At 45.4% G+C, this 69636-nt stretch overlaps 7 protein-coding genes across 9 annotated transcripts; 3 read left to right on the top strand and 4 right to left on the bottom strand.

Annotated features, from left to right (window-relative positions):
* The first annotated feature begins 6604 nt into the window (after positions 1-6604).
* Positions 6605-10207, top strand: LOC127768027 (uncharacterized). The gene is made up of 2 exons (XM_052293542.1): positions 6605-7497; positions 9091-10207. The coding sequence occupies exons 1-2, from the start codon at positions 6605-6607 to the stop codon at positions 9773-9775; spliced, it is 1578 nt and encodes a 525-aa protein (XP_052149502.1). The 3' UTR covers positions 9776-10207.
* A 1240-nt stretch (positions 10208-11447) lies between these two features.
* Positions 11448-16214, bottom strand: LOC127762068 (probable glutamate carboxypeptidase LAMP1). Its single transcript, XM_052286424.1, has 12 exons — positions 15103-16214; positions 14908-14975; positions 13983-14064; positions 13735-13827; positions 13455-13607; positions 13159-13227; positions 12922-13009; positions 12729-12818; positions 12567-12655; positions 12344-12460; positions 12117-12257; positions 11448-12006 (listed from the first exon to the last, which is right to left on the bottom strand). The coding sequence occupies exons 1-12, from the start codon at positions 16123-16125 to the stop codon at positions 11824-11826; spliced, it is 2196 nt and encodes a 731-aa protein (XP_052142384.1). The 5' UTR covers positions 16126-16214; the 3' UTR covers positions 11448-11823.
* A 5882-nt stretch (positions 16215-22096) lies between these two features.
* On the bottom strand, positions 22097-26317 carry LOC127760002 (probable glutamate carboxypeptidase LAMP1). The gene is made up of 12 exons (XM_052284209.1): positions 25083-26317; positions 24934-25001; positions 24603-24684; positions 24286-24378; positions 24052-24207; positions 23787-23849; positions 23591-23678; positions 23377-23466; positions 23203-23291; positions 22880-22996; positions 22648-22788; positions 22097-22547 (listed from the first exon to the last, which is right to left on the bottom strand). The coding sequence occupies exons 1-12, from the start codon at positions 26139-26141 to the stop codon at positions 22365-22367; spliced, it is 2229 nt and encodes a 742-aa protein (XP_052140169.1). The 5' UTR covers positions 26142-26317; the 3' UTR covers positions 22097-22364.
* A 511-nt stretch (positions 26318-26828) lies between these two features.
* LOC127760003 (uncharacterized) lies at positions 26829-29421 on the bottom strand. The gene has a single exon (XM_052284210.1). It carries the CDS (start codon positions 29356-29358, stop codon positions 28438-28440), a length of 921 nt encoding a protein of 306 aa, XP_052140170.1. The 5' UTR covers positions 29359-29421; the 3' UTR covers positions 26829-28437.
* A 7769-nt stretch (positions 29422-37190) lies between these two features.
* LOC127754943 (lysM domain receptor-like kinase 3) lies at positions 37191-43068 on the bottom strand. The gene is made up of 11 exons (XM_052280585.1): positions 42256-43068; positions 40815-40892; positions 40250-40549; positions 39522-39667; positions 39353-39442; positions 39152-39257; positions 38723-38874; positions 38537-38634; positions 38302-38452; positions 38013-38120; positions 37191-37908 (listed from the first exon to the last, which is right to left on the bottom strand). Exons 1-11 carry the CDS (start codon positions 42923-42925, stop codon positions 37744-37746), a joined length of 2064 nt encoding a protein of 687 aa, XP_052136545.1. The 5' UTR covers positions 42926-43068; the 3' UTR covers positions 37191-37743.
* Positions 42978-44235, top strand: LOC127753256 (probable inorganic phosphate transporter 1-7). Its single transcript, XM_052278766.1, has 2 exons — positions 42978-43025; positions 43872-44235. Exons 1-2 carry the CDS (start codon positions 42978-42980, stop codon positions 44178-44180), a joined length of 357 nt encoding a protein of 118 aa, XP_052134726.1. The 3' UTR covers positions 44181-44235.
* A 19848-nt stretch (positions 44236-64083) lies between these two features.
* LOC127786059 (auxin-responsive protein IAA6) lies at positions 64084-67655 on the top strand. 3 transcript variants are annotated; one of them, XM_052313402.1, is made up of 7 exons: positions 64086-64406; positions 64904-65288; positions 65416-65584; positions 66441-66703; positions 66785-66932; positions 67087-67150; positions 67293-67655. In XM_052313402.1, exons 2-7 carry the CDS (start codon positions 64949-64951, stop codon positions 67314-67316), a joined length of 1008 nt encoding a protein of 335 aa, XP_052169362.1. In that variant the 5' UTR covers positions 64086-64406; positions 64904-64948; the 3' UTR covers positions 67317-67655. The 3 variants fall into 3 exon arrangements, with proteins under 3 accessions (XP_052169347.1, XP_052169355.1, XP_052169362.1); XM_052313387.1 differs by lacking the exon at positions 67293-67655 and having other exon boundaries at positions 64084-64406; positions 67087-67213; XM_052313395.1 differs by lacking the exon at positions 67293-67655 and having other exon boundaries at positions 64084-64285; positions 67087-67213.
* Positions 67656-69636: the final 1981 nt, after the last annotated feature.

Genomic DNA, 69636 nt, shown 5'->3' on the forward strand with positions numbered 1-69636 from the left:
TAAAAAAGAACTATTGAAAGAAGAGATCGTATATAGAGAGAGATTAATTAAAATTCGGAATAACAAATAAAATAAATTCTGAAAATAGAAAAATATTTATAAGAGTTCATATTGGAATATAATTTATCTCCAAATAAGAACCCGACATGAGAGTAATTGAAATTCAAAATAAAAAAACACTAAAATACAAAAATAAAAATGAGAGTGGAATACATTATACAAATAACTAAAATTCGTAATAAAAAAGAATTATTGAAAGAAGAGAACATATAGAGAGATTAATTAAAATTCGGTATAACAAATAAAATAAATTATGAAAATAGAAAAATAATTATAAGAGTTGAATTAGGAATATAATTTATAAATAAAAAATATCGGAATGAAAAATATGGAATTTTCAAAACAAAAAGGTCCATTTAGAACACTACGATGACAAATACAATAAAGAGGGGAGAAACAATGAGCCCGTAAAGGAATAGAGTGGTGGTGGTTGATGGGACATCTAAAAACTATAAACAAAACCCGAAATAGAATCAAATGACAATTAAGAGGAGGGACGACGGGCATACCATTAAGCAACACGGTTATGACAATTGGCGAGACTTATAAAAAGTAAAACCCCAATGATAATTATGTTCGATTTTAAATATCTCTATGGGCGGGCCATAGAGGAGTACAGTGGCGAAGCCGTTAATGTTTTGGTGGGACTTCTAGAAAGTAAAAAAGAACACAAACAATAATTATGTTCAATTTTTTAAATCCCAATGATAAAAAAGAGAGGATGCGGTGGATGGGCCGTAGTGGAGTACATTGACGACGTTTGACGGGACTTCTAAAAATTATAAAAACGAAACCCAACGAGACAATCAAATCTGAAAACTATAAGTTCTAATTTTTGAAGTTCCAAAGAGAATGAATAGAAGTAATGATAGATCAAGCAATCAAATAAAGGTGTAGCAGAGGAGCAAGGGTAGCGACTAACGTGACTTTTAAAAACTTTAAATTAGAAACATGGGAATGATAAATTTTAAATAAAATCATATGTAAAAACAATAATTTTATACGGGTACTAGCCGTGCAATTGCGCGGGCTACCCAATTATAAGAGTTAAAGTAGGAATATATTTTATAAATAAAAAAATATCGGAATGAAAAATATACGGGTTCTAAAGAGGATGAATAGAAATAGTGATAGAATCGAGCAATCAAATAAAGGGGTGACAGAGGAGTAAGGGTAGCTATTGACGTGACTTTTAAAAACTTTAAAATTAGAAACACTAGAATGGTAAATTTGAAATAAAATCATATGTAAAAGGCAAATAATTTTATACGGGTGCTAGCTGTGCAATTGCGCGGGCCACCCATAAGAGTTAAAGTAGGAATATATTTTCTAAATAAAAAAAATATCGGAATGAAAGTTATGGAATTTTCAAACAAAAAATTCATCTAGAAAACAGATGACAAATGATAATAAAGATGGGAGAAGCAACATGCCTGTAAAGGAGTAGAGTGGTAACGGTTGATGGGACATCTCAAAACTATTGATAAAGCTCCAAATAGAATCCCATTGATGATTGAAAGTAGGAACAACGGAAAGGTCGTTAAGCAACACGGTCACGACATTTGGCAGGACATCCAAAAAATAAAAAATAAAGAGGGAAGGCAGCGGCGAGCCGTAGAGGAGCACAGTGGCAAAGCCAATGATGATTGGCGGGACTTCTAGAAAGTAAAAAAAAGAATACAAACGATAATTATGTTCGATTTAAATCTCAATGACAATAAAGAAATGAGGCAGCGGACGGGTCGTAAAGGAGTATAGTGGTAGTGTTTGATGAGACTTCCAAAAATAATAGAATTGAAACCCAATGAAGATAATAAACTCTAAAAACTATAAGGTCCAATTTTTAAAGGTTCCAAAGAGAATGAATAGAAGCAGTTGTAACGATTGATGAGACATCTAAAAACTATTAACAAAACCCCAAATATAATCCAATGACGATTAAAAGCAAGGACGATGGATAGGCTATTAAGCAACACGGTCATGAAAAAAAATAAAAAATAAACCCCAATGATAATCATGTTTGATTTTAAAATCTCAAGGACAATAAAGAGGGCAGGTAGCGGGCGAACTGTAGAGAAGTACAATGGCAAAGCCAGTGATGGTTTGGTGGGACTTCTAGAAAGTAAAAAATGAATCTAAACGATAATCATGTTTGATTTTTAAAATCCCAGGCAACAGATGGGTCGTAGAGGAGTACAGTGACAACGTTTGATGGGACTTCAAAAAAAATATAAAAATGAAACTCAACGATGATAATAAACTATATCTAAATAATGTCTACTACATCCATCTTAAAATATAGCAACTTTTAGCTATGAATCTAGACACATAGTTGTCTAGATTCAAAACTAAAATTGCTTATATTTTAGGACGGAGGGAGTAATTTTAAAGATTCCAAAGAGAGAGAATAGAAGCAGTGGTTGATCGAGCAAGCAAATAAGGAAGGAGGTGACGAAGAAGTAAGGAGTAACAACTGGTATGACTTTGAAATATAAAATTAGAATCACAGGGATAATAAAGTTTGGTCTTTTAAAGTTTTAAAACAACGAGATAACTATTTAATAAATTTTAAATAAAATCATTTTAGAAAATATATAATTTTAAATGGGTGCTAGCCACGCAATCGCGTGGGCCATCCAGCTAGTTTCTTCATATGGTAGCAGTGCTAGTCTGCTAGACAGGCTCTTAATTTTGCTCAGGATAAGAAAGTAGAAACACGCCTAGATCATTACGCGCCCCCACCTCGCAGGTGTTATCTCGATCCAGTACTGCCGCGATTAATATGGAAATAAAAGCGAACCGACGCCAGCCCATGCTCGGTCGCAGGCCGCGGTGTCTTTCCAACTCGGTCGATCAGCACTCCAGTATCTGGTCGGCACAGCATTTGCGTAGGCAACCACATCTCCACACATACAAGCAGCACGTACAGCGGTACACTATACGTAGTCACGTAGCAATTTTCGTACCGCTAGCTGCAGCTAGCGTTGCTCAGTGCTGTTCCCACGTATATCTAATGACACCCATTCTCCGTTTCTCCTGCTGTCCTGCATATACGAGTCCAAGCTTAATAATTCTGCCACATTCAGAACAACATTATGTGGACTCACAAAATCTGCGAATCGATATATTAGCATGATTTTTTTTTTACAACTGTAACCCGCTGACACAGATCATGGAGCATTACAGGGGAGAGGAATTGAAGAGCACAAGAGATTAACTAGCAAAGATAACCAGACTCTAAAAAACAACAAGGAAAAAAAAAGAGAGTTTGTGACTAAGCGCCAAGAAAAACTCCTAAGGAACTAGGCAACACCGCAACCCGAATCTTCCCTTATGCGGTTAACCATCATCTCCACCGTGAAAAGTGTCCCCTCAAAGCACAAGCATTTCTTTCCAACCATAGGTGTCATGTAATAAGGAGGACGAGAGAGTCAAACCTATTTTTGTTGTGATCCCGCAACCACTGGCGAGAAGACTCCCACTAAACCGGAAGCAAAGATTGTTGGCAGGGTGATAGGGAGGCCAATGTAACCCAATCCTGGACAATAACTTGTGCTAAACTTGTCGCGTGAAGACACACTGCACCAAGATATGGTGATCCATTTTCAGCTCTTACTCACACTTGATCAACAGCTCAACACCACAGCCGAAGCGCAAGCCAAAGGAAAAGTTTGCCCTTCACAGGACCAGTGTTGCGTCAAAGAAACACGACATAGGGGAAGGAGATTGATCCCTCATAGAATGCGTTTGTTGGTCGAGGCGGCGTTATACTCACTGCCCCTCCAGTGCTAGATGAACTCATCTTGGACGAAGTCTTGCAGTGGGAAGTTTTGTATTCTATCCCAAAGCGCAAGGAATTGGGAGAGGACGCGCATAGTCAGGGCACCCGTGATGTTAGAGATCCAAGTTTTGCCAACCAGGCCAGGAACCATCGAAGTGGAGTTCTGGCGACGGGTGGGGACGACAAGGAACATATATGGGGCAATAAATTGAACTGATTGCCCGTCGATCCAGCTGTCCAACTAGAATAGCGAGCATCATCCGTCTCCTATGACGACCACGACAGCCGCTCGGAATATCTCTGACACACACTGCTCTTGCGGTAGTTTGAAACCAACCCAATGCTAGAGCTAGGGTCACCACATCTGCAGGGCCTAGCCCATGGTTTGGAGGGAAGCGGTTCCTCTGACGTGAACTGTCACATGACGTAGTCACTGACAGGTGGGCCTGCGAGCGGTAGGGCCCACATGTTAGCCACCACGTCTCTCTAATTCACGTCAGATGATCCCAATCCGGTTCGAAGGTCCGTGATTTCTAGACCCTCACATTTCCTTGGGTCGGTACACCTTGGGCCAAGCGACAAGGCAATTCCGGCTATGGACCAAGTTTGACCACTTCCAAAGGAAAGCTCGCCCCTGTTTGTCAGCGGCTTTCAAGGTCCAATCCGGCAAGCCCGATGGCAAGGGAGAGGTGCACCGAGGTGGAGAGGACGAGTTGCACCAAGGTCATCATGTCCATCATAGTCAAGAGCCTCTCCTTTCAAGTAGACATCCAGTCTTGGACAAAATCCACAAGCGGTTGTAGGATGCTCTTCAGAAGATTCGTGACGGAGAGGGGACTACCTAGGTATTTACATGGGAACTCCACAATCGCGCAAGGCAGGATACGAGAGACTACTACCATATCATCTTCCGAGCACCTGATTGGAGTGGTGGAGCACTCATCGAAGTTGGTAATAAACAACCTCGAAGCTGGAGTGGTGGAGTGGTGAAGCGTGGCCTAGGTACGCCATTGAACTGGACACACGAGGAAGATAATTGAAGGATAACATTGTGGAGAGGGGCCGGGATCGCCATTGACGTACGCCATTCAGGGCAGTCCCAACCCATAACACTAAACATGGTTTCCATAAACTCCACATCATCAAGAAACTAGTACTAGACATTACTCTTCCAATGCAAACACCACTATTCCATACTTCAATTTAATGCTACTTATCTCACATGATGTATTGGATATTGTGTAGAAACCATGTCTCATGCAAGACATGGTTTTCTTCTCTTTCCTCATTTATTCACTTGCCACATCATTTTTTGTCCTACATGGCAACTTATTTAATGATATGAACACCATCCTAATCATTGGGTTGGGAATGCCCTCAGAACAACTAATCTTGCAAGATTTCAATATACGAATCAGTTAAATTCCCGTATAAAACGGCACTAAACAAAACCAAAGCTGGTAATTGGATTGTCTATTTGTCTTCGTCCTGGCGGCCGGTCGATCGATTGATCGTCGCCTCTCGTCGACGGGGACTGCCCATGCGTCTGCGTGCCACACTACATTTATTCGAGCTGTTAACATCCAGCATACTCGCATGTGAGGCACAGCTGGGCACCAGCTGCTACCTGGGCCCCGCTGCGCGACAGGCCACGCCGGCTGCATATATCATACAACGCCCCCATCTTATGGATGCAACAGCAACCTAGCTTGATCGAATTAATTCGTAGCGAATGCCATGCATCATCATATTAAACCGATTGTTGTTAGGGCTCATAAAGTCATAATCTCGTCCACCTGTCGTGTCGATCCATGTCGTTACTGGTTACTGGTTACCAACCCGTGATCGATGATTCTGATTCATTCTCCTCGTCTTTTAGTTTCTTTAATTTTGGGTGATTAGTTGTATGGCCTACCCATCATAGGCCATTTGTACATCTTATATCCACAGACAGTGTCAGTGTAATGTTGGCAAACATTGGACAGGGGACTCACACAGCGGTCCTTTTCTCTGAGAGTCTGAATTAGCATCTGGTTGTTTCAGGCTCAAGTCAAAATACAGTAACATGGCTATCTTCGTGCTAGAGATCAAGACTCCATTATAAAAACTTCCTAGGGCAAGTACACAAGATTAAGAGGTTGTTTGGTTAATGTCTAAGCTTACCATAACTAAGCTTTGGCAAGTTGTGGCATGTGGCAAAAATATGGCCAAGAAATAGTTAGCCACAAGTGTGGCAATGTTAGCTCTAATTATCTGAGTATGACATGTGGGACCTAAGGATAGGAAAGTGTGGCATGACATAACTGTGGCATTGAAATAAACACACGACTAAAAACTGTGGCATGACTGAAATGTAGCGTGGCAAAGTGAAGAAATCAACCAAACACCTCCTAATTTTAGAAAGAAGAAGAAGAAGATGATGAATTCAGCCTACTTACTTTGAGGGGGTGTTGATATGAACTGAGCTTATTAAATGATGAAATGAAACGAGCAGAGAGTTGATCAATCCGTGTCGAGTCAATATCGGCCATGCTGTGATACAGTGGTAGCATCTGCAGCCAGCTACGAGATGATTGCACCGATTGTTTCCTCTGGCCTCGAGCCAAGGATGTAATTACAGTACGTAATTGGTGCTATTCAGGCCAGTTTTTTTAAGCTTAGATTAAGTTGCGCGGCGGGCCAGGGAGCGGCCGTAGAGTATTTGTTTTAGTAATTTAGGGTTTAGCTAGGCATGCACGAGCCAACGTGGAGAAGATATCGTTCATGTGCAAAACGGCAAATCTCTTCCCTTCCTACGTACTACTACTACTAGCGTCGTCCAAAATTTCCCGACCGAATCCAAACTCCCATCTGCGCAGGCGCAGCGACCCAAACCGGGCCGCACGCGGCTACACCACCACTACATATAACACGCGCGAGGGGAGCAGCAGCAGCAACGGCCGCGATAACACCTGCGACAAACCGGGCCGGGGTGATCGAGCGCAGCTAGCGCGCGGCGCCATGGACCCCTGCGCGTTCGTCCGCCTCACCGTGGACCAGCTCCTCCTCAAGCTGCCCTCCGTGCCGCGCCCGAGCTCCGGCGCCGCCGGCGTCCACCCTTCCACCTCCCCATGCTTCTGCACGCTCCACCTCCAGGACCACCCCTCCGCCGGCTCCCACTCCCGCACCGCGCAGCTGCCGCTCGCGTCATCCGAGTCCCCGGGCCCCGTCGCCGCCGGGGAGCCCGTGGTGATAAGCCTAGACGCCGCCGCGGTGCAGAGGCTCTCGGCGCGCCCCGCCGCCGAGCTCGTCGTGTCCGTGCACGCCGGGCAGAAGGGGAACGCCGGCTGCGGCATGAGCGCCGGCCGCGCGCTGGGCAGGGTGCGGGTGCCCGTCGACGTGGCGCGCGCCGCGGCCGGGGAGACCGTCGTCGCGCGCGACGGGTGGGTGGACGTGGGCAAGCCGGCCGCGGCGGCGGCGTCCCACGGCCACGCGCGCGCGCAGATCCACATGGTCGTGCGGGCCGAGCCCGACCCACGGTACGTCTTCCAGTTCGGCGGCGAGCCGGAGTGCGGGCCGGTCGTCTACCAGGTGCCCGGGGGCGCCGCCGGCGGTGGCCAGCGGCAGCCGGTGTTCACCTGCCGGTTCAGCGCTGGGCGGAGGGCAACCAGGACCAGGTTGGTGACTTGGTGTGCGGTACACGTATTACAATGTGCATGCATCATTGCATCTTCTTCGTTTGCTCGCTAAGTTAAGCTTGCGGTGTTAATAATTTGCTTTACAGTGACCCTGTGCTGACAAACGTGTATTTTCTCTTCAACTAAGTGCTTCTCGTACGTTGCTTATATGCTAGTTATATGTACGACGGTAATTGTGAAGTTCACTGCTAGATAAGATAGCTAGAGCTCATACTTGGGGGCGAAAAAAAATTCTTACGTTTTATACAGTATTTAGATAATGAAACACAGTCAGTGTTAGTTTTCATGGTTGATAAAAGTGTTGATGAATTCATTACACAAGTAGAGTTTTGCTTATTTTTCTTGAAGGTGCAAAAAAGAAAAACAAAATCGGTATGTAATCATGTTAGGATTTAAGTTTTCGAATTATAGTATTCAGCATGTACGTATAGCTAGCAGTTGGACAGTATAGTACGTGCCCGGCCTTGGCCTCTGCGGACTGCGGCTCTGCCCATACACGCTTATCAATGCAATTATGCAAATGTCCCCATCAGTCCAGGACATATATGATATATGGACATATGAATTAAAAACAAACAACTCAATTTATTTATCTTGTCATACGGCAATCGATTTGCTAATCAATACCGACTTGTGATTCGGCAATGCTCGATTATTTGAGAAAAAAGAAAGTAGTACAGCTCAATGAAGAATGTGATGCGATTCTATTTCATCCCAACTATCTTCATAAAGAAGTTGAAAATCATTTCGTCTCCTTTTCAATTTCGCTTTTCTTTCATACGGAATTCCTTTTCATTATTGGATGCCAGCTCTTAGATACCTTGTGGTTTATATCATGCACCGGCACTGGCAGTCATCTGATAAAATATTCCAACTCCCATACGTAACGACATTTTAAATTAATTTGCCATGGAAGGGAAACTTTTTAAGGTTAGAATAAAATGGTTGGAAGACTTGATAATTAAACACGCAGTACCAATATTCCAAGCCACGTACTACTAAATACAAATCCTATTAAGAAAGTTAAGCACCTCCAATCCTGCATGAATATATTTGTGCCATTGCTATTTGACCAGTCAGGTTGGGTTATGACATATGAGAACCTTCACTGTCAGTGCAGCTCAGATCTCCATACATATACATGCTTTGTTTATGCTAGCTCTACGGAACTTTAGTCACTGGACTTTGAAAGTGAAACATACGCCATGGATGGACAGCATGGTCAGATATAGACGACACCAACCGTGCATGTGACGGTCTTAGCATTCTGTCTAGTTACCTTACTAATTTGCTCTGCAAAATTTAAATCTTTAACCTCATTAGCTGTCTTCAGAATCTTCCTTGTATCATGTCCACCATTGCCATCACCTACTGGCTACTGATCTTGTACCAGTCACACTTGGCACCAACTTGTTATGCGCTACTCAAACTAAGCGGTTCTTTAATTACTAGCTCAAAGATAGTATGTTGCTATCTTAAACCTTTTGGTACTAGCCATGCACGCATGCACTTGCATGTTACTACTACAGAGCTAGTTAAACTAATCCTGCATGTGCTGTTTGTTTTGTCCAGATCGTTGACGTCGGAGTCGTCCATGACTCGGAGCACCAGCAGGAAGCTGCGGTCTTGGCTGAGCACGCTGCACGGCGACCGCGACGCGCAGGCGCGGCGCGAGCAGCGCAAGGGGTGGACGGTGACGATCCACGACCTGTCGGGCTCCCCGGTGGCCATGGCGTCCATGGTGACCCCGTTCGTGCCGTCGCCGGCGGGCTCGGGGCGCGTCTCGCGCGCCAACCCTGGCGCCTGGCTCATCCTGCAGCCCACCGGCGCCGGGCCGGCGAGCTGGAAGCCGTGGGCGCGGCTGGAGGCGTGGCGGGAGCGCGGCCCCGTCGACGCGCTCGGCTACCGGCTCGAGCTGGTGTTCGACTCGGGCCCCACCGAGTGCGCCGTCCCCATCGCCGAGTCGTCCATCAGCACCAAGCGCGGCGGCCAGTTCGTCATCGACCCGGCCACGTTCCCCGTGGGCGCCGCCGGCGCCGCGTGGCCGTTCGCCGGCGGCTTCGTGATGGGCTCCACGGCGGAGGGCGAGGGGAGGGCCAGCCGGCCCACCGTGCAGGTCGGCGTGCAGCACGCCACGTGCATGGGCGACGTGGCGCTGTTCGTCGCGCTCGCCGCCGCCGTCGACCTCTGCATGGACGCCTGCAAGCTCTTCTCGCAGAGGCTCAGGAAGGAGCTGTGCCATGATCAAGAGGACTAGCAGGGAGACGAAACGGAATCAAGTGCATGTACTTGGGGGTTTGGCTTGTGAAGTTGTGATGCATGCGATCACTTTCATGATTGTGATTAAATTAGTTAACTATAGATATTCAATTGTTTCTTGTGAAAGTGATGGCCTGTGGCTGTTTTTAGTTTAGGCTGGGTCGGATCACAAGAAGAGAAACGTATGCGCTATATTCTTTCCTCGCGATATTCTTTTGATTCTTTTTAATTTATATACGTTTCTGTTCCTCTTTTTTCCTTCTGAAAGTCTGGAAATAAACTCGGCTGCCCGATGCAAATCTGCCCTTTGGTGTCTCTGTAGACTGTAGCCTGTAGGTGCCTCTGATGAGTTGATGTACACTACACAAATTGTCTTTTCAGTCAACAGGTTAATTATACTATCTTATTTTTCACCATCCCGCACATACCAATACCCAAAAAAAAAGAATACCCTCGTTTTATCAAATCCCAATACAATTATTTATCACTTTATCATCTCCCAATATATTAATTCTTCACTTTCACATATTTCGATGCAATGATTTACTCAAAAACTAAACTTATTTGGGATAAATGGGATGTCCTAAAAATAAACTTATTTCCGAACGGAGGGGTAGCTATTTTTGGTGTGGAAACGTTCGGCCAGGACAGTGCCCATTGGCTGATGGGTTTAAACCTGACGTGTAGCCCATTTTCGGTTGGCCACGGGGCTGCTACTGACATGCGGGCCCATGTATTACGACGGAACGGGGCTGTGGCAGACCTACGGCCTGTTAAGGTACACATGGGCCGTTTTGGGCAGGTTGAGGTGTATTTACGACCCAACTCGTACAACTGCCTTCCGATTCTGGTGGGCTTGTGGGACGTAGGGTTGGGTCAGACGGTTTCCATTGTACTCCCTCCACATCAATGGCTAGATTTGTGGTGGCGCAGCGGCGCCGGAAGCCATCAGCCATGGGCTCATCATCGTCGTGAAGTATACGTTTCAGTAAGTTTCTTCAGTGCAGCGTTTGGTGATTATTTAAGTAGGAATAGCCTTGTTGTTCCTTTGTGAAAAAAGAGATAGTCTGTTCCTGTTTCTAGAGAAAAAGTGTGTTAGTTTTGCCGTTGCGATATTTTCATTAATTCTATCTCTTTTCTTGTTTGCTGTTAGCCTATTAGTGTTGTACCTGATATGGATGACTATAAACGATATGGTATTAAATTTGCATTGTTCATAACTTCAGTGTGTTCACCAAAAAAGTACATCCTCTTTGTTTTCCGATGCGAGAATTTAGAGGATTTACCATCAAATTCGCCTGCTTTAGGGCCTATTAGGATTATTACCCTACCAAATTTTTTTGGTAGTGCCAAAATAGGACAAGTTTTGGCACTACCAAATATTTGGTAAGATAAGATTATGTTTGGTCATATTTGGTTTGCTACCAACATATAGTCAAAATGTGAAATTGTAGTAAAGTATGTTCTAGATGATGCCAAATCTAGATTAGGTATTACCAATGAATGGGCTTCAATCCAAATCAAACACAACTACTATTCAAATTACCAAAATATTGGTAGGGCATGTTTTTGGTAACAATCCAAATAGGCCCTTAATTTTTTTACCACCTAATCCGCAATGCCCTCTATAATATATTATTAGAACTGTTAATTAGTATATTTGATACCACTTTCTCTGTTTTTCATGTATTTCTTATTTCTTAATTCCATTGACGTTCAAGCGTTTTCTCAGAGAACGCAATACAAAATCAAAGCAGTATTGTATATCTATAAGCTATACACATAATAGAACTACAAAAGTAGTACACAAGCATGTGTACAAAAAAATCTACACAAGCATCTGTACAAGTAACATTCCAACTTCGTGCTTGAATCGATCGCCATGAATTGTGTATATCTTCATTCTTTTCCTTGTACTTAAGGAATCAAATTGTAAAGAGGATCAATAGCCAGCATAACATGACTATCCATGCAGGTCAAACGTTCTTTGGCCTGTTGGATTGTTTGATTGCTGAAACAATGTCCAGCCTATTGAGTTCAATGATGTTATGTCAGGCTGCCGGCAAGTACAACAGAAGCCTGTGTTATTGCCCTCGCGACTCTGTGAATCTCGTGCTGTACAAACTTCCACGATTCTGTAGTGTTTTCCTTCCTTGCACTAGCTATAGCATTTTCTACACCAGGATAAGATGCACTTTCCCAGTCATTCTGTTCTGATGGTCCATAGACCTGCGAGAAGCAACAGCTGCCAATTAGCACAAAATACAAACTGCAATCTGAAAACCGTGATATCATGGTGTAATTCAAAACAAGAAACAATGTAAACTGAATCCACACACCAGATGTTTGAACCATTCTTGCTTGAACAGGCCTTCCCTGTTAGTGAATGCCCGTTCTGCCTGCATGAGCCGGTCATTGAGCGACCGTATTTTCATTGAATCCTTTTTCAGCTGGTTGCTCGACAGTTGCCTTTGAAGCTCCTAAGAACAGTCATTCCTCTTAGTCATGATGAAAACCTGACCTAGAAGGCTGTCTGAAATAGTAGAAATTCTTCATGTACATTTACCTTTCTCTCGCCATTTACTTTGGTAGCTGCCGTTTTCAGAGCTCTAATTGCATTGTGCAGTGGAGAGCAACTGATAGCCGTTCCCCCTACTTCATTCTCTACTACCTTCGTATATGCCTGTGATAAAAAAAACATTAAAATCACGTAATAATTCCAGTCACAGAAAAGGGAAATCAACAGAGTTCCTCTCTACAAAATACTACTGGAAACATAGTGATGATACCTCAAGTTCAACAGGGTAGGACATGTAATTGAAGGGCAGGATCTCTTCGTCAGCAAGCCTCAAAGCCATCATTCCCCAGATGCTAGCAGCTGTAATACGAAAATGCCGCTCATCATGTTGCAGAGAAAGTACTAACAGCCTTCAAAAAATACAGAGCAATACCTGCAGCGTGCCTACTGAACCCTGGATCTCCGAATTTCTCCATCCACACGAAGTCATCGTATAACGAATGATATATGGGATAGCCTGGTCCTGCAAAGGACAAGGCGAAACAAGCAAAATCCATTAAAAAGATAGAAGTGAAAAATCCATTTAAAAGATGGCTGGATAGATTCTGGAACATGAAAACCCTTGCCTTCTCCAAAACTCATGCTGGTTGAAGGAATACCAACATGCTGGACGAAAGCTGAAAAATCTGATCCACCATGGCCTAGCCGTCCAATCTTTTATGTGGGGGCAGGTGATCAGCAATGACGTTAAAATTATTTTTTTTCGAAATGAAAATTTTACAGCTAAATATATCAAGTAACTTGGAAATAGGAATTACTACTATAACTATTCTGTTTCTAATATAAACCATCTTACAACTCACCAAGGGGGAAATGTTGGATTTGACCCAAGAATCATACACGGTTTGAGATGAATTGTCAGGATCTTGAACCTTCATGATTGGAGAAAGTGCATTTATAGTTATTAGAAATCACAACCAAGGATACGTTATAAACATAAAATGTCTCACTAGTGTTTGAAAAAAAAAAGTTGAAACACCCATTATTGACTATTTCTACAGTAAAACCAAAAGAAAAGGCAATAAAGCTCTGCCATTTTTTTTCGTCTTTTCCCCCAAAAAATGTCAACGTGACTCGTTTTCAGGAATGATGTGCTCACCAATTTCATTGTTTCCTGAAATAGTTCGTCAAGTTGCGGAGTTGCAGAGGGATGAAATACCGGGCCAACTACTGAAACGTCAACGTTAAGATAAGCAACAGCTCTTGAGGAAAGCATCTCCCTATTTTCTTCAACCCATTCAGTTGATCCTGTCTGCATAAATGTAAGTTGTGAATGATCACCATTCTAGTTTCTCTTACTCTGCATAACTCTGTACATATATAGTGCAGAGAGAGAGAGAGAGAGAGAGAGAGAGAGAGAGAGAGTCAGAGATATTTACCAGCCCATACTCTTCTGCATCCCAGCTGCAGAAGATTATAGTTCTTCTAGGTCTCCATCCTTGCTTTTGCAGCACCGAAAGCCTTTGAGCTAGCTAAACGACAAGTAAACAACACGCCAAGATGCAGACATGGCCATGTTCTGAGTGATCAGTCGCAGTATTATAAACCGGTGTTTTGGCTCAGCAAAGTTACGAGAAAGTACAGCCTACTGAACTTCGGAGAAAGAACTTTGTGCCCCAAAAATTACCTCAATCATAGCTGCCGTTCCGCTATTGGGATCTGATGCTCCAAACGTCCAGGCATCACGATGGTTACCAAGGATAACATATCTGCATCACAAAAGGGTCAAATTTCAGTTAAGTCACATCCTAAGTTCATCTCTGATTTCATTTTGTGTGGTTGTGCCTAGACTTTCTGCAGACTGATACGTCTCTAATCAGTCAGCTACATGATTTTTTAAAACGAAAAATGTGTAGCTGTATTACTTTCTGATCTCTATATTCTGCAGGATATGGATATGATAGCAACAGGAGACGGTGGACATCTACATCCGAAATATAAAGTGAGCCATGTATAGCTTGCCAAGATAATATTTTTGTTATCTACAAATCTGTTGAAATATTGAAACTACAGAGGGAGAAAAAAATGTCAAGGGCTCCCACTATCCAAATGTCAAGGGATAGAAATTATACAATAAATATTGGACTAGAAAATCATCTGTTGATAATGGTGGGTGATTGGGTGAATATGTCAGGCCTAGATTGATAATGTAGAATAAAATTGTTGTAATTATACATTCCCAGCAATGATAAGATGAAATTTTGTGGCAAATATAGGCATGTAAAAGTACCACGGTAGTGCAGAGTATTAGGTCAATGGTAGAGCACATGAAATTTTTTTATCGGTAGTTATGAATCTTCATAATTTTAGTGAGGCTAGAGATATATTACAGATCTCTATCAACATATGGTTAGCAATTCCGAAAAAAATATTGTCAACGAATGGTCCAAAAGCAGTGCATGGCAATGCCCAAGTGGGATGCATGTGTTAACAACCAGCACAGGTTGTGATTGAAAATCTGAAGCAGCAGTTAGTTAGAGAAATACCCCATGAAGAAGTGTATACTGGAGGAGTAGAGTAATTTAATCTGATGCAATGTCAAAAAGAGTTACCTGTCCGGCTCCTCTGCACCTTCGATCACCGCGAAGACATTCTCGATAGTGGCCATCGTATCATTCCCCTGCAAACTCCACAAGAAACCATTGGCTCGTTGGTTGCAAGTTGCGACCCATGAGGCCATGACTACTAAAAAAACAACATGCGGATTTCAGTGATCGAGACAGAAAGGCTCGTCGAATGTTGCTTACGGTATACGTCAGGTTCAGGATCGCCGGGCCAGGGCCGAGGCGGTACACTGGGCTGCCCTCCCGGCCCTGCCAGTCCGCCGGCGCAGCGTCGCCGCCCAGCGCGGCGTGGATCTCCGCCGCGTCACGCGCGGACACGGGCAGCGCGGGGATCCCCGGCATGTCGTCGGTGTCCATCGCCTCCTCCACACTCACGCGCTCGCACCCTTCGGACGACGCCCACATCGGCGTCGTCGGGTCGCCCACGCCCCGGAACAGGCTGCCCACCTGCACGCCGGTCGGCGGCAGCCACCGGGAGTCGGGGAACCACGCCTCCCCCGGGGCGCCGCCGTACTGCAGAGGATCGGTGTACACCACCGCGGCCGCGGCACCCGCCACGCGCGCGTTGTGCACGATGTCCTCGCAGTGGATCCTCCCGTACCGCGCGACCGCCACCTTGCCCGCGACGTCGACGCCGCGGGAGGCGAGGTAGGCGAAGTCCTCCTCGCGGCCGTAGTTGGCGTACACGGCCTCGGCGGACACCGAACCGGAGGCGGCGTAGGCGTAGAACGTCGGCATGACCTCCGCCGTGGCCGACGCGTAGGGGTCGTTCGGGTACGTCTCCTGCGACAGGGCGAAGCTCGTGGTGGTGGCGCGGCCGGGGACGGCGAGGGAGAGCGAGCGCTCGACCGGGTAGGAGAGGAGGACGGAGTAGGGCGTGATGTGCGCCGGGATGGAGAGGGACGAGAAGGCGTCGCGGACGTAGGCGGCGGTGAGCGAGTTGGCCCTGGTGCCCGCGACGTGGGGGTGAAGCGTGAGCGCCCGGAGGTGGAGCGCCGCGGTATCGTTGGAGGCGAGGGAGAGGAACAGACTGCCATAGTTCGGCGCTGGTGCGGAGTGGACGACGAGGAGGAGCAGCGAGAGGGAGGCTCCGAGGGCGGCGAGGGTGGAGGAGACGACGCAGATGAGCCGGCGCGGGGTGGTAGGTTTGTGCGGCGGCGTCGGCGAGGGAGAGAGGAGGAGGGAGGTGGCGTCGAGGCGCGACATGGCGCGCGGCGCGGGGTGGTGCGCGCGGGGATCGCGCGGCGGAAGGAAGAGGAGCAGAGTGCGGGGTGCTCTGTTCTGGCTCGTTTGCTTCCGTGCCGCGGGCGCGCTGTTTCTGGCTCGCGCGCTGTTTAATCCGCGGAGACAACTGACAAGCGGACCAGTGGCAAGCTGGATACTGCTGCTGCTACTGCCACACCGGCAGTTTGATCGTGCGGCGGCGATGCGACCACAGCGCACGCCACAACAATGGCAGTGTTTATAGTTTCCGCCTATTCCTAACTTTCCATCACATCAAATTATATCAAAACTGTCCTACGCATATAAGCTTTCAACTTTGAGTAAATTACACCCACGGTACAACAACTTGGTAGGTGAGTGTAATTTAGTATAATAACTTGAAAAATAAGCGTTCTAGTACAACAACTTAGCAGGAAAGTACAATTTAGTATAAGGACTTTATAAGTGGTCGTATAAATGCAATAACTTTTAAGGTAGGTAAGATTTTAATACAAGAGTAAAGTTTATCACCTGTCCCTAAACTTGTCGCTGTGTCATCCCGGTCCCTAAACTCGCAAATCGATCATTCAGATCCTCAAACTTGTTCGACTGTGTCATCCCGGTCCCTAAACTTGCTTATCACTCGTTTAGGTCCTCCAACTTGTTCAGTTGTGTCACCCCGGTCCCTAAACTTGGATTTGAATATCATCTGGGTCAAATAGAACCGTCTAAAGACTTTATATTTAAAAATAATTCATAGTTTTTCCATGTGAACTCTAATGAAAACAAACTTTATATCAAACTTGTAGCCCTCGACGCGATCTACAATTTTGTAGTTGAATTTTTTTATTTTAAGTCATTTTTTGTCCCAAAATGTAATTTTAAAATTAAAATTTCAAAATCTATAAACATGCAACAAAATTTTGGGACCCTAAACAGTTTTAATTCAAAACCTTTTCAACTAGAAAGTTGTAGGTCGCGTCGAGGGCTACAATTTTGATATAAAGTTTGTCTTCATTAGAGTTCACATGAAAAAATTATGAATTATTTTTTGATATAAAGTTTTTAGACCGTCCTGTTTAGGGACCGGGGTGACACAACTGAACAAGTTGGAGGACCTAAACGAGTGATCTGCAAGTTTAGGGACCGGGATGACACAGTCGAACAAGTTTGAGGACCTGAACGGTCGATTTGCGAGTTTAGAGACCAAGATGACACAATGGTACAAGTTTAGGGACCGGTGATGGACTTTACTCAAAAGAGTAAAATAAATTATAATTTCGACAACTTAATTTCAAGCATTTTTTATATAAATTCAAATTTTTAAGTACTTATTTTGAAAATATACTAGCGTGGATTTGTATAAACATATTTATATTTTTTTCCTAATAACTAATAACTGAAAGTCAATTAAACTGAATATAGAAATTATTATATTTCGGTTGATATTTGAGAAGGTGAAGAAAACAAAAAATTCTTAAAGGTAATTGGATATAAATTGTATGTGCAATATAATTCTTAAAGATTAAATTCAATATTATAAGGTAATATTTGTATCAACTAAAAAAAAGATAATATTTGTAGGATTATTGTGTTTTGGCATATTGACATAGTGAAAAAACTCACCTAGCATATGCTTATCCAAATTGATTCACCAAAATACTAAATTATCAAATTCTTATACTAGAATGCACCCACTTGTCAAATTGTTACACTTGGACGTTCTATTCTAAAGTTCTTGCACACTATATCGCACCCACCTACCAAGTTGTTATACCGTGGGCGCAATTTACTCTTCAACCTTTTTTTTTCAAACTTCCAACTTTCTTCAAACTTCACTTTTTTAGGAACTGAACACACCCAGGCCGTATTTAGTTCCCCAAATTCCAACTTTCCATCGCATCAAATCACATCGAAAACTTTTCTACACACATAAACTACCAACTTTTTCTTTAACCTACCAACTTTCTCTCAACTTCTCAACTTTTCCACTATCTAAACACAGCCCCAATGTCTCGGATGAAAATCTTGTGAGGCTGGACGCTGGAGAGGATCTTGCCGGCTTGCCGCTTTGGGGAAGGAGCGATTATTATAGATCAGGTTCTCGCTGATGGTTCGCTGTTTCAGCCACTCCGTCACAACGTGCGCTACAGTTGAGTACCCCAACTTCGCCGCTCGTGTGACGTCACCGGTGGCCATCTCCAGCTCAGACATGTTTGTTTCCTAATAAGATAAGCTCCCGTGTGTAGTGCATGGTCTCCCGCAAGGCGCTAGGCGCTAGGAGCCTAGGATGATGGTGATGTAGTACTTACTCCTACAAGGGATCAACTACATCACCATCAAGTTTAATAGTTATTGATTGGCGGCAGGCAATGCCAACAGCGTTAGGATGTTGATGAGCGAGTGATTGGGTGGTGTCCCAATGCTACGCTACAATTAGCGGACCAATCTGTTAATGTTCCATTAGGGACACGCAGGGGTACTCCAACTAGAGTCCCTTTCTTCCTGTCAATTCATCCTATTACAAATCCAAAAGTTGAACAAAGTATGGAGGCTTAATTATCTTGGGCACGCACTATTTGTGGATGCCTCGAACTGTTTGGCTTCCAGGTTTAAAATTTGCCATCTTTTTTGTTCTATGTCGACACTTATGTCCTCATCTTTTATTTGAGTGTCAGATTAAACTTGCTGCTTACTACCCCTCCGTGTTAGAAAAAGTGCAGTTTTACACGGTTCATGTTTAACCATTGATTATCTGTTTTATTTTTAAAAAATATGATTGGTATTTTAATTGTTATTAGATGATAAAACATAAATAGTACTTTACGTGTGACTATTTTTTTTATGTTTTCCATAAATTTTTTAAACAAAACGGACGGTCAAACGTTAGACAAAAAACTCGTATCTACGCTTAAATTGGGATGTAGGTAGTATTACTTGTTGGATGAACAACTGAAACTCTCGGATGTGACGTCAAAAGAAAATTGGGGGTGGGGGATTGGAATAAAGGCCCTGGTTAGTTCCCATGCAAAAACTTTTCATCCTGTCACATCGAATGTGTCGGAGAATGAACTCCTCCACCAAGGAACTGTGAGGCCCCCCTTTGTGAGTTCGGCCGGGGGCAGCGGGTGAGATTCGAGGATTTGGTGAGCGAAGCTGTGTGATCTTGAGGGGGTTAACCCCCCCCCCCCCAGACGATGAGACAAAAGAGGTTTATACAGGTTCGGGCCACTGAGAAGCGTAATACTCTACTCCTGTGCATGGTTGATTGAATGTAGAACAAGTGCTTGGGGTTGCGAGACCCAAGCCCCAGTTCACCCCGAAGTCCCCCTCTCCACCACTAGGCCTGGACCTCCTTTTATACCTCAAGGGGTTACCACATGGGCCCAACAACCTAACCTAGCTCCGGTGGAGAAGTATTATAATCTTTGCATTAAATGCATGTCTTGTCTCTTGACTTGGGAAGCCAAGCACACGTCGTCTTGATGATGGGGCCTGTCAAATCTTGCCGCCTGACACGGGGGTGCACCTGTCAATCACCATTTAATGGGTGAAGACTTCTGGGCTCCTATTACACCGGGAAACGGGAGCCTTACTCTGACCAGAGCGGGAGGACCGACTCCGGCTGGGATAAGAGGATGAGAAACTCTCACCATCATTATTTGATGGGACATGTCAAGCTGCACGCCGCCTGACACACGAGCAGCGGACAGGCACACTAGCCAGTCTCATCGGTCATTCGACCAGTCACAGACCGGTTGAGTGCACTGCACGCTGCATTAAATGCGGCGTGGCGCGACCGCTCAGGACGCCATAAATGTGGGCAGGTGGGCACCTGGAGGCGGACACCTAACCCACCGTACGTGGTGACCTAGAGAGGGGGTCGGGGGAGCCCGACCCCTAGTCACGGGAGGGGGTGGCCGCCGCCCGACCTCGGGGGGGGGGGGGGGAGCCACGTGGCGCCTGGGGCGGCCTTCTCCCTCTAGTCTCGGCCAGGGAGTGGCCGCCGCCCTACCTCGGGCCCGACCCCCCTCGGGGGAGGGCCACGTGGCATCGGGGGGTAGCCTCCTCCATCCAGTCTCTGGGAAGGAGTGGCCGCCGTCCTACCTCGGGCCTGATTCCCCTTGGGGAAGGGCCACGTGGCATCGGGGGGCAGCCTCCTCCGACTAGTCTTTGGGGAAGGAGTGGCCGCCACCCCACCTCGGGCCTGACTCCCCTCGGGGGAGGGCCACGTGGCATCGGGGGCAGCCTCCTCCCTCTAAACCCGATACTCCCGGGCCCATATCACCGACAGAATGTTTAGACACATCCATGGAGTATAAATATAGATAAAAAAAACTAATTATATAGATTGCTTGTAAATTGCGAGACGAATCTTTTAAGTCTAATTGCGCCATAATTTGACAATATGGTGCCACAGTAAACATTTGCTAATGATGAATTAATTAGGCTTAGTAAATTCGTCTCGCAGTGTACAGGCGGAATCTATAATTTGTTTTGTTATTAGACTATGTTTAATACTTTAATTTTATGTCCGTATATCTGACGTGACACGCCAAAACTTTTCATCTCGTAACTAAACAGGGCCAAACAGAGAACACAAGTTTTCAGCGTCATAAAACACACACTAAAGTTTTCAGTGCTTGAATTTACTATTCCGACCCAGATCGATAGGTGTGACCAACGAACCAACTGCTGCGACCGACGCTACCTACAGCAGATCTATCGGCCAAGCAGATTCACGAGGAATCAATCAATAAAAACTGCTTGATCCGTGTCCTTGTGTGGCCATGGAGGTGACGCAGGATATACTCGTCTGGCACCATTCCAATAAGCTGCAAGATTCCAAGCCTTATCGAGATAATTAAAAAAAAGAGATACTATCGTACTGGTCAATTTGTTGTGGTACACTACGACAGCGAAATGGAGACGGTCACTCAACTCTTAAACAATTATGCTTCCGGTTTTATTCAACAGAATTTGGGTTAACCCATCTGAAAAAAAAAAACTCTCAAACAAATTATTCGTAGTACCCTAGAGAATCACGCAGGGTAATCCACAAGAGAGTTTCTTGTGTGCTTGGAATTAATTAGAACCCTTGATCACCTATAATCCAACGCACTAAGATAAAAGGTACAGGAGCAAAGTAGTAAAAGGATGGGCCAGGTATGAGAGGTGGAAGGTTAAAATGGTAATTAACTTCTATAGTTGATTTGTGTGGTTAAAGATAAATGCGTTATCTTTTCAATATTCATCTCTTTACGATCCGCTCAAAACTCCCGATCCGTTCCAAATGCCGTGCACGTCCTGATGCCACCGCTGGCTGCTCCTCCCGCCGGTTCCTCGCCGGGACGCCGGCTACATAAGTTGATGTTCGGACTTCTCGGATAGGTTGGCCTTCAGAGTGTGCCGTCCATGACCTCGAGGTAAAAGCGGCTGCCGGTGATGTCGAGTGAACCTGCCGGCTTTGCATAAACGTGCTTGATCTGCTTAATTAAATGATCAGCGATTAACCACAGAATATCTTGTTCGATCAGGCTAGCAATTAGATGCATCAATTTCGCAAGAAATCAATGACCAAACTTTTCAATTCCATTCAACAGCTTTCGAGCCAATCAATGCTTAACAAAAATGAAATAATGCTTCAGCATTTAGGAACCATCAGCAGCAGCAAGCATCCAGCCGTCGGTCGCAACCATCGTACATGCCCGCCGGTCGTCGCTGCCGAACGCAACCGTACGTGCCTGCCGATCGCAGCCACCTTGCGTGCTGCCCCTGCTCCTGGTCCGTTCTTTCACTTGGGATTTAAAGTTAGGGTTAGACATAGAGAGATTGAGGTCACGCTAATATCGTGAAAAAAAACAATCTCATTGAAACGACAACGTCAGCCAGCGGATGGGGATTGGACAATTACTAAGCTATCCTTGTTAATATTATTTCATAATCCTAAATTACCCTTTAGGAATCAATGGTGGATATTAATTGGTTTAGGAGGTCCCTGGGATACCTCTCAACCACCGTAAAAGATCTCCACAATTCATTAACATCAATAATTATGATACTAACTGAAGATAGTTCTTCAGTATCTTCACAGGTACTTGTGTAACTATATCATATCATCGTAACTACGTGTCGAGCTGGTATCTGGTACTTTAAACTGCACAAAACTACGTGTAGAGCTGGTATCTGGTACTTTAAACTGCACAAAATGAAATCGTGTAGTGATCTTAATTTATGTACTCTCATGTTAGTCTACCATCAAGGACAGCTGAAGCCTTGGACACAGCCCTTGCAGCCCTGTAAATTTCATGCTGCAGGAGCTGCCAAGATTCGGTTGTGTTGAGCTTATTTGCCTTGTCGATGGCCGACACGATACCAGGGAATGCCTTGGTGCCCCAGTCGTCTTGGTCAGACGATGCGTATATCTGTCAAAAGAAAAAAAATGATTGGACATAGGTTATCACTTTGTCAGCATCAAATTTGGATCAGAACGGCATACCAAACTGCAGAACTGATGATACTCACCATATGTTTGTACCACGGCCTACCGTCGAGCCCTTCCCGGTTGATGAAGCCTCGCTCCGCCATCATTAACCGGTCGTTGATATCTCTGACTTTTACTGTGTACGCTCTCGTTTTTAGGCTCCAGTTTTCTGCTTGTAGCATCTGCAAGGCAGAAATGAGATGTTTTCATTGGAATGTTGGAGCAATTTTGCGCGCCATACACTTCTGTTTCACTGAAAACGGAAGGCGTTACCATCTTTTCTTTGTGAATTTTGTTGGCTGCTTTTCTAAGCTGGTCAATTGACTTGTGTAAAGGAGCGAAACTGACAGGACATCCTGTACACCCACCTTCCACAAGTTTTGTGCATTTCTGCGATAAAAAATGTGGCAGGTAATTCATATGTTAAGCATTTGCTGCAGATTGTTCCACCAACTCTGGTAATTTCATAACCTAACATTTACCCATCAGCGAAAAGTGTGTCACAATTATGTTCTGTTTTTATTTATAAAATGAATCGAGGCTTTGTCTTGTGTCCTAAATTGGTCATCTCAATTGAAGAAAAGAAGGAAAGTTACCTCCAGTTCTGATGCGTAAGAGACATAATTGAGGGGTAAGATCTCATCATCTGCAAGCCTCAAAGCAATCAGACCCCATACACTTGCCACTGCATGATTATGCAAGCAAAATAAATGAATCTGTCAGTGTTTGCAATGAGATGAAAAACCTTTGAACAACAACTAGTTCAGTACATGCAACATGTCTGTGAAACAACGGATCTCCGAATCTCTCCATCCAAACATAATCATCGTACAGTGAGTGGTAAACAGGGTAATCTTCCACTGCAAGAGCAATAATATTAGTAGATGCTAAAGGAGTGACAGCAGCAGAGACTGCAAACAATGGTGAAGTAATAAAAAAAATTAGGAGTTATCAAGATCAACATCTCCAATATATAATCATTACTTGTTCCGTAAGACATGTCAAGTGAAGGTACTCCAATATATTGTAGAAAAGCTGCAAAATCTGTTCCTGCTCCAGCCACTCTATCAATCTGAAAAGAAAACTTTATCACTTTCAGCACAAAGATAATTTTATTCCAGATCTAAGATTGCACATAACAGGATTATAAAGCCATTTCACCACTGTACAATGTACGCACCGGAGGATGGTGGCGAATCATAGTGTCATACAATGTCTGCGATGGATCATCAGGATCTTGCACCTTCAAAAGAGAGGGTGGAAAATGAAATGATTTTTGTGCCTTTGTAAGACTGCTATATACTTTGATATTGGCCCTGTTCAAAGAAAATTTCCCTCCCTCCCTCTCTTTTCAAAATGACGGTCTTAGTTATACTTCTTAATCAAAAAACAAAATCTGGCTGTCCAATTTGTAAAAAAGGAAAGACGGAGTAAAGCTTAAATACCATTTTACTTGCTTCTTTGATCAACTGATCAAGTTGAGGGGTTGCCCGGGGCCTAAAACCTCCAGGGCCAAACACTGTTATATCCACATTCAAATAAGCAATAGCTCTTGAAGCCAGCATATCCATGTTGTCCTCGACCCATTCAGTAGACCCTATCTGAGACATTGAGTGTGCCGCATCAATACACAACCTTCTGATAAAGAAGCAATTCAGAACAAGTGATCAAGGACATACCAGAGCAAACTCTTCTGCATCCCAACTACACACAATGATTGTTCGTCTAGGCCTCCATCCCTTCTTCTCAAGCTTGGACAGCCTTTCTGCGATCTATATATATAGGTGTGATGCTAACATTATATCATCAACTCTTGGCATTCAGAAATTATAGATGCCTTTTATCATCAACAAAAAGAATATGCACTTAAATTTGTTGTTTGGAAAATGAGACAAAGGCTAACTAGAAAGGGAAAGGATGAAATATTCATGTCTCCAAATGTCTGATGAAAGATGACATATCTGTATAATTTGCTCCTCTAAACTGAATTGATTACCTCGAGCATAGCTGCTGTTCCACTGTTGGGATCAACTGCTCCGAATGTCCAGGCATCACGATGGTTCCCTATGATCACATATCTGTTCACAAACGGGCAAATTTATCCTTATTAGCTTTGCCTTGGCTTTACAAAATTTCTAGAAATCTAATCGTCTCCTGTGGGATGAAAAATGAGGACTTTGATCTAAACTCAGAACAATATGCAGGGCAGGGCACTAAGTCAAAGCCTGATAAACAGTGATACCACGTGTCCACGTGCAACTGAATTCTATACGTATGCAGAAAAAGACAATCAGGAATGCCATTCACTTGTTCGAGCGAGAGATTACCTATCAGGCTCTTCTTTTCCCTCGATCACGGCAAAGACATTTTCGATGGTTGCTAAGGTGTCATTTCCCTGCAGTTCACCACAGAAACAACGATGAGTCGATGAGTTTTCTTGGATAATGACTCAACTAGAACACTAAGATCCACTCACAATGTACGTGAGATTCAGCACAGCAGGACCGGGTCCGAGGCGGTACATGGGCGCGCCCTCGCCGCCCTGCCACTCCGTCGGCGCCGCGTCGCCGCCCATCGCCTTGAGGATCGTCTCCCCGTCCCTCGCCGACACCGGCAGCGCTGGGATGCTGGGCATCGCGGCGCTCCCGTCGAGCTCCCCCTGGCTCAGCCGCTCGCAGTCCTCCCCGGCTGCGCAGGACGGCCACAGCGGCGTGGTCGGGTCGCCGTTCCCGTAGTACAGGGTCCCCACCTGCACGCCGGTCGGCGGCAGCCAGCGCGCGTCGGGGAACCACTTCCGCTTCCCCTTCGCTCCTGCGCCGCCAAAGTCCTTGGCGTCGGTGTAGACGATCGCGGCGGCGGCGCCCGCGGCACGGGCGTTCCGCACCATGTCCTCGCAGTGCAGGTTTCCGTAGCGCACGAGCGCGACCTTCCCGGCGACGTCCACGCCGCGGGAGGCGAGGTACTCGTAGTCCTTGGTGTTGCCGTAGTTGGCGTACACGACCTCGGCGGCGACGGAGCCGGAGGCGGAGTAGGCGAAGTACGTGGGGATGACCTCCGCCGCCGCCTCGGAGTAGGGGTCCCCGGGGTAGGTCTCCTGGACCAGAGCGAAATTGAAGGCGGCCGCGCGGCCAGGCACGGAGAGGGAGAGGGAGCGGTGGATGGGGTAGGAGAGCAGCACGGAGTAGGGCGTGACGCGGGTGGGGAATGAGAAGGAGGAGAGCGCGGCGCGGACGTACTCGGCGGCGACGGCGTTGGCCTCCGTCCCGGCGACGTGGGGCCGGAGGGTGAGCGCGCGGAGGTGCGCGGCGGCGGTGTCGTTGTTGCCGAGTGAGAGGAAGAGCGCGTGGTAGCGCGACGCGGGGGCCGGCGCGAGGTGGTGGTAGGAGGCGACCAGGGCCACGGAGATGGCCAGGAAGGCGACGAACCTGCGCCTCCTCGTGGCCGCATCACCGCGCCCGCCGTCGCCGCCTCCCATGGGCGCAGCATCGGGGAGGATCAGCGGCTGCCGCTGCTGTGGCTTGCCGTGGCGAGACATGGGTGATGGGCGCAGTGGCTTGGGTGGAGTTTGGAGAGGCGTCGTAGTTTGCGGTTGCAAGCAACGTCACTTTGTCAGCGCCAAGAGCCCAAGAGGTTGTATCGTCTCGATTTAATTGGGTCGTTCGCATCGCACCGCAGCGCGCGGTGCTCGCACACGTTGCAACTTGCAAGTTGCCGCGCAATGCTTCGTTCGGCTTCAATAATTAAACGCTTATAATAAGTGTGGAAAAATATCAAGGCTGATTATGAGCGTCAGCCATCAGCTCACTTTTGTTGATGCCCACGAGTTTTTCCTCTAAAAAATATTAGCTCGTGAGCAACGTTCCAACTCCGCGAGCGAAAAGTAGTACTTGTCTCTCTAATAAACGAAGTTACGGATTGTCTCTCTAATAAACGAAGTTACGGATTATGACACGTTGAAATGCAAACCATATTTTTAATATACTCCCTCTGTTTTTTAATAGATGGCGCCGTTGACTTTTGAACATATGTTTGATCATTCATCTTATTCAAAAAATTTTATCTAAACGTATAGATATAAATTATGCTTAAAGTACTTTAAGTGATAAAACAACTCACAACAAAATAAATTATAATTACGTAAATTTTTTGAATAAGACGAATGGTCAAACGTGTAATAAAAAGTCAACGGCGTCATCTATTAAGAAAAATAGAGGTAGTAGTATCTTAAAGCATAATCTGTAGTGCTGTAGTGCGGGTTAGTTTCTAGAACGTTTGGTGGTTGGTCTTGCGCTCTTGTTAGGAAGAGGCTTCTGGACGTGGCTTCTCTGATATAGAGCACTACTCGTACTTTGGATAATACAAAATTTTGATACAGTAATTAAATTGAAAATGTGTATTTTGTTCAGACTTCAGAGGATTTGAAATTGTGTTTGGTTCGTCGCATGAACCAAACATAAGATGCGCTTTGCTGAGTTTTTTCTGCACCCAAAGGCATCATGGAGCACATCGTTGTCGAAAGGGTGAACCAATTCGGATACTGGGAATCGACAACAAGATTCATTCAGGTCCTTGTCAAAGATTGGTCGTAGGTGGAACCGGACAACGGCACGGAACCACCACGAATTAGCAGATGCCCCACATCAATAATGCGCCACGGCCCAGTTCAGAGCGTAGCAATTCATGAGGATTTTTTTGGCAGGAAATTCGTACCCTTTGCTTTTCGGAGTTGAAACGAGAAAACGCAACATCATCACCAATTACACCGCATCACCTGCTCCTTTGGAAAATACTCACCGGCCGGAATGGCACCGCGACGACAACGGCGTCGACTTCAATCGAGGTGATTTGGGCAATCAGTGCACCCAGAAATCAACGAGACAGCCAAAGCTTTGGACTTTCGGGTCCGGTTGATATCTTCCAACGGTCCAAGGCCTATCCAAAATTCCAAATATCCCAACTCGAATAAAACGAGGAGAACATGCATGCATCAAAATGTTGCTGGGCTCAAAGGCCTTAAAATGTTTTCGTTGCATGGCCTACCTTCGGCTAAAGCAGATTTACGGCTTGTTTGGTTTCTAGCCCAAATCAAAGGAATAAGTTCACTTTGGATCCCTCTATTTGTCGCCCAGTCCGATTTTCGTCCCTTGGTTGCAAAACCAGGTACGACGGGCCCCCCAACTTACAAAACTGTTTAGATTAGATCCCTCGGCAGTATTGTGTCCGATTTTTGCTGAGGTGGTGCCTACGTGGCTCCTTTTAATTAGTTTTTGTCTAACGTGTCATTGACGTGGCTACTAGATTAAGGGTGTGTTGGGTTCGTGGTCAAGACTGGATAGGATATGGCCATCCATATTTTGAGGGATATGGTGGTCCAGTTTTTTGTTTGGTTGGGTGAATGAGAATGGATTGAATGAAAACAACATATTAATTAATAATGAAATATGTTAATTATCATTAATATAGCCATAATTTATACTAATTAACAATAAAATAGAGTAATTATATCTAATTTTGACAAGTTAATTACTAATTAACAATAATATAATTTAATTATTGCTAATCAAGAACTAATGATCAAGATTAGCAAAGGTGGATATCCTCATCCGGCCAATTTGGTCGGATACACTCATCCAGCATCTTCGTGGAATATTCCCTCTCTAGGCCGTCCTATCCACCTTCGCCCACCAACCAAACACACTCAAAAACTGGATCGCCATCTCCCATCTAGGGATATCCCTCCAACCATACACACCCTAAAAAAACCCGTGGGATCCACATGTCAGTCACAGACACAAATAATAAAAAATGGTGGGCCCATGAAGACCCACACATCATTCTCCCTTTTCTCTATCCCTCTCTATCCTCTCCCTCCCTCTTATCTCGCTCTCCAAGCCGGCGGAGCGGCATAGGCGGCGGCCGAAGCGGGCGACGGCGAGGTGGAGCGGCAGCCGGAGCGGGCAACGGCGGGGCGGGTCCGAGGGGCGAAGTAGGTCGGGCGGCGCCTGATCCTCGTTGACACCTCGGTCAGCATGGCAGGAGAGTGGAGGCGGCCGTTCCGCGATCCGCCGGAACCAGCCTGGCGGCGGTGATGGCACCACCGCGAAGCCAAGAGCGGAGGGCGATGCCAAGGGGGAGGATGATGCCGGAGGGAACGACGATGAGGAGGACATCGCCGGCACCGCGCGGTCCCCCTGACCCGTGCTGGCCCCCGCCGCACGGAGGATGGGGGCGTCGGCGGCGGCGGTGATGGAGGACGGAGGCAACTGGATCGAGTGGGCGGAGGAGGAGAAGGAGAAGGCGCGGGCGCGGGAGCCGGCGCCCGTCACAGAGATGCACCCCACCAGCGACGAGCGAAGCCGGCAGGCGAGAGGAGAAGGAGGCGGGACGGTGACGGTTGCAAGGTCGACGGTCTGGTCGCCGTCGACGAAGACGACGGGCAGCATGGCCTTGGGCGGCGGTGGCAATGGGGGGAGGCACATGGACGCGCCCGTGCAAACCTTCGCCTCCGAGGACGCAAGGACGCAAGCGGCCGTGACTAGCAGCGCCGACGCGGGAGCATGGCGGCGGCGGCGCTCGGGTCTACACGGCGCTAGCTCTAGCGGCGGCGGCATCGAGGAGGGTGTCGGCGGCGCGCGGGGCCCTAGGGCGCAAGCGGAGGATGCCGCCGCCCCCGTCTCTGTCTTCTCCGCCGGCACCCCTAACTCGCCACCGGGGTAGCCTCGCCCCCTCGAACTCGTCGGCGGCGTCCGCATCTGACCCTACCCCGTCCTGGTGGGAGACGGCGAGGTCCCACATCCTCGCGCTCTCCAACATCCTCCCGCCGCCGGCTGATTCCGACGTCGCGGCGCTCGCCGACTCCGACTGCCCGGCGCATGCGCTTCTTCGGTCACCCGCGCGCCTACGCCGCGCTGTTCGCGGCGCTCCGGTCGGGGGGCAGCACCGACCACGCTCGCCGCAGCCGCCGGAGCTCGCCTGCTCCGTCGCCCACACGCACCGTCCGCTGCCCAGAAGGAGAGAGAGAGGGGAAAGGGAAGAGAAGAGAGAAGGGAGAGGGAAGGAAAGAGAAGTGAGGCTGACATGTGGGGCCCACATGGGCCCCACCATTTTAAAATTATTTTTTGTGCAGCTGACATGTGGGGCCACGTTTTTTATTATTTTACTGGGATATAATTGCCACGTAAGCGCCACGTCAATGCCACGTGGGGTGAAGACCTAGTCAAAAAAGCCACGTAGGCGCCACATCAGCCAAAACCGCCTTCAAAACCGCCGAAGGACCTCGTTTGCCCGGTTTTCGTAAGTTGAGGGATGTGTCGTACCCGGTTTTGCAGTCAAGGGATGAAAATCGGACTGGACGACTTGGGGACACCCAATTTAGGCTTGATGCCCCAAAAATCCACTCGTGATCGTCCAGGATTTCAATCACGCACAGATTGATGTACAGAACAGCTTTCGATTATTTACACAGGTTTGTTCATACAAGCTAATTATACTACTGTTAAAAGGTGAAAAGATCCAAACTAAAGAAAGGATATTTAAAGATATTTAAAGAAAGGATATTTAAAGGAAATAAAGAAAAGGTAATTAAATAAATAAAGAAAGGATATATAAAGATATTTAAAGATAATTTAATTTAAAAATGGTTTTAAATAAAATAAGAAAATTTAAAATTAAAGGGATTTAAGATAAATCAAATAGGTTTAAATTAAAAGGGTATTTAAACAAAATTTTAAATAGGAAATTTGGTATCAAAAGGGAGGGTTTGAAGATGAACTTAGATCAAAGGTTCACTGGAATTGGATTTGTGGTTGGAGAGATATGGGTGCCTAAAGTTTGGAATTTGAAATAACTCAAATAAAAGAAAAGGGATTACTGTACAGTGGGGCCCGCTTGTCATATGTCTCTTCTACCTCTTCTTCTTCTCTGCTTCTTTGATCCGAGAGGAGGGAGAGAAGAGGGCGAGCGGGGCGCCGGCTCTCCGGTGGCCGGGAGGTGGGAACGCCGGTAGGAGATGGTGTTCCCGAGCAACGCGCACCCAGAGAGGGTGGTGGAAGGCGGAGGAAGAGAGAGGGATGACCGGAACGGCGGCAACAAGAGCTCAGTTCCGGCGATAAGAGAAGGTGGTGGTGGCGGCTTATCCCAAGGTGGAGGGAGAGGGGAAAGGGGAAAAATGGAATCACCTGGGAAAGGCGGAGTTGGTGGCGCAAGGGTTTGGCTTGCGAAGCTTCGGTGAGGGAGATCGACCGACGGTAGTGATGGCCGGACATGGGAGTAGAGAGAGAAAAAGGGAAAGCTCCATTGTGGAGAAGGAGAGGGGCGACCTCGTTTTCTATTTATAGGTCGCGGAGGTCGGTTTGGAGAGAAGGAGAGCGACTAAGGCATGCGACGGCAGCGAAGAGAAGAGGAGCACGGCGCCGATTTCTTAGCAACGACGGAAAAGAGTTTGCGGCGGCGTGCGCCGTGCGCAACACGCGCACTGGGAGGAGGAGGAGAGAGGCGGCTAGGCTGTGGGCCGGCTCGGCTGGGCTTCGGCTCAGTTGGGTCGGCAGCCCAAGAAGGAGGGAGGAAAAGAAAAGGGGAATGGGCCAAAAGAAAGGGAAATTGGCCCAAAATAAATAGGAAGTTTTGATAATTTTGTATAGAGGATTTTGAATGGAATTTAAAGGAGATGGAAACTAAAGGATAGATGGATGTGGATTTTTTTAATCTTAGTGAAAGAATTGAATCTAAGGAATTTTGAATGGAGGGTTAAATAAATTTTAAAGGAGATAAAATTTAAAAGAGAAACGCTTGAGGGTCTTTTGAACTTTATAAGAGGAATATTTTTAAAAGCAAAAATGAGTTTACAATATTTTTAAAATAAAATCAAATATATTTATTTTGAGATATAAATTTTGAAAAGGATAAAAATAAAGATGCTCCAATTTAAATAGAATTCAAATAAGGACCAAATGTAAAACTTGTCACGAAAGATTTAAAAATCAAACGGAAAGGAAAGGCAATAATTTAACTTCTAACTTTGGATAAATTTGGGATGGTGGCAAAAATAGATGGAGGTAAAAACTAAGATTTTAGCCTCCAAAATATGTGATATGGATTCTCAGTGAATTATTGTGGCTAAAGGAAGTTGGACTTTGAATAGAAGGGATTGCAAATAAGTTTCTTAGCACAAGAGCAATCATTCAAATATTTGTGATAATATTATTCTTGTGCCAAGAATGTGATCAAGTCATAGGAATCAAATTGGTGGATGGATCAAAATAGGAACTTGACCACAGAATATTTTGGATGGATTAAAAGGAGACAAAGGTTTTCAGAGATAGGTTTAGATAGGGGATGATCCAAAATAAATTCCAATGGAAAGGGAATTATACTGGTTTAACCCTAAAGATAAAAATGGTTAATGGGATATAATAGAGAGTCGGGTCAATTGGGGAAATATTGGCCCAAGCTAAATGGTAGATTTTGTAATCTTGAATGGATAATTTAAATGAACGAGATTTCAAAGTGGTAATATTTGTGAGAGTATAGAACTGGATTTGGAAGTATATGTGGATGGGAATTATTCTAGGAACGGAATTGGTGGTATATTGATAAACTCTAAAGGATGGGTATGTTGACTCAAAGGGGGGATTGAAGAGGATATTTTTAGGGACTCTGGGAATATTTAGGTGGAGATAACGATTTTGGCTGACGTGACGCCTACGTGGCTAATTTGGCTCGGTCTTCATCCGATGTGGCACTGATGTGGCGCTTACGTGGCAATTCGATCCGGAAAAATAATAAAACCCATGGGACCCACATGTCAGTTTCACACACAAAATAATAAAAAATGGTGGGCCCCACATGTCATCCTCACTCCTCCCTCTTCTCTCTATCCTCTGCTCGCCGCCGGGGGAGCCTACCTCCTCTTCCTGCTCCTCTTCAAGCTCCCCTCCATCTCCATCTCCGTCTCCACTGCCTCGCCGGCGGTGGCCACCACGCACCGCCCACGCCACCGCGAGCTCGAGGCCGCCTCCTCCACACTCGGCTACTACTCCTCCTCCTCGCCTCTCCGCCCGCTCAAGACCGCCTTCCCTTCCTGCCGTCCCCACTCTTCGTCTCGTCCATCCGCTTGCGCCGCTGCAACTCGTCTTCCATCGATGCTTCCGCCGCCTCCGCCTTCACTACTGTGCACCCGCTCATGCACCACCTCCTCTCCTCCTCCTCCTCCCCTTCCCCGTCATCCTCACTGTCCCCATCTCCATCCACGTCCGATTCATGCCCGTCCACGATCTCAGTGCCTACACCGCCTACATGTACTGCCGATCCTCGTGCGACTTAATCTCCCCGCGAGCACGCGCGGGGTAGGAGGCCCCGACGAATTGAGCTCGCGCAAGAAGATGACAAAAATCAAGAACACAATGCAAGTATACATGTTTGGGCCACACGGGTGCGTAAGGCCCTACTCCTGTGTTTTGGGAGATGTGAAACGTATTAAGCGACCAACTCTAGATTAGATGCCCTTTTTCCTTTTCTAATCTTCCAACCCCTTGCTAAGGGGGTGTTTGGATACATTAGTCCTAGGACTAAAGATTAGTCTCAGGACTAAAACATTAGTCCTTTTTAGTCCTAGCCTGTTTGGTTGAAGGGACTAAATAGGACTAAAACCACATTAATTGAGCTGTCTAGTAGGTATTCATAGGTACTTTTTAATGAACATGCATTGCACAAAACATCCCCTCATGCAGCCACAGATCAACCAAGACCATCTTGCGGCATGGCAAACAGATTCACAGTAGAGATTACAAAGTACAAGAAGATTTGTTCACAATACAGAGTTAAAATTCAACACAGTTTCAGGCCATCAAGCACAGTTTGACAGCACCACCATATGCAGACATATAGCATACACAATGAAAAGTACAGTACATGAAAATGCAAATTCCCGCATACATATCAGTTATTACAAGTTATATGTTCCAAAGTCCATAAGATGAATAAAACAGGAGACTACATATTTTTTAAACTCCACAGTCCATTGGCAACCGTGTCCCGAAATTGATTCATCACTTGACTATCCAAAGAGCTGGTTGGATCATTTGATTGAGGACTTTGCTCAGACAATGGAACATAGCTTTCATCTTGGTCACACATGTCGAATTCACAGTCGGCTAGTTTACTATCTCTAATGAAATTATGCAATGCTAGGCAAGCGCATATTGTCTTACTCTGTTTTTGCTGTGGATAGCTTGGTAAGTGGAACAAAATCCTCCATTTATTTTTGGGTGAATACCCAACATGATCCTTGAACTTTCGCTTAAGGATCAATTTAGTCCCTGACATTTCGTATTGTCCAAACAAGTACCTTAAGTTCATTGTGTGATTCAATATAGTCCTTAGACCCTCTAAACATGCCATGTGTACATGCCACATCATCTATGCATGCAAATTTAATATTTAAATGTCCTTTACACCCTTATGTTTTCATAGGAAATAAAGAAAAACTATTGAGAAAACACACAAAAAAAAAAGCTTTTGACCATTGGCAAAAATATGTAGCATTGATAGATAAAAAAATTGACATTTTTCTTTGTTTATGATTGCTTTTTCTTGTTTTTCTTTTCTTTATTTGATAGAAAATTGAAGGTTAAAATGGACATTTAAATGTTATCTTGCATGCACGAATGACGTGGCATATCCATGTGGCGTTTTAAGTGTGGACATTTAAATGTTATCTTGCATGCACGAATGACGTGGCATATCCATGTGGCGTTTTAAGTGGGTCTAAGGACTATATTAAGCCGCATGATAATCTTTAGGGTCTTGTTTGGACATTATAAAACATCAAGGACTAATTCGAGCCCTAAGCAAAAGTTGAAGGACTAAACTGCCTATTCACCCTTTATTTTTCAACACTCCAAAGGACCTCTCTATCACATTTCGACACGAAGAATGGCAGTAATTAAAGTATTCCTTCCTATTTTGGAGCATTATGCCTTCGTTGTATTCCTGAAAGTGATAAGTTATTCCCTTATATGGTGCAAGATAACCCGGCCTGTTTGGGTACCCTGAGTCCACGAGATAGAACATTTCTAACAAAGCCTGTTTGGTTGAATGCCTCATTTTAGCTTAGGAAGAATTTTTCCTTCAAGTTCTTATATCCCCTAGTTGTCCATCCTCCTTGGGGACAATTTCCATTCCTTATTTTCTCACAGGCTACTACACACAACATAAAAGTATTTTCTTCTGTCCAACAAGCCTTGTCATAAGGAGTTTTATCCTAAATAAAAATTTATTAATACATAGATTACCATATTCTGTCCTAACAAAGCCAGAGAAAAGTATAATGCATCTAAAATATACAAGATCACATATCCAAGTCTAAAATATACAACCATTCATATAGCATGTCAACAGGATTGTATGTGTAACATTTCACCAGATCAATGCATGTAACAAAAGCTCATCAAAGTAAATGAAAAACCAATGAATACTCTGGTTTGGATGATTACCGTGCGCTGACCATCGTTGTCGTCTTCGTCATCGTCCTCAACGTCGTTGTCCTCCTCTTCGGCAGCTGCGGTTGGGGCAGAGGACGTCCCAGCATCCCATCCTCCTCCACCGAAGCCCCCATACCCCGTAGCACCGTGGGACATGGAGCTCCCACGGCCGCTGACACCCGCACTGTGGGACATGGAGCTCCCATGGCCCATGACACCCGCACCATTGGACATGGAGCCCCCACGGCCAGGGGGAACGAATCCCCTCATCCGATTGCCGGCGGCGGCGCCAATGGTGCCATCCCTTCCGCGGCCTCGACCTCGGCTTCTTCCACCTCTTCTGCCGCCCCTGGAACCAGGTACTGGATGGCGCGACGGGGCGACGTCGGATCTGGTGGCTTGGAAGAGTGGAGGTATTCCTCCACCATCTTCTTGCAAGATCTGCTGGTAGGAGCCGAAATCGGGGAAGTCTTCTGCTTGGGAGTTCAGATCCAGGCCCGCCGATCTCCTCCCTAGAAAATGGTAGCCCGCACCAGATCCGCCATAGCCTGAGGAAGCTTGGCTGAATCTGTACTCGGCGGCGTCAACGGAGGCGGCTTCGTGATGTGCTTGTGATTGGGAGAAAAAAATCAAACATGTCGTCGTCATGGCCTGCCATGGCTGAAGGGCTACGAGCGGCGGCGGCAGAGGCGGCAGCCGCGCTCACGGCGGAGGCGGCGGCCGCGTGAGGTCGCGCGCGGCGGCGACGGCGGCCTCGGGAGCTCGCGGAGGCGGTGGCCGCGGGAGCTTGCGCGTGGCGGAGGCGGCGGCCGCGCTCACGGCAGAGGCGGCGGCCGCGTGAGCTCGCGCGCGGCGGCCGAGGGAGCCTTCGCTCGGTGGCGTCGGTGGCGGCACTTGCGCCGGATGGGGGGAGCGAGTAGTACAAGAGAGAGATAGTGAAGTGTAAGAGAGAGAGACCGAGTGAAGTGGGAGTGACAGGATAGGGTTAATGCGCTCTGCTATAGGTTTTTAGACCGTATAAGCTCCTCCCCCAGCGACTTATTGGCCTATGCTGTTTTAGTCTCTTTTAAGTCCCTCCCGTTTGGTAGTTTAGAGACTAAAAAAATGACTTATTTGAAGGGACCTATGGATTAGTCCCTCAAACCAAACACCACCTAAGTTGCATAACTCCTCTTATACTTCGAAGGGGAGCCTGCGCCATTACATTTTGCATAGGGTTATGTCTATGTCTAGTCTTGTCATTGTCCCTCCTGTCACATTAGTCTGAATGTACTCATTGCTACTGACCGAGCCTATGCTTGTGCCCCAGGAAGCTGAGCATGGGGCCCAGGACAGCTGGAACGAGCTTCTAGCGTCACTTATCGTGAAGTCGGGCCTAGTGGACCTAGATGAGGGCGTAGGGGATTGTCCGCCCTTCATAACACCATGCAGCCATACCAAGTGTTGCTCGCTGGTGCATGGCGCGTTGTTCTAGCCCTATTCCTTCGGGTGACACAACTAGCTTGATCACTTCATACCTTGCCACCTCCTTCTTGCATGTATCTGAGTTGTAATCTCGAATTGTAATTATTTGGGTACCGCTTTGCTGTGGTTTAATGTCATTGCTCGCTGGGCCCGCTACCCTGCATAGCCGGCTGGGAGATCTCCACCAAGCTCAGGGCAGCGAGCACCACCGATGTGGTCTCCAAGTCAAACCCAAGTGACATGTGCAATTAGGCTCGCCTTTTGACATGGTAATAATATCATGGCCAGACTCATGCCCTGAGAATGCAGGCAGTCTGCAATCTCGAGGCGCGGTTCGTGCTTGGCGTTGGATCCGTGTTCGGGCCCTGCAGGTACCCTCGGGTCTGCACATGCTCCCATGCTGCTTGACGAGATGTCGTGTTATTTCTGATAAGCTTCTCGAAAACATCGTTGATGAAGGATTTCATGATGGACATGGCCTCAGAGGGAGTGTCGATGTTAAGACGTGGATCTTGTAGGTTTCCGCACTCTTCTTGATATCTTGAAGATATAAACCTTGTGTGGCGTTAGGCGCCGGGATCCCAGGGCCCAGGATGAACCAAGCCTTGGGTTCCCACCTTACGCCACACATCACCTACCACCTTAGTGGTTTTCTGATAGGTAATGAATTATGTTTGTGTGAAGACGATCCTGCAAGCCCACGGTGCAACAGGCCCTTGGAGGAACAAGACCCTGGTTCCCATTTCTCTAGCTACCAACATTTGGTAATTATAAAAATTCTACTCGCAGAACTACCAATTTAAGGTGTCAAAATTTTGGCATTAGCAACAAATGTGTTTTTTTTTTCAGTGAACTCAACAAGCCTTTCGATCTAAGCTTCAAACTTCAAAGAGAACTACACTGATGCATCACAGGAGATCGAAGCAAAGAGACGATGAAATGGTGCAAGATCATTGCATTAGAACTTGCAAGGCACATTTGGTATACATACATGGTTACATATCACCCACCAAGAAATATATTGCACTGTGGTAGATACTTTGAAAAGAAGATGCAGAAAACTGCTCAACTGGGCAAGAAACCAGCAAAATGCAGGAGAAGGTTACAGGGGAAAACGCCTCTAGTGGAGCAGGGAAGGAGATCACCGAAGAGCGCATGGGATAGCACCGTAGCAACCAGGCCAATCTTACAGGATCACCTCCCAGCCACAAGACCACTGAACACTTGGCTGTTCCCAGCTAGCGTCGCTTCCCACTCGATCGACGACAGCAGTATTTGCGATAGCGTGATTACTGCCTGCTTCATGTCTGGCCGAAGAACAGGATCTTCCTCCACGCACTGTTTCGCTAGCATGGCCATCTTTATAAGAGGAATTTAGAGTGAGATTTAGCTTTGAAGCAAAGGTATGTGAAATGTGCAGGAGATGTTGATCATCAAGCACCAACAGATTTTATTGTGCATACCTTGTATACACAGTCATGTGGATACAGGTCCATTAGATTAGGGTCAATGCAGGCTTTCAGGCTCCCCATATACATTGAGTTACGACAATTCTTTAGTGCACTCAACATCTGCATTGTTAAAACTAAATTAGTTCAAAACTTTTGGAGTCAAAATAGCAAGTAAAATATACTAAAACTTCAATAAAGCCAGTGAAAAACACTGCAACTTGGGATGGCAAAATAATTCTAAGCCCGTAAGTTATAATGGGCATATATGTTCAATTGCTTATGCTGAACCTAGAAAACTTACAACTGATGCCAAGGAACGCCTTTCTGAGTTTGATCCTTCGTTCAATCCATCAGTCCTTGTAATTGCCTCCTTTCCAGATATTAACTCAAAAAGTACTACTCCAAAAGCATAAACATCATTTTTCGTAGTTGCCAGGCCATCGCGCAAGTATCTACAGGAATAAATGAAATGTCAGGATTGAGCTAGATATTTTTCTTTTCCAAATCCATACTGAGCTACCAGAAAATGTACTCACTCAGGGGCCAAGTAACCAAATGTACCCACAACTTTTGTGACAGAAGCCTCTGCATCAGTTGACTTCACTACCAGTTTTGCAAGACCAAAATCTGAAATCTACGGAGACAGAAAATGCAGGTAAACAAGCTGTTCTAAATGGTGCCAGGAGAAAACAAATCAGTAAACAAATTTCAAATCAATTAACCTTTGCTCTGAAGGATTCATCGAGCAAGATGTTACTCGATTTGATGTCCCTGTGAACATAATGATCCTTTGTATGCTCATGAATGTATTCAAGTCCTCTAGCCGCATCAAGAGCAATTTGGACCCTGTAGATCCAAGACAATGATGTGTAACCTGAAAAAGAAACAACACAAAATCAATCAATACCGATAGAAAATGTATGTGTGTTCAGAAAAGAAAAGTTAACAAAACTTGAGTTAGCAGCAATCAAGAAATGTTCTCAAGCAGCAATATTTTAGAACTTGTACATAAGGGTTGCTTTTGATTGGTACCTACTCAACAAATACAATATCAAAACTGCTGGAAGTGGAAACATTACATGGCGAGATTACCCAAGTTAAACAGAAACCAATTAGTAAATCACTCGTACAAGTCCTAAATGATGGTATACCTTTGCTTTGAGGATCATGAAGGTGATTCTTGAGTGAACCTTTTTGAGAGTACTCGTAAATCAGGTATAGTTCATCCTTGCTTGCTGCATAGCCAATCAACTCTACCTTTGACAAATCATGGGTAACACAAATGAAATTCAATAAACAGGATATAAGACATAATCTATTAGAAGGATTTACACAACTGTAAAATGGCATACCAGACTGGCATGATGGACCTTACAAAGAACTTTCATCTCCACTATAAACTCTTTAGTTTTAGTTGCTGTCATTCTCTTTATAGCGACCTCCTATGAAAAAACATATTTGTTATTGGCAAGGGAAAATCACAACAGTTTTGCATGGATATGGTCAGCTCAGATCACATACCTGGTCTCGAAGAACACCATAATAAACAGAGCCGTATGTACCATGACCCAGAAGATTTGCATCAGAAAATGAATCGGTTGATGCAAGTATTTCTTGATAGGTAAACACAATGGGCTTCTCCCTATCAAACACGTCCACTACAACACCTGCATGAGAGGAAAATTGAGAACAGCTTGTATGTGAGAGGAACGAAAGAAAATTAGAACAAATCAAAGCAGAGCGTTCTAGGCTGCTAGAAATGGCTTGTCACACTAAGAAATCATGAAGTTGTTTAGTTGTGAATTTGTATCTTGACGTTTTGTTTTCTTTGATATTATTTGGACAATGTACTTCAGTATAGAAGTTCAGATCATCAGATGTGTTTGGTGCTACTTGAACTCATACAAAAATTTGAACAGATCGTATTCCTGCTTAAATCATTGCAGGAAAAGCAACTAAGCGATGCTGACATGAGTGTCATATGCAATGACAATATAACATTTTGAAAAAACAAAACCCCTAAGGGATATGCATATGACAACATTTCGATCTTTAATATGCCTATATAAGGCACTAGATTCATCAGGCCACTCCTATATTAATATCCACGCAAAATGAACTCAGCAAAACCCATTCACCACTGCATTGCCGTGCTGTGCAGATGCAGTGGCCAGGAATTATTCCCATCATATATATACAAAAAAAACATGTTATGCAGCACAATGATGGTTAAAAGGAGATGAACTAACCTTTTGGGGTATTCATATGATGATCACTGCCATCCGTTCTTGATTGTTTCACATTTCCAAATTGGCAGCATAAGTATCTTCCAGAACCATAACAAAAACTACCACTCTTAAGAAGTTGAAACTTGTATGATATAGACTGGTCTGGGCTCTTTCCCTGGTTATTTGGAGCTTGGGGATTGTATTGGGAGAGCTTGCACAGAACAAGTGCAAGGAGAGCAATAGCAATCAAAGCAAGTGCAACTCCCATGCTGCCAATAACCCATCCATAAGGGAATTTTGTGGAATGATGTTCTGATACATCTGCCGATGTAATTCAGAAAAATACACTGTTAGTTTATCATAAAAAGGAACATCTCAATTGTAGGCTACCCAACCTAACAAAACCAAAATATTTCAACATTAATACTTGAAGAAAACAATAGGACAGGATCCTCAGAATGAAGTGCCAACAATGTGGTAGCATGTTATACAACTATTAGCATTAAGTGTTCTCAGAATATCATATAGCTGCCAAAAAAAAAACCTAGAAAACAAAGTGCATCAACTCTAACAGGTACCTCCATACCTGAGAATGTATTTTGTGCAGGTGCTGGCGCAGGAGTAGGAGAGGAAGGAGACATCACGGGATATGGTTGTCCAGGAACTGCACATGACATAGTTTTACAGGAATGAAGCCAAAAAAAAAAAAAAAAGGTAAAAGCAAGAACTATGCCCAAAAGAAACCTTACAAGCTAGAAGAGAGGTATCCAAAATAACAAAATAAAACATCATAAAAGAACAAAGTGGAATAATATCATTGTATTTGTACCAAAAAGGGAGTGCTATACAGATATGAATGATAACATTGAACAAGGTTAACCCGCAAAAATGCAAAATAAGAAAATAAGATGAAGCACCTAGCTAACCAAAAAGGCCAATATTGCCAAATATTAAACGTATTGTGGTCCTTGCCTGTAACTTAGGGTCTCATTCTATTAAATACATCAAACAGATAGTACCTTATGTTTGGTGACAACACAATTTGGTTAAATTCTTAGTAAAACTTAGAAGCATGGCATGTGTTTCGAGTACAATCATTCGATATCACAATGTGCCTCCTTGTTTGTGCCAAATTTGTCTGTAGCAGCACATCATCAGATGCCACCAACCAGTCTAGGAATGAAGGGATTATTTTACTCCATTCAGTATAGTCTCTACAGGCAATCATATGGACCTCACAACTCCATGGTGGTAACAATTTTCAGAGATTTGTTTAGGCTGAACTAAATGGTAATGAGCACTTTACGTGTTTCAGATTGTTATTTTACTCCATTCAGTATAGTCTCTACAGGCAATCATATGGACCTCACAACTCCATGGTGGTAACAATTTTCAGAGATTTGTTTAGGCTGAACTAAATGGTAATGAGCACTTTACGTGTTTCAGATTGTGTTCATGCTATTAAGTTGCATGCACCAGCCAGTTGCACCTAAAAGCCTAAGCTGATAGGGAAAGGCGGGCAATTCACTTTATACACTCCAACACTCCCCCTCACGCGAGACCCCCTCAAGTCTCAAGCGTGGAATATTGGAGTGGGCTGCAATTATTTTATTTAATTGCGCGCCAGCCAGGATTCGAACTCGAGACCTCCGGCTCTGATACCATATTAAGTTGCATGCACCAGCCAGTTGCACCTAAAAGCCTAAGCTGATAGGGAAAAGCGGGCAATTCACTTTATACACTCCAACACATGCTCCTTCCTATCTGAGGTGATCTCAAGCAAGAAATGAACTGTTAAATCCAGTTCAATATAGCTGATTACTATGTAATGGGCAAGCATCTCTGTTCCTCCCTCATTAAATAACGCTGCATCTATAAATTATTAGACCAATTAATTTCACCATGTTCATGAAATAAATGGTAAATTCTTGGTTCAGCCAAAAAGAAAAATGCAGTATACCGTGTGTAAATAGGGAAGTTTGATTGATCAAATTGCCGGAGTGAATGATCGCTAAACATTTGTTCACCTGAGTTGAGTGGGATGTAGTACACCTTTCCCGTGGTTATAGGATCAGGGCCGGCCATGCCATTGGCGGCCTCGATGGCGTCCATGCTGGCCCCGAACCGACTTGATAGCGATTCCACCGTGTCTCCGTCGACGCCGACGTAGCTGAGGAGATAGTTCCAGGGGCCGGATGAGCAGCCACAGAGCAGGTGGAGAGCCACCACGGCGCCGGGGCGCGGCGGCCGCAGAGCCGGTCCGCCCGGCGGCGGCACGGCTAGCCCCGCGTACGCCGCGGCAGCCACGTCGGCCGCCGTGGCGTTCGCCGTCGCCCCGGCGGCGGCGGAGGGGACAGTGTAGGTCGTATTGGCGAGGTATGTGCGGGAGGCGAGGCAGGAGCAGTTCTTGCGGACGAACGCGTACCCGGGGCTGGCGGCCGCGTCGGCCGTGATGTCCCCCGGCGCGGCGTCGAACATGGACTCCAGCACGGAGGCGTTCGCGGCCTCGCCGGCCGCCGGGAACGCGACGAACGCCGTGCAGACGCGCGAGAGCTCGGAGCAGGGGAGCGGCGCCGAGGCGGTGACATTGCCGGGGGCGGCGTCATCACCGGCGACTTCGCCGGGGGAGGCGAGCGCCAGGAAGATGAGGAGGATGAGAAGCCCGGGCGCGGGCGGGCGGCGGCGGGGAGGCGGCATTGAGGGGGGCTAGGGTTCTGGGCTCGAGGTGGCGAGGTGGTGGTGGTGGGGCATGGAGGTGGCAGTGGCGAGCAGCGAGCTGGATGCTTCGCGTGGTCGGGTCACTGGAGCACACTCTGGGGGACGGCGCTTTTAGTAAGACGACGGGGTTAATTAGCGAGCAAAGCCCGCACCGCACGCACGGCCATGGTACTGGACTACTAGTAGATCACTGTCTCCTTCATTCCTTGTGTGTTATGCCCATATTGCCCTTGCACGCATCAATAATCCGCCCGTTTTTGCTTCCGTCGGTCTGGGAGGTGGTAACGGATAATGGTTTACGCCTCCTCAACTTGTTGAGTGCTATCTCTGTTTCAAAATAAATTTACTTTCGAGTAAAATACATCAGCGGTCCTTAAAATTATCGTAAGGTTTCACTTAGGTCCACAAACTTGTAAAACGCACATTAGGATATCTAAACGTGGTTTATTGTATCACTCCGGTCCAAAGTCTCGTTTGACCGTAGTCTTGCCTACGTGACACGCCACGTGGACGATGACGTTGAATTTTTTATTTTTTTTCTCCCTTGTTTTCTTTTTTTTGACACGCCACGTGGACGATGACGTTGAATTTTTTATTTTTTTTCTCCCTTGTTTTCTTTTTTTTCTCCCTTCTTCATTTTTTTTCTCCGGCGGCCGCTGCACCGCGAGCTCCACAGCAGCGCCTCCATCTCCTTCTCCATCAGCCTCCGCTCCGCTCGCCGCAGCTCTGCCACCCGCTTCTTGTGACCTCGTGCGGCCTCCTCTCTAGCTCCATGCCAGACACCCCGCCGTCGTCTTCTTCGTCACGGCGACGATGCCTAACCCTCATTCCAGCTCGATGAACTCACCGTCGCCCGACCACTCCTCTTCCTGCAGCGGCTTCTCGACCTCGATGATGACAACGACAACGACGACGTGGTGCGAAGCTCGCGACGTTCATCGTGCCGGCGGAGATCTACCCAGCGAGGCTGCGTGCGACGAGCCACGGGATATCGGCGGCGTCGGGGAAGGTGGGCGCGATCATCGGGTCGTTCAGGTTCCTATACCTGGCGCAGAGCCCTGACCCGGCCAAGGCGGCGGCGCACGGCTACCCGCCAGGCATCGGCGTCCGCAACTCGCTGTTCACGCTCGCCGGCTGCAGCTTGCTCGGCTTCCTCCTCACCTTCCTGGTGCCCGAGCCCAAAGGCAAGTCGCTCGAGGAGATGTCACGCGAGAACGAGGTCGGCCAGCCATGATCCACCCGTTAATTCCACCAGCATCTGTATGCAAGATCCATGCATATGCACGGTTAGTCCACTATGAGATTTTTGTTCTCTTTTTTCTAGAATCCATTGGAAGCATATGTTTTCTTCTCTTTTTTTTTCTTTTTAGGGTTTAGGGCGGTGACAATTAGAGGCAGTATGATGAAATAATGGCCGCCAATTAATTGTTGACAACAATGTAGTTTAGCATCAGGTGGGTCATATAATGGACGATCATTAGGGTTCATGCTGATTCTGTTTCGGCACAAGGGATCCTCGGGTTCGCTCCTTTTTTCTGTTGATGATCTCCTCCAAAAAAAACAAAACAGAACGCATCTCTCTCTATAATCAAAAGGATTCCAGCTCGATGAACTCACCGTCGTCCGATCACTCGTCTTCCTGTAGTGGCCTCTCGACATCGCCTTTGTCCGGTGAGGAAGCCGCACGGCCGACGCCATCGGTGTCCGCGAAATAACCCGAAGCAAGACGAGTCGAGATCGACAATGACAACGACGACGACGACCTGGCAGCCACCTCCATCATCGCCGTCGCGGCCGCTGCAATGGTCGGCGTTGCGTCAATAGACGGCAAAACTCCGAGAACACAACCACGAGACGACGTCGACGTCATTGCGTGCACACCACTCGCGAGACAGAGAGTGCGCACGTGCGGTGGAGAGGTGGAAGAAGGCCCTGATAGGTGGGCGCCGGCCCTCAGCGGCAGATGGGAGAGGAGGGAGGCAAAGTGGAAAAAAATAGAGAAGGGAGAAAAATAAATAAAAATTACATGTCATCGTTCACAGGGCGTGCCATGTAGGCAACATCACGGTCAAACGAGGCTTTGGACCGGGATGATACAATAAACCAAGTTTAGGGATCTCGATGTGCGTTTTACAAGTTCGTGGACCTAAGTGAAACCTCATGACAAGTTTAAAGACCGCTGATGTATTTTACTCTTTACTTTTTATCTATTTTACACGTATGAATACAAAACTAAAAGTACTTTATCAAATCTCAATAGAACTATTTCTCATCTTATCTTCTTCTAATACAACTGTTTCCTATTTTCACAAAGCATGATACAATGATTACTTTAAAAAATTATTTTTTAAAAAATGGAAGTAACTATAAATAAATTTAATATCAGACCGAAGAAGTAAAAAGCTTAACATAATGATGATCATTGATCAGGGGGAGCGAAATGAATGAGCTTCCAATGTAAATTTTCTTTCCGCAAAATTTTATTTTGTAATGGTTCGTTGTCGTCGTATTAACCTTACGATATGCACCACAATGTGTTTTTAACAGTGAAAAGAAATATGTATTCCCTTCGTTTCAGGTTAATTATAAGATATTTTAAGTTTGGTCAAAGTCAAACTGCTTTAAGTTTGACCAAGTTTATAGAAAAAAGTAATATTTTCAACCCATGATAAATTTTTATTATAAAAATATATTTAATTATTAATTTAATAAAACTAATTTAATAATATAAATATTATTATATTTATATATAAATTTAGACAAACTTAAAGCAGCCCTAAAACGGAGGGAGTAGTTGTGATACAGCAACATTGGCGTGTGTTGGTGTTCAAAATAAAAAACTAAGGCTTAGGGTAGCATCTCTGGATAAATTACTACTGGAAGTGTGGTTATATTACTAAAACTGGATCATTGGATGATGGATCCAACTATCACAACATCGAAAATCCCCCCGGTTACATCTATCAACAAATGTTGGTTTCTGACAGTTCCCTTCATATCGATCAATCGTCCGATTGCACCAAATTAACAACAGTGATAAAATTTGGTAAGAACTGAAGATAGGCTAGTAAGCTACGATAATATAATAAACTTAAAACTTACTAACAAATTATGGCATGTATAATATCGTCTTTCATGATAATCTTCTAATGCGAATTAAACAGGTATTTGATTAATTAGTTAATCAATATATATCATAACAAATATAAAAAAGTAAACTCGGGCACTGTAAATATATCCACTCCTAAGATCAAAGAAACTTCGGGGAGCGACGTGGGAATTGTAAATCTACCCTGCGCGTGGATCAATCCACGTACAAAACAATGGGAGCAGGGCCAAACCCAGGACCGCACAATTAACGAGCCTCCGTTTGTCTTTGATACACTATTTTCACTCTTTGAAAAAGGTTAGCAATCCAAAAGCTCCCGATGATCAAAGATTCCATTAGCCGGCTAGTTAGTGTTCCAAATTAAAGAAGAGGGGGTAACAGGGTAGCAACTGTAATGCTGCCTCCTCCTCATTCGGACACTTTGACGGTGAGTTATCTATCCCCCACGGCCCACGTATTATATGCTGCATACTGTTCAGTGATGTTCACCGAGAGAGAGAGAAAGAGAGAGAGAGCTACTGCTCCATCCACTGTTTGGTTTCTCTTGCCATCTCTCTGCGTACTGCTACGATTCCAGGAGGATGTACTGCAACTTATGGTACCCTGAGCAATGTATCCACCATGTACAGAATGAAATCGTTTCGCAGTTACACCGGCACTATTGCACTAACCATTAACTAGCAGCATTGACGGGCTGAGTAAAGCAGGGTAGTAGTACTACTGCCCGCAATAAGGCCTGGTTTAGTTTTCAAAAAAAAAAAATTTGCAAAAAGATCACATCGAATTTTTAACACATGCACGAAGCATTAAATATAGATAAAAACAAAAACGAATTGCACAGTTTATATGGAAATCACGAAACGAATCTTTTAAGTTTAATTAGTTCATAATTAGTCATAAGTGTTACAGTAACCTACGTGTGCTAATGACGATTTACTTAGGCTCAAAAGATTCGTCTCACGGTTTCTAGGTAAGTTATAAAATTAGTTTTTTCATTCGTGTTAAAAACTCTTTCTAACATTATCAAACATCCCATGTAATACCAAAAATTTTCTTTTCAAATAAGACCTCGGTGGTAGCTGGGCGTCGTTATGGCCTGGGCCGAGCGGCAACGAAGGCCGATGTAGCCAAAAGGCCCCGCACGTGGGGGTGGCCGACAGCTGGTTGCCCGGTACTACTACCATGGAACTATGGCAGCTAACGCCACGCGAGGAGGGAGCCCCGAGTGGGCGAGGAGGTGGGTGCCGTGGTGGCGCACCGCCACGCCACGCGACGCCACTGCCAGCGTCGGTACAGACAGGCGAGAAAAGAACGATTTCCTCGCTGAGTTGTCTGAGCGTTTTCGTACGAGCACATCCACTCAGATCTCCCGGGGGTTTATTTTAAGCGCCTCGCCCGCAGCTCACAAAGCCTGCCGCCGTGCGTGCATGCGGGCTGCGCACCAGCACCAGCTTTGCGAGAAAGATAAGATGGTTTTCTTGATTATACGGCGGGGTTTGCGTGTGCTACGTGCTGTCCGAATATTTCCGTGGATACGGTGGATGTATTATCCCGTACTACTACTACTGTGTCCTACTGTCCTTGTTTAGTACTCCGTAGGAATTTAGGGCAAAGCTCAACACAGAAACAGAAAAGTAGGTGACCGAATTGACGCACGCGGTGCTGTTGCTGTTGCTGAACGTTAGTAAGGCCGAGTGTAGTTCAAAACTTTTTTTAAAAACCTTTTAACTTTTTTATCACATCAAAACTTTTCTACACAAACTTTTAATTTTTTCTTCATATCGTTTCAATTTAAACCAAACTTTTAATTTTGACGTAAACTAAGCACACCCTAAGAAGCAGTCCCCGATTGAAGTGGAACTAAATTGGCAGTGACACGTAGGGGGGACAAGAAAAATCTCGCCTCCCATGTCGTGACAGCTGTGCCAATGCTTAATTCATGCGTCGGTAATGCAAAACAGAAGTACTACATGAAATTCAGGGGAAACTATGATAATACTCGTAAGCACCTGCTGTTGTGATCGATCAAATCATCAACTGATGATTAGGCCGCTTCCACGCGGACGGGCACCTCACGGGACCTCACGGGTGATGTGCGATTAGTGCGAACGTCCGGTGCCCCGCGTATGCCGCGCGCGCTATCAACAGGACGCGAGAGTAGCTGTTACGTCTCCCGGCCGGACTGTTCCAGTGTCCTGTGTCCACGCACACGGTACCGGGCGGGGCGGCCGGTATAAACGCCGAAAATACACGACAGATTCCATAAAACAACCCCGCACATGAGCTCTATTTAGAAGAGAACATGGCCTGCTTCGATGGACGCAATAATGGAGATGGCCCAGACGCCAGTGGGTGAGCCCCATCACCGTGGAGTTCGAGTGAAACACTGAAACGTAACCAAGCCGATCGATAAGACGAGGCGATCGATCACAGCTTCACGTACACCTTTCACGGCCACGATCTGCACGAAAAGGGAGGAGTCCAAAACATCCGAGGTGGGGGCTACTGATTGACGTGGTGGACCATTTTAAGACTTTGCAGACCGCACCACGTATATGGCGTATATCCTCAATATTGGACCTTGGTCCACCACTCCAGCCTGGGGACAGGCCCGAAATCTTTTTATCAGCTACAGTAGGTAGCTTTCATACACAAAAAGATGATACTGTAGATGATCTCCCGTTTGCAATTCAGAGTACAGACCGAACCTCGGTTTGCGATGATAAGTAGCAGTCTAGCAGAAACAGTGATCCACTGCTTAGCTTTACCTGGCCTATGTTAGACCGTGATATCGTTTGGAATACATTCTTGCTTGCTGCTAGAAGAAAGGCTACCTACACAAGGTCACACCTAATGGCAACTGGAGGGTGGGAGACACAGAACTACAAAAGCAGGGGCATTCATGAGTGGTGGGGGTACAGCCAGGTAGTGCTGCACTGCCCGCGTACCACTGTCCAGCTCGCTAAGCGACTCATGTCATGTGTTAGGTCACCAACACGAAGCGCTTTCTCCTCTGCTTGTCTCCTCTCCTGTGTTGCTACCAGCCCTATGCCAATATCGGAACACCAACGAATGCGTGCTTGAAAATTGCTAATGGAAATTGCCAAATTTCATGTGCTCTCAGTCGCCTTTAACCTCTAGAATGGGGTAGACAAGAAGATAGGAGAGCCAGGGGTGGTGGCAGCCAGGGCTTGTCGGCGACGACCTACGACCGCGAGCTCCTTGACAACCCCTTCCATCTTCAGCACCGTGAAGGACACCCGAATTCCAGCAACGGATGTACGGATTATGGGGTTTTTAGGGTGGGGGTTAGAGGAAGGGGAAGATGATGTTTTTTCCGAGCTTGAAAGGATGGCTAGGGAGATCTGCAGGGGAAAAGGATGGGCGACAGGATGGTGGTGGCCGTGGCATCGCTATAGCTGAGGCTCGAGGACACGGGCATGCATTAGATCAGGAGTGGTTAGAAGACGGAGTTTAAATAGTTTACCTTCTATACCTCCTTAATTGATGAGATGGAAGAAAAACTTTCTCGCCACACTGCGCACTATAATTAATTCTCCTCTTGTGTGATGTATACTCCCTCCAGACTGATAATACTTATCGTTTTAGATAAGGGTGAAGTCAAACTTTAGAATCTTTAATTATGAATCATTTTTAAAATATTTGTCTTTCAAATATGATTACTACATGTATAGCTTAGTCAAAGTATTTTAATAAAATCATATATTTGTTAGAGAATTTTTACAGTCCAGCAATAGGTACCGGCCAGTACTGATACCTGTAGGTACCTAAAAAGATCGGACCGTTCAATTCGGAAGCGTACGATCGGGAGAAAATGTAGGTGCGCTCGCTTGCCATCTAGTCGCAGCCCACACGCGTGTGTGCCGTAATCCTTTCCCCTTCCATGCCCTCCAGCGGCAACTCCTCAGCCGCCACGTCCTCCTCCTTCACTGCCACCGCCGCGTCCCCTTCCTCCTCCGCCGGCGCCTACTCCCCCGTTGTTGCCTCCTCCTCTGGCACTGCCGCCGGCGGCTTGAAAAGGATGAGAGAAAAATAGGGAAAAAAAATCAAGGCCACGAGTCTCCGTCGCCATGGAGGAGGAGAGCACAAGCTCCCTGTCTACTCGCAACGGTGAAAAAAAGGAGCAAAAACGAGGAGTCGAACAAATCACTCTCATGAATGAATCAATAGTTTACTCTTTTACCAGTTTATCAGTGAGTGACCTTGGTCCTTACCAGAAGCATATTAGTCGGAGTCACCCGCCGGACCGGCAACGCAACCACTCCGGCCTTGGTACCACCACTGTGTGTTGCCGTCGAGGGTTTCCTCCAGCCACTGAACAGCTCGCTTGGTAGCTAGCTTCCTCGTTCAGCTCCACGCCCTTCCATGTGTGCTCTACTTCACGCTAGTTGCCGCATCTAGGGATCCACACGCACTGCCGCTGGCCGTCTCACATGCCGCCGCCGTCACCGGCCGCCTAATCCGAACAAAGAGGTTCACCGGCTCCGATCGTTTCAACCTCATATCCAACGCAAAAAGACAGTTTTACCCTTCCACCTCTATCTCCTTTGGCCGGTACCACCTACAAACTGAATGGTACCTGGAGGTACTGATTGCTGTTAGCCGTTCGATCCATGCCCCTCAATGGTTCAGATTTGGTACCGACCCAGGCTGAAGAACTGTAAAAATACTCTAGTTGTTAACATTTTTATACATATTATAATGGAAAATAATGGTCAAAGTTATTTTTTGGAAACCGTACCCTTGTCCAAAACGACAAGTATTATCAATCCGGGGGGAGTACCATATATACCACTAATGAGTAAATATTTTTTTCTTTGATTCCAAGATTTACATGTAGATCTCATAATATATAACTAGTGGGCTTGCATTTTTTTTAAGTAATGAATGGGCATACAATGGACATGCGTTGAACTTGGTCTTCTAAAAGGACATATATATGGAACTTGGTGATATAAGGTATATTTGACAAGGCTGTAACTTTAGCTTCATTCCTCTTGAAGCTAGAGTCCAACCAAAAAGTTTTAATTCCATCTAAAGAAATAGTAGAGAAGGTTACAGTGATCTGAAAAAATAAACTAGAGAGGTGCATCGGGATTCAAACTCCATTCTTGAAATTATTGTTTGGAAATTGGAGCCCTGTCAAACATGCCCAGACTAGTTTGTAGATATTAGTGGATACTTAGAACCTGTTTTGGGGAGTTTCTAACATATGCAGCTTCTCCTAGAATCTCTAATTGCCAGAACCTCCTTTAAACAGTCTAGATTTTCAGATAGATTATAAGAATGTGTAGTTGTAGAATCTAAAAAATAAACAAGAAAATACAAGTTGGAAACCCAACTTTTCCAAATTCTCACTAGCTAGCTTCTCACCAACCGCTTCTCAGAATCTTGGAGCACCTTCAAACAAGGCCTTAGGCTGGCGGCTAGGCGTTGGCTGCTCTATGGGGCCTAGAGCCTAGGTTAGTCGCCCACTGGCCAAACAGATGAAGTAGAGTTATCTCCCATGGTCCAGATTGGCACGGACATCCCAAGAGCAACAAATGTTGCTCGCTTGCCAAGTTATTGGACAGAAAATGAATAAATCCACTTTGACTCCCTCATATATAGCTCCAATCTAATTTACGTCCCTGAACCACAATATCGGATATTTTGACTCCCCAACTATTAAACCAGTGTAATTTGATTTCCTCAGCGGTTTTGGAGGGCGGTTTCGCTGATGTGGCGCTTTGATCTGATCTATCCCGCTGAGTCACCAAGTGGGGCCACATGTCATTCTCTCACTCCTTTCCTTCTTCATCCCGCAGACACTGTGGTCTATGGAGAAGCCGAATGGGGAAGAGGAAGAGGAAGAAGGTAAGGAATGAGATAATGACATGTGGGCCCCATATGATGACTCAGTGTTATAGACCTAGTCAAAAGCGCAATGTCAGCGAAACAACCCTCCAAAACCGCTGAGAGAGAATCAGATTACATTGATTTTAATAGTTGGGGGTTAATATATCTGGTATTGCGGTTTAGTAGTAATATGAATTAAATTGGAACTATATTGAGGGAGTCTAAGTGCACTTATTCCGACAGAAAGACATAACACTGGAAATGGCCCAAGCTTCGGCTTGACACCATTTTGGGCCTAAACTACTTACTGCTTATCAGGCCTTACGCCAGCAGAGAGCTCGGCCCATTTTATGCCCTAGTGAAGTCTACGCGTGCCTACCGACTACCGAGTACCACTGACTTGTCCGGTTGTCCCGTAATGCAGGAGCGGCGGCGGCGTGCCAGCGCCATCGTATCAAGAAACAAAGAAGGGAGTTACTCCCTCCGAATTTGAATTTTAATGTATAACGCTGTTAACTTTTCGACCAACGTTTGACTATTCGTTTTATTTAAAATTTTTGTGCAAATATGAAGACATCTATGTCATGCTTAAGAAAATTTGATGACGAACCAAGTCATAATAAAATAAATAATATTTACATTTTTTTAATAAGACGAATGGTCAAACATGGGACAAAAAGTTAACGGTGTTATATATTAAAATATGGAGGTAGTACAAGACAAAATGAGATAAAATATGGTTTCAGCGGTTACATGCACTAAGAAGTTGATAAAGGATATCTATCGCGCGCCTAGCGGTTTCATCCGGCTGATAATGTCGCTTATGCCTGATCAGCTCTAAGTTCGTCACTTCGTGGGCTCGTGGCGCTCCTGCCTACCGCGAGACCACGCCGAGCAGCAAGGGCAATGACCCAGCAACGGCGCACCGCGTATGACAATCAACGCGCGGGGAGAAATTAAGCAGCAGCACCCTGAAACACGGAGTGTTCGGCTCGTCGCGTCGGCGTCGAAAGAGGCAAGTGATGCACGCATGGTGCAGATCGATCACGGCGGAAGGGGCTGGCGACAACGGCTCGCGTCCCGTCCAAGGTGAGGAGGACAGTATTCACGGAGGCGAGCTCTAACCGCACGAACGGAGCCCCGATCGACCAGGCGCAGGCGCGGCCGGAGGATAAACCCGTGCTCGACGTCGCCGAAGCCCGAAGTTACAAGCGACACCCCCGGCTAGCCATGCTCGGCGCCACGGCGCCGTGGTTCATCGCCCGCAAGGTCCTCTCACGATCAACCAGAGGCCAGAGCCGGCTGCAGCTCTCCATCGTCGTCAAGGGCAAGGACATGGCCCCGCGCCTGCTCATCACCAAGACCGGCCTTGACGGAAGCCGAGAAGGCCCTCGTCAACGTACAAGCGCGGCCGGGAGCCCGGGAGTACTCGCTGAGGTTCAGGTACTCAGCGGCAACGCCACCATCTACCAGCTCATCCGAAGCTGGGTGAAGTTCCTGAGAGAGAATGAATTACTCATCGGCGCCACGCGGCTATAAGTTTGAAGCGCCGTGTGTGGACCGTGGGGATGAACTGGAGCAGTGGGCGTTACGCTCGCGCGAACTGCCAGCCTGCCACATGCCACGGGCCCCGAGGATGCCGGCCACCCGGATGGCGCGCAAGGGTTTCTCGTGTTGCACGGCGACGACGACATGGAGGAGACGGCTGCCGTGATCAAAGAAAGAAGAGGTGCCTGCGGCTGACCATACGTCCATACACGTGCAGAGAAGGGTGAGGAGAAGTCGAGTTTGATCGCAAAACTTGCTGCATTTGTGATGGTGTACGTACTCTTGAGGACAAGCACTCGATCAAGGGAAACGAAACACAAAACTGATGACGATAGACGAAGGCCATAGAATCTTGCATGTATGCAGCAGATGCACGAGGAAATTAATTGTTGTCAGTGCTCTTAAGAGTAGTATGTTACCTCCGTGTCCCGTTTCTTATACACGCAAGTTTAATATATAGATTATTGTGTAATCTATCACTTTAATTATTAACACATACCCCCTCTGTGTCTTAATACGAGGGATTTTGACATGTTACTTGCATTGTTTGACCATTTATCTTATTAAAAAAATAAAATTATTATTTATTTTATTTGTGATTTACTTTATTATCCAAAGTACTTTAAGCACAACTGTTCGTTTTTTATATTTGTATAAATTTTTTGAATAAGACGAGTGGTTAAACAGTGCAAGCAAAATGTCAAAACGGAGGAAGTACAAGGTGAAAACCTACCCATGAAAAAAAATCATTATGGTGCGGTGTTGTTGTTAGTCGGATATTCTTTTTAGTTGCTCCATGTTAGAGCTCGTGGATGATAGTGGCACTACAATTCATCTAGTTAAATATTTTTAGTGTTTTTTTATAGATATATATGCAAGAAAAAAAAGGTGTGCCCTTAAATGGCTTAAAATATAGTCCCACGCTATATGTTACAGGCATTCCCCCTGTGTAAAGGGTGTGTTCTTTACAACATCTTCCTAACTTTTACTTTCTCTTCTTTCGTGCGTACGTTCTTTGAACTAATTAAATGGTGACGTTTTTTTTAGCAAAAGTTTGCTATGAGAATTACTTTATAATCCATTTCTCCGCTTTACGTGCCCAGGAGAAAACGTTTCTATACCCTCCCCTAAAGAATACACCCATCCGAGCTGGGAAAATACCTTGACTTTGGAAGGGTGCCAATACATTCTCTTCAAACCTTGCTTTTGAGAAAGTAAATTGGATGTTTTTGTAGCTATATTTTTTACTACATACTCCTACCTCAGTCTACAAATATGATTTTTTTTAAATTTTTAATGTTAAAAATAAACCTTTCTGAAACTTATTTCAAGATCTGAACCTTTTGGCCACGGGCTGACATGGTAGGATAAAACTGTCACGTACGCCCGTAGCGGGTGACGTGACAGTGTTATTTTGCCACACCAAAATATTTAGATTTTGAGAATAAGTTTTAGAAGGTTTTATATTTAAATAAAAATTACAAAATAATAAAAATTCCACAAATATAAGGCGTGTAGGTGCATATCTTCGAGTTCGATAGACTGAGGTAGTATGCGCTAGTTATACATGGCCATATGGCCCGTGGCCCGTGGCCCGGCCCAAAGCACGCGTGTTTGGCCCGGCCCAAGCACGGCGCGGCCCGACTGGAGTCGTGCTCGGGCCGGCCCGGCCCGACAGCGGGGCCTCTGTCGGGCCGTGCTTGGGCCGCGCCATCGGCACGCTGGGCCAACACGGCACGGTGGGCCGGCATGGCCCGGCACGCTATAACGGCAGGCACGGCCCGACCGAGGCACGCACACCGCAGCCCAGCCCGCTGGCCCATCGCCTCCCTCGCATATATAAGCCACCCCCGCTGCTCCGCTCCTCAAACCCTAACCCTAGCCGCCTCTCTCTAGACCGCTCGTCTCTCTCGACCGCTTCGTCGCTCCACCGCCTCCACGCCTCCACTCCACGGCTCCACTTCCTCCACGCGGACCACGCCTCCATCGCTTCGCTCTTCGCCGGATCTAGCACCGACGGTCGCCGGCCTACCGCTGGGGACATGAGGGGCTAAGGGCCGTTCTTCTCTCTCTTTTTCTTTCATCTCCACCTCTCCGACGACCACGCTATCAATTTCCTCTTTTTTTTGCCACCCTCGTCGTTGCTCCGTGAGCACTTCGTCAGATCCACCCCCATTTCCAGTCTCTGTTCTCGTCTTCTTGTAGATCTGTCGATCTCTGTCATCAACGGCAACTCCGGTGCTTCGGATGCGTAGGTAGGTAGAGTAAAAAAAGTCCATGCTTTTCTTTAGTTTTTTTCCATGCGACCCCTAAACCCTAATTATTCTCTGTGTATTGTAGGTCGCTGAGCGGTGAGCGCCAGTGGTAGCCACCGTTGAGGAACAGTAGTGCCGTCGATGGATGATCCATCCTTCTGCAACTTCGAGTTGAGGCTGTTGGGAATGCGGGGTGATGACGAAGATGACTTGGAGGAGGAACGCGTGGAGGTGTTCGGCAACACTGCCTCGCCTCGGATCGATGGGTCGCAGCCGGAGACGAAGACGGAGCCGGACGATGACGGTACCGGTGCTGGTGGCAACGGCGCGCCGTCCGGCTCAAGTGCTAGCAACAAACGGTCCAGATCTCAGGTATGGAACGACTTTGAAGAGCTCTATGAATCCTGAAATGGCAGTCAGGTTTGTGTCCATGCTAAATGCAATTACTGCCATAAAATCTTGTCTGCTTTTTCATCTGGTGGTACTGGACATTTGATTAGGCATATTAAGTCATGCAAACCTAGAAATGCTGGTGCTCTGTCTCAGTCTATGCTCCGGTTTAATGCTGATGGTTCTGTTAGTCAATGGGAATATAAGCCAGATGTTGCTAGAACTGAGTTGGTTAAGTTGATTGCTAGAGAGGATCTTCCACTTTGTTTTGGTGAATCTGCTGCTTTTGAGGAGTATATTCAAAAAGCTCATAACCCTAGATTTCGTTCTGTCTCTAGACAAACTACTAGTAGGGATGTCTTTAAGGTTTTTGACAGTCAGCGTGCTATGCTTATTGAGACTTTAAAATCTGTTAGCTCTGTTGCTTTGACTTCTGATATTTGGTCTGGTAATGCTAAGGAGGATTATTTAAGTGTTGTTGCTCACTTTGTTAATTCTAATTGGCAATTAGGGAAGAGGATTTTGGGTCTTGTGCTGATTGATGTGTCACACACTGCTGAAAATATTTCGAAACGTATTCTTTCTGTTGTTCAAGAGTATGGTTTGACTGATAAGATTTTCTCTGTTACTCTGGACAATGCCGCTGCTAATACTAAAGCAATGGATCATCTAAAACCTGCTATCTCTGGTTATGTTGGTGATTTATATTTGCATCAGTGTTGTGCATGTCATATCATCAATTTAATTGTTAAGGCTGGTCTTGAGATCTTCAAAAACATGCTGGCTGATTTTAGATCTGCTATTTCTTTTGTGAATGCATCTAATCAGCGCATTGCTTTATACAAAAGCTTTTGCATTGCTAAGGGTGTTCGCCCTCGTAAATTTGGTTTGGACATGGATGTTAGATGGAATGCAACTTATTTGATGCTTAAAAATCTCTTGCCACATAAGGGTATCTTTTCAGTGTTTATTGCAACTAACCATCCACCTGTTAATGGTCATGCATTGTTGACTGATTTACACTGGACAATTGCTGAGACTGTTCTGTTATTCCTTGAACAATTTTATGATTCAACTGTTATTATGTCTGGTGTTTATTATCCAACATCTCCATTAATTATGCATCACATTCTTGAGATTGCTGGACATCTAAATACATATGAGAAAGATAGGAACCTTAGAAATGTTGTTGTTCCTATGAAATCAAAGTTCTTATCATACTGGTCTGAGATTCCATTTCTGTATTCATTTGCTTTTATCTTGGATCCTAGGGCTAAGATCAGGGGTTTTAGCAATGTTCTCCAAATTATGACTGGTAATTATTCTGAGTATTTAACTGAGGTTAGGGCTGCATTGTCTGATATTTATAAGAAGTATGAAGCTAAGTTTGGTGATGTGAGATTGCAAAGGGCAACCCCAAGCAGTTCTTGTGGTAAGAAAAAGACAGCTTGGGGGAAAATTTTTGGATCATCCGCTAGTGGTTCCAGTGTTGGTGCTGGACCTGGTGTAGGTGATGGATTTGCTAGTGCCAGTCCAGGTGCTGGACTTGGTGCTAGTGCCAGTCCAATTCCTGGATTTGGTGCTAGTGCCAGTCCAGGTGCTGGGCTTGGTGCTGGTCTATTTAGCAGGAGAACTTCTGCTACTGCTTTGATTCAAGCTGTTTCTTCTACTGCTAACATGAATGCATCTGAGTTGTCTGCCTATTTTGACAGTGACACAGTCAACCAATTCGATGACGACTTCAATATCCTTAACTGGTGGCATGAGCACAAACACACCTATCCTATTCTTTCCCTCTTAGATAGATATGTTTTGAATGTTCCTGTTTCTACTATATCGTCGGAATCTGCTTTTAGCTTAACTGGCAGGATCATCGAGGATCGACGGCGGTGTCTTGAATGTTCCTGTTTCTACTATATCGTCGGAATCTGCTTTTAGCTTAACTGGCAGGATCATCGAGGATCGACGGCGGTGTCTAGGTCTTGCCATGGTGCAAGCTCTGGCATTGATCAAAGACTGGGAGCAAGCAGAATCAAAGAAGCAACATTCAGCGGAGAATAAAGAGCTTATTAAGTCTTTTGAATACTTGTATCTTGATGATGAAACCACTGGGGATGGGGATGGGACTGGGACTGGAGATGGGGCTAGGGCTGGGACTGGGACTTGATGCTATTTGTATTGGACTTGGACTTTATTATAAACATTTGATGAAAGCTGTGGATTGCACTCTTTTTTCCTTTCTAGGGTTTTCTCACGAGGTGTGAGTTTTTACCTAGAAAGGATTTTAATGAGGCAACCATTGCACTACACAGCTACTTTATATTTGCAAATAATTGCCTTGTGTCTGTGATTTGTCTGAATCAGTGAATGAATGAGTGACTGTATGACTGAATGCTTTCAAATATTGTGAATAGTGCATCTGTGATCTGTGCATGTAATTTTTTGGACATGTGACTTGTAATTTTTGAAACTTGGTGAATGAATTGTTGTTAAAGTTTGTTGATTCAATCTGTTAAATGAGTACTTCTGAGTTCTGATTCAAAATGTTGGTGCAAAGATCTGCTGAATGAGATGTCACAGGCTTATCGTGCCTGGGCTGGCACGAGCCCAATGGGCTGGTCGTGCCTTCGGGCCGACATGGCACGACCCGAGTATTTGTGGGCCGTGCCTGGGCCTGAGGTGCAGCCCGTGGGAGGGCACGGCACGGCACGAAGTGCCAGTCGTGCCGTGCCGGCCCGATTGACCTCGGCCTAGGCACGGCCGTGCTTGGGCCGGGCCGGGCCGGGCAGCCCATTTGGCCATCTATAGCGCTAGTGGTATGGAATTTTGTTATATGATCATGTCAGCCAAACTTATACAGTCCACAACCTAGATGTGTCCTATAGAACAAAATTTGCAGTTGGACATAATTAGAGCTAGTGTGTCTTTGTGCTTCTCTAGATTATAACTTTTGACTTTATATCAGTAAGACTAACCAAACAAAGAAAAATAATCGTGGGAGATGTTGAATATTGGTATAAGAAATTGCCTAACACGTACGTAAGACAAAATCAATCACTTGATGGATGATGGATAAATGCCAAATGGTTGTTTAATTATGAGTATATTAGTTGGTGCTCCTATTGTTACACACATTTGATCCTGAATCGCCCACCGTTTGAAAGGTGGAGTTAAAAAATAAGTGTATCTGAGATTGGCAGGTTGCCCAAATAAAAATCGCAGAGGACCACATTTGGACCAGCAGTAGTTACAACACATGAGGTGATGAGTCGCAATCAGGTAAGCTCTCAATCAAGTTTTTGCTGAGTTTCTGACCAACTCGCTGCATCAGGATTTGTTCAGCGACGTCAATCTTCCGCTCCCTTCACTGTCCACAGTTCCACATATGCCCACTGCAGGGATCTTAAGTGCACTACTCTTGTAGATCTACAGCGTTCGTGTCGCGTTGTTTACAGCTAGGAGACGAGCCATCCGATCAATGTAGGAGTATAACCGATCGGAATGGCCGTGCTTAATTCGGGCGTTCAATCATCAGGAAGCCTGTCGGAGACGCAGCTAACTTTCCCACAGCTAGCTCGGTAGCTCTGCTTCCTGCACGAACGCAGCGGTCGCAGGCAAAGCACCGGAAGACACAGAGAGAGACAGGGACGACTCCCTCCACAAAACCAACCGCGAGTGCGTCCAAAACACGCACGACGACGACGACGACGGCGAACAGTGTGGAGAGAGGCAATCAAATGTGCGCGCGCCGTCCCAGTAAAGGCTGTGCCTGCCCGCGCCCCCTGGACCCTGCGCCGCGCGCGGCAGCTGAGGCGACCAGGGCGTCGCCGGCGGCATCAGGGCGCGTGCATGCATGGCGCGGCATGGCATGGCAATGGCATGGCATGCATGCTGCGTTCGCGCGTGAGACGGCGTGCGCGATCAGATCAGGGGAGCGCCAGAGCCCGCGCTCAGTGCAGGCGGGTCGTCGCAGCCGCGCAGCGCGAGGAGGCCGATGCGCGCGGGGGCCGGATCGAGGGCGACGGGGGCCGGCGTACGTCGTCGGCACCCGCGGCTCACGAGCCCCCGTTTTTCTTTCTTTCTTTTTTTGTTTTTTTTTGTCCCGTGCCCATCAATCAGGCCCCTGGCCGGCTAGCTACTAGCCTGTGCCCCTGTGCACACGGCCGCGCCAGCCACAACCCTGCCTCTGACGCGCTATAGCTCCATCGTCTCATCACCCGCGCGCAGCTGCGTACGGTGTATGTAGGAGTACGTGCAACCGCTGGCCCGTCATGCCCGTACGTACGTGGACCATGCATGCAACGCAGTCACGCAGCGCGCTCGCGTTTGGTGCGCATGATTGAATGCGGGAAAATGTTTGCTTCCTCTACTGATGTTTCACCACTCTGCCGCGCGCGATCCGATCCGATGCGATCGCGCGTACCTATACACGGGTAGCTGGAGTAGCATGCATGCACGGGCCGGTGATGAGTGATGATGCAAACGACAACGGCCGCCCTGTGACGTGCCATGGCGCATGCCGGGATACGTGCCAGTTGTGTCCGTGCGTGGTCACCGATCGCCGCGCTGCAATGATAAACCAGGCCATGAATCCCTACGACATACCAGGACGGCAGGTCCATTTTGAGGAAGCAGCGAAGCACAGTGTATATGGCACTACTGGGCACTGTGTGCGTATACTGACTGCTACTGTTAGATGCTTTTTACACAGATATAAATCAGATTTCTCTCGGCATTCGGGTAGAGCAGCTAGCTGTGTCCATGGAGGGCACTACCGTTTCAGTTCGCATGATTGAAACTCTCAGTTCCTAGCTAGGACAGTCCGAATAAATTTCACTAAACTTTACAATACATATTCATATAGTGTAGTGCCCCTGTTTTCTTTGAGCTTTGCTCCTCTACATGCACCGCGCCGGCCATACCTCTTTCTCTAGTGAATGGCCATACATATATATTCATATGGTGAAGGCAAGGGTGATATGGTGATCTCGTCGAGAAGCTCTTACAATAGGTCGCCGGCCATACCTCTTTCTCTAGCGATTGGCGGAGCCGCGGAGGTAGGAAGCTAGTATGACTAGAGTCATAAGGGGTCAATATAACAAGAGCGAATAGAGAGCACAAACCTCCGTCAAATGCATGCTTCATGTCAAAGATAAAAGATAGTGACAGCGGTGTGTAAGGCCGTAAGGAATAAAAACGGTGCTTAATGGCATACAAAGTATCGAGCATTTCGATCTTCGGGGCATGAAAGGAAGTACTACCTCCATTTTTAGATGGGGCAATTGCAAATTTACCACTGCTTTGAATAGTTATTGCAAAATTGCCACTAGAAAATTGCAAAAATACCACTATAACTATCATTCGAGTGGCATCCTTGTAAAATTGAAAAACCGGTGGCAAATTTGCAAATGCCCCTTTTTAATATACAACTCCATTGATCTTTTTTATACATTACGTTTGATAATTCAACTTATAGAAAAAATAAGTATCATCTATTCCCTACATCCTAAAATGTAACAACCTAATTAATACACATATCATAATACTAGAAAATGATGTCTAACTAGTACTAGGGCCTTGTTTAGATTCAAACTTTTTTCTTCAAACTTTCAACTTTTCCGTCACATCAAATGTTTGGACACATGCATGGAGCATTAAATGTGGACGAAAAAAACCAATTGCACAGTTTGGATGTAAATCGCGAGATGAATCTTTTAAGCCTAATTACACCATGATTTGACAATATGGTGATACAGTAAACATTTGCTAATGACGGATTAATTAGGCTTAATAAATTCGTCTCGCAATTTACAGACGGAATATGTAATTTGTTTTATTATTAGTCTACGTTTAATACTTAATGTGTGTTCGTATACTTCAAAAAACTTTTGCCACACGAACTAAACACAGCCTAGGTTACTATATTTTGGGACGGATAGAGTATTTTGTTGTGACTTATTTTATCACTAAAAGAAAGCATGACTTGAATTTTTTTTACATCTGCACTAATTTTTTTAATAAACGCCATGTCCAAAAGCCTACATCGTCATATAATTTAAAGCGAGTAGTAGTACCGATTAGTGAATGTTTAGTGGACATGTAAGAAAATTATCCTTTTATCCTTTTACATTTTTAACAATACATACTATACCAAATAAGAAATGTGGCTACAACTCTATTGTTACAATAAAAAAACCAGCTAACACAAGATAAAGAGGTATTTCCCTTTTCTTTTGGTTTCGGTCAATTTGGTGCTAGAGTTTTCTGTTAGTACATTGTTATGATTTCTAAAGACGCAGAATGCAGAAACTTGTTGAGGAGAGGCAGCTGGAGTATATAGATCAAGTACTAAGATTTGAGTAATTGGAGGAGGTATATCCCGGGGTTGGTAGCCGCTTTTGTCGTAATGATCCGGACGCGTGTGGCTGATTTCGACAAAATGGGCTTTAAAAACTTAGGAGACGGAAAGTGACTAGGCTGTAATGATTAGAGCACAAGCAGCACCTATTATACTAATGATGGATGAGAGGTAGTAGCACTGATTGAGTTTTAGATATCAATTAGAGGAAGCTAATCATCTGTGGTAAAATTGGCCAGCTTTGAGAAAAGGATGTGCTATTTACTCTTTATAGTTCCAATCTGAAAGGAGGGAGGGGTACGCTTTTGTCCATACTGTTTAGATTATGGGCAATAAAAGTACATGCTGCAGCAGCACTGCATGCATGCAGACCCTACCAGCCGCATGACATGCAACGGACGGCAGAGGGCGCCCAGGAACAGCGAAAGCTAACAAATTTGGGATTTTTCAGAGGGAAGAGCCATACTAAAAGCCACTACTACTCATCCTTATTAGTCAGAATCCGTGCTGTTTGTTCAGTCATGTTATTTTAGAAGTTCAGTAACATGTTGGATGTATTATTGGTGCATCAGTGAGGGACTTTATGCAATTATTGCAAAACTCGGCCCGGTCATATATACACACAGGCAATGTTTGGCTAATGGGAAATGGCAATGATTTCCCACCCACCAAAATGCATCTTTAAATACTAACTATTCATTCTCCCTCTTTCATTTAATCCTAACCCTTCATTCATTTTTCAATTCTAATCCCACCCTCTATTTCCCATTATCCAAACACACTCACAAGGGTTTGACTGATCTCAATATATAGCTGTATATCCACGAGTCCAAGAAAAAAACAAGTATTCTTTTTTTCTTTTAACAGATCGAGTCAGCTAGCCCAAAGTTCTTGAAAAGTCAGATGCCGGGGTCAAAATGCCTGGAGCAGCATGCGCGCATCCTTACTCAACTTGCACGACTGATGGGCCCTCAACTGTTTAAAGATTCGATATGTCAACGAGTTGAAACAGTAAATGTTATCGCCTTCCTTTCTTTAAGCCTCTCTTTCTGCACTTAGCTAAGGGGGGCCAATGTACCGGCCGAAAGCCAGCACAATCCGGATATCAAACAAGCACGAGTTTTGTCAACAAAGATGATCTAATGGTCCAAGCCCAATCAATTGTCTCTGACAAGCATGAATAGTAAGCAGGTGGAGCTCCACTCCAATCCAATCCAAGGGTTCAGCGAAGATCAGGAGTTCAGACGGGGTGATGTCCTCATCAACAGTGGTCCCCTGTGGTCGGGGCGTGGAAGGAGGTGGAACCATTCCTTACGCCACAACCAACAGCAGCGCCAATGGCCACACGGATGGAGTATGTGCGTAAGCCAGCCAGGAAGACAACCCATCAAATCACTCATCGCGCCCCCACTTGCCCGGATAAGCGTGCCGCTGTTCCTGTCCTGGGCGCACGCCTTGCTCGCGCGGCGCGGCCACACCCTCTCCCATATCATATCGCCCCCACCCCAATCCGCCAAACGGCACACGCACACACGCGCAAGAGGACACACGGGCGAAAAAACGCGCACGCTTTCGTGATCGAGCCGCCCTCTCTTCTATAAATGGATTCTCTACTGTAATTCACATGCTAATCTTCCAGCCACACACCTAGTCAGTCATCAAAGTGTGCGTGCTTCTCCAGAACAGTGAGAGAGAGAGAGGGGCAAAGGGAGGCAGGATAAAAAGCCGAGCTGTAGGGGACTAAAGAAGAAAGAAAAGCATAGAAAAGAACGGCAAGCAAGCAGCTCGAGGCACCCGCGCTAGTACATAAAGCCACCGAGGTGCGATTTCGCGAGCTCTAGCCGCTTCCACTTGGCCATTTCCCATCTGCCTCCTGGAGCTTTAGCTCTAACTCTAGTTCTAGCTCTAGCTCCGGCTACGTTTGCAACTGTTTATCTCCTGGTGAGTCCTTCTCTCATGTTAGCCGTAGATTTTGGCCGGAGCACAAGGTGTTTTTGTTGCTTGCTGATTTTACAGGTTGCAGGTTGTTCTTCTCTTTCCTGAAATGGTTTTGACAAAAGAGCTGTTTTGATCTGGGGCTGCCTCAATCATTTGCTTCTATGGCAGGCTATACACCACACTTTTAAGATGTTTTAGCCTCATATTGGTATTGTTTATGTTTCATTATGAGTTATTACGAAAGACTTTAATTAAAACAAACGTCTAGGGTGCTGCTTGTTGCACAAATGAGTTATTCGTTCCGCTTTCAATTTTTCATTGCCAGAACCTGATCTTAACTCCGTGTTTTTCCGCGTTCTCTTTCGTTCTCGCTTAGACCTCAGCTTACGCTTCGGGCTGGTTTGGTGCTTTTCTCCAGCCTAAGTTGAGTGTAGAACTAAACTTTTTAAGGAGTTGGTTGAACTCCTCTCATTGCCTTCAAACTCTTCCTACTATTCTAGGTGGATAGCATTTAGACTCTCGAAGACCTTGAGCTAGTTAACCTTATGGAAGAAGGGTCCAACAAAAGAGAAGGACTTCCTCCTCAACTCCTAGATCTCATCCCAGATGAGAAGGAATGGAAGCTGAGAGAAGCATTAGGTCTAGGGAGATCAAGAAACGCAGGCTTCGACGGTGAAGAAGACAAGAAGCTAGACCTAAAGCTTGGTCTTCCTGGTTTTATAGAAGATGATGAGGCAGAAACCTTAAGAGATTACAGGCTACAGCAAGAGAGCCCATCTCTCTCCCTTGGTTTCTTTCCAAAGCACTCCAAGACCACCAGCAGCACTACTACGACAACTGGAGCAAAGAGGGGATTCATAGACACAGTTGAGGACAAAACAGAAGGTAACAAACAGCTTTTCAGTTTTCTCGTGAGCTTGTTCTTGAAACATGTTTATACTTGGGATTAGAAACATGGAAACAAACTGATGGAAGCACTGAACTGAAAATTACCCTTTTGTTGCTTTATAAGGTTATAACGACCAGAAGCAGCAGGCAAGGGCAGGATGTGGGAAGGAACTTGCAGTGGAGGAAATGATAGCAGCCGTGAGTGAGAGGAAGAAAGGATGCTGCCCCCCACCACCACCACCACATGGTGCTCCTGCTACACCTGCGCGCAACAGACCACAGACCCAGGGAAGGTACTGATAGCCTATATGGTGCTTTTTCCATCTTTTCTGCTCTCAGCCAAGGAACACATGCGCGTTTATTCCTGTCACTCATTTATAGTTCATTCGAAGGATTGCATATAGTCCCTCCATGCTCTTTTCCAGGTTCCCAGAAATCGCAGGTGTCCTATGTCCATTTCAATCTTTTGATTTTAACGTGACGTGCAATGGCTAATTTACTTAGCTGTTCTTGGTCGATATGAACCTCAAAGAATATACTACTTCTTTTATCCCTCAAAAAGCACCCCTTTTTTTATAGAAAGAGAGTTGTCCTTTTTCTAAACACTAAACTTAATTCCTACGCTCATAGTCTTGTCTATTTATCACTTATTCAACTAAGAGCATTCCCGACCCAATGACTAGGATGGTGTCCATAGCATTAAATAAGCTACCACCTAAGATAAAAAATGATGTGGCAAGTGAATTAATGAGGAAAGAGAAGGAAATCATGTCTTGCATGAGACATGGTTTCTACACAGCATCCAAGATATTATGTGAGATAAGTAGCATTAAATTTAAGTATGGAATAGTAGTGTTTGCATTGGAAGAGTAGTATCTAATACTAGTTTCTTGATGATGTGGAGTTTATGGAAACTATATCTAGCGTCTTGGGTTGGGAATGCCCTAAGTCTCCTTGGGCATATATTCTTGGATTATAATCACTCTAACAGTTTAATTGGTTGGAACAATAGCAGTACAAATAGAAAAATATATATACTAGTACAACCAATTAAATTATTTTAACTATTTTATTTTATTAATATTATGCAATCATTTATCTCGATGGCCTTTCAGAGACGAACTCACCAGTTTTCTAACCTGTTTGTAGAGGAGCTGCAGCACCAGTGGTTGGTTGGCCTCCAATTCGATCCTTCAGGAGAAACCTTGCTAGTAGTAGTTCATCCAAACATTCCCCTGAACCACAAAATGATAATGCCAATGCAAAGGTGACGCTCACCTGCAAGAAAAACCCTCTTGTAAAAATCAACATGGATGGGATCCCTATTGGAAGGAAAATAGACCTTGCAGCCTATAACAGCTATGATGGGCTATCATCAGCTGTCAAACAACTCTTCCATGGGTTTCTTCAAGGTAGAAATTAACAATCTATCCAAATAAAATAAGTACTTCATTTTTTATAAAATTCTTAGCTTTTATCTGATCATATTGCAGCTCAAAAGGACCAAACTAATGCGCAAATTGCACAGCAAGGTGCAGATGACAAAATATTTTATCAATTGTTGGATGGGTCTGGTGAATATACTCTAGTTTATGAAGACAGTGAAGGAGACAGGATGCTGGTTGGGGACGTGCCATGGAAGTAAGTTTGCTGGTCCCCCTTGTCATTTACAGTTTTTACTGGCATTTACAAAATAATCAAATCTTAAAAACAACAAAAGGACACTGCCACCATAATTTATATTAGGCACCACCAAACCATCTAAATTATTTTTCCTGTTCTCCAATTCCTGCAGAGTATTTGTCTCAACTGCTAAAAGGCTGAGGGTTCTAAGGAGTTCAGAGCTTTCCCATACCCTGGTAAGACAAGCTAGACCACTTAAAGTCGTGTCCAAATCTTTGGTGTAGCCATAAAAAAATTAGCTTTCGCTAAATTTGAATGAAGATAGCTACACTTTTATGTTAGTCTCATATTCTTTACTATTTTTTTCCTATTCTCCAGATTGGAGCTACTGCTAGGGTCTAGCCGTCTAGGAGAGTCACCAATTGCTGAAATGCTGGGATCTTATTAACCATTCGGAATGAATGTGTGCACTCAAGCCAGTCCATTCTCCATTTTAGGACTACCCCTATTTTGCCTATATAGATGATCTACTGAGATGAGTTGGCATACAGCAAATGCAAGGAAATGGCAATCTGTTTTGTAAATTAGGTTACCTTGCTATGACATGTTGCTTAATTCAATTCGAAGCGATTTTGGTTTTATCGGGGAGAGCCGCATATGTAGACTTGCAGGTCACCCATGTAAGTGCCTTGTTCTGCGTGATAAATTTGTATTAATCACTGCTGCAACCCGACATGCAGATCTAATGTCACCAGCGTGTCTCAGAGGACAGCAACTAGGCTAACCTGATAGCATCAAGTCATCACTCCACGTGGAATATGCTACTAGTAGGAATTTTTTTTTTGAAAAAAAAAAACAGAATTATCCACTGGGTGAGTTGTTATCCTTCTAATCCCATCACTTTCCAAAATTTGTCACAAGCACAGCGAGAAAGGTTTGACCCGACTATGAAACTGCCGAAAGCAAATATGTGCTAATGCCTTCGCGCTTATTGGGTGTCAAATAGCTATCATGTGATACAACAGTGGCATGATTGTGACCACACACAAGAGGGGTAGATGTTCATACTTCGTTTTGCTTTGAAAGCTAAGAAATAAACTGGTTGTACTATTTTTAGTTTTTAACATGAATGCATTATGTAGGTCCATTAATGATTAAAACCATCTGATAGCACTAGCTGCCAAACCTGGATGTTATCTCCAAGCTGACCTGGTGACCATATTCACATTGGCTTTTTGAATAAGCCAATATCAACAGCTGGTGGCACTGTTTTTATTTTCTCCCCAAGATAAATACAGTGCATTAGTTTCAACTTGACGGTTAACACTGCAAGCATGCCTAATGCGTATAACTCTTGCAAATATGTAACACAATAGGAATATTAGATGTATAACTCTTGCAAATATGTAACCCAATAGGAATATAAGATGTTAGAATAGACACTGGTAATATTTTTGGAGGGTAATTGTTATGAGGCGTACCTGAAATAGGACTGCAGAAGAATCTTATAAGTTACATATAATCTTGTAGCGCCTTCAGTGCCCAAAGTTTCGACAGGAAAATCACCACACAGCCATTTCCAGCAGTTCATGCCATCTGTACAGATAAAAACCTTATGTATTTCAAGATCAATGAAGCAAACGGGCACGAATAAAACCAGAGAGAGAGAGAGAGAGAGAGAGAGAGAGAGAGAGAGAGAGAGAGAGAGAGAGAGAGCTTTTCTGGTAAAGGAGAATATTCACCTTGATGCTTCCGAGCCTTGAAACTGGGGACAAAGGAAAGGTCTTTGTCATTGGACCATCCCTAAATTCCGGACAGCAGGAAAAGTAGAAGAGACGGGGTGGATTACGAAAGAATCTTAGGCTCTTTTGTAATGTCCTTACCAAACATCTTTATCCCCACAGTATTGTGTGCTCATGTGCTGGCACTTGCAGTGTGCGACTGTATAATTTACCTGTGTGGCCTAAAAACTATACTCCTTTTGCAAGAACAGTTCTTTGGTGACAGTGAAAGCCAAAAAGAAATGCAGAGAATCCAATGACAGAACTAACCTTATTTCCAGCACCCAATCATGTGGATTTGCTGGCACAACAAGTTGAATACTAGATAGATTAAGAAGCTAACACCATTCAAAGATGTTCTATGGAAATACAATAGAGAAATGTAAAGGAGTGCATTTATTTGACACATAGCAATTTGGCATGATGTGATCAAAATCTAATGAACAATACCATGTATCTCGTACAGTGTGCTCTAATTCATGATGCTACAGTTACACTGGAAAATATTAACCTGTCATCGACAGTCGCCTTCAGATTTCAGCCCCAAAAGGGAGTATGCATAAAAAAGGATAATATTTTTGCTCACCTATGAGGCTATAGCTAGATGACCTACTATGGATAAAAGTGGTACTCATCCCATGTTCCACTTCTTAGATGTTTGGTTATTAACCTCGTAAACATAGACCTTGCATTAGTTTTTAGAGAACACCCAGGAGAGTGGCACATGTTTGTTATTAAGCAGATAGCTCTGCAAGACTTTTAGGCTTATTAACTCATGTTATCATGTAGGATGTGTAAGTGCGTTCATGGGTTGGTCCAACCCAACCCATTTGCTGATTTGCATCCCTATGCCCAAACATACCAACACATCTCTTATGTCCACATGAACAGAATCAAATATCAATAAGAGATTAGCAGAAGATCACACAAGAATTATGTAC

The sequence above is a fragment of the Oryza glaberrima genome, chromosome 1 (assembly GCF_000147395.1).
Source record: "Oryza glaberrima chromosome 1, OglaRS2, whole genome shotgun sequence".
Lineage (NCBI taxonomy): Eukaryota > Viridiplantae > Streptophyta > Magnoliopsida > Poales > Poaceae > Oryza > Oryza glaberrima.

Excerpts from the sequence above, each read along its gene's own strand:
- LOC127768027 (XM_052293542.1), top strand. The coding sequence starts at position 6,605 with ATGTGCAAAACGGCAAATCTCTTCCCTTCCTACGTACTACTACTACTA. Across the intron at positions 7,498-9,090 it reads CGGAGGGCAACCAGGACCAG|ATCGTTGACGTCGGAGTCGT; the intron begins GTTGGTGACTTG and ends TGTTTTGTCCAG.
- LOC127762068 (XM_052286424.1), bottom strand. The coding sequence starts at position 16,125 with ATGTCGCGCCTCGACGCCACCTCCCTCCTCCTCTCTCCCTCGCCGACG. Across the intron at positions 13,828-13,982 it reads GAACGGCAGCTATGATTGAG|CTAGCTCAAAGGCTTTCGGT; the intron begins GTAATTTTTGGG and ends CTTGTCGTTTAG. Across the intron at positions 12,461-12,566 it reads CCTACCCTGTTGAACTTGAG|GCATATACGAAGGTAGTAGA; the intron begins GTATCATCACTA and ends TTTTTATCACAG.
- LOC127760002 (XM_052284209.1), bottom strand. The coding sequence starts at position 26,141 with ATGTCTCGCCACGGCAAGCCACAGCAGCGGCAGCCGCTGATCCTCCCC. Across the intron at positions 24,685-24,933 it reads GGAAAAGAAGAGCCTGATAG|ATATGTGATCATAGGGAACC; the intron begins GTAATCTCTCGC and ends GTTTGTGAACAG. Across the intron at positions 22,789-22,879 it reads AAATTCACAAAGAAAAGATG|ATGCTACAAGCAGAAAACTG; the intron begins GTAACGCCTTCC and ends TCTGCCTTGCAG.
- LOC127760003 (XM_052284210.1), bottom strand. The coding sequence starts at position 29,358 with ATGCGGACGCCGCCGACGAGTTCGAGGGGGCGAGGCTACCCCGGTGGC.
- LOC127754943 (XM_052280585.1), bottom strand. The coding sequence starts at position 42,925 with ATGCCGCCTCCCCGCCGCCGCCCGCCCGCGCCCGGGCTTCTCATCCTC. Across the intron at positions 38,635-38,722 it reads ATGAATCCTTCAGAGCAAAG|ATTTCAGATTTTGGTCTTGC; the intron begins GTTAATTGATTT and ends CTGTCTCCGTAG. Across the intron at positions 37,909-38,012 it reads CACATGACTGTGTATACAAG|ATGGCCATGCTAGCGAAACA; the intron begins GTATGCACAATA and ends CCTCTTATAAAG.
- LOC127753256 (XM_052278766.1), top strand. The coding sequence starts at position 42,978 with ATGGAGGTGGCAGTGGCGAGCAGCGAGCTGGATGCTTCGCGTGGTCGG. Across the intron at positions 43,026-43,871 it reads TGGATGCTTCGCGTGGTCGG|CTCGCGACGTTCATCGTGCC; the intron begins GTCACTGGAGCA and ends CGTGGTGCGAAG.
- LOC127786059 (XM_052313387.1), top strand. The coding sequence starts at position 64,949 with ATGGAAGAAGGGTCCAACAAAAGAGAAGGACTTCCTCCTCAACTCCTA. Across the intron at positions 65,289-65,415 it reads AGTTGAGGACAAAACAGAAG|GTTATAACGACCAGAAGCAG; the intron begins GTAACAAACAGC and ends TTGCTTTATAAG. Across the intron at positions 66,704-66,784 it reads CTTCCATGGGTTTCTTCAAG|CTCAAAAGGACCAAACTAAT; the intron begins GTAGAAATTAAC and ends ATCATATTGCAG.